The following is a 72,089-nucleotide window of genomic DNA, read 5'->3' on the forward strand; positions in this document are numbered from 1 at the left end:
TTGTTGTTTGGTTCTTTTTGCTCTTATCTGAGTTTGTCATTTGCTGTGGTTGTTTTCAGTTTATTTGCATGCAGGGATCTTCCCTCTCAGTTGCTTAGCTGGGAAGCTCCCTGCAGCTATGTTTGGAGTATTGCTCCTATAAGTCCATGTGTTTGTTGCTTCTTGAATTTGTAATGGTTCCTGATTCTGTTCATTGGTATGACAAGAGCTCCTGGACGGAGTTCAGATCTAGCGATCTGAGGGCTTTTTGTACTATCAGGTTTTTGGATTTTTGCAGGGTTTTTCTCTGGCCACCATCAGTCCCTTTCCTATCCTGTCCTATTTAGTCAGTAGGGCCTCACCTTTTGCTAATCCTATCATTTATCTGTGTATTGTGTTTTCCTATATCACCGCAGTCTTTGAATGTGGGGGGCTTGCTATTCTTTATCTATTTTCTGAGGCAGAGAGTTATTCATCTTTCCTTCCTTTATGATAGCTAGTTCTCTGGCTGGGTTCATGGTGCACAGGATGTTAGTTCACCCATTGGCTACTTCTAGTGTTGATGGTTAGTAAGGGGATAGCAGCCAGATTAGTTGCCAATGCTCTTGTTACCTTTTACCAATGATTTATGGTGGTCCTCCGTGGTTCCGGATCATAACAGTTGTCGTTGCTATCTACCAGAGCTCTGGTGATAGTTGGTGTGTTTCCCCTGTATTGTTGTTTGCTTGTGTCCTCCTTTATTGAGAGTGACGAAGAGCTCATAACCTCCATCCTTACTTAGGGTCCATTTGCTAGGGTGAAATAGGGCCCCAAGTATTCCTGCTCGGTGACAGGTGCAGAACCTGAATAGAGTCTGTGAGAGCAGTGAGGGTGAGCCGCAGGTTCACCACTTCCCCCATTCCCTAGCCATAAGGCATTCCTTCCCGCTTCCTTTGTTTTGTCCTTTGCAGCCAGTATAGTTTCTATCCCCGACTGTGACAGGTGAACTGGTGTGGGTAAATATGACTTTCTTTTTTCTGTAATTCTTTTTGTAATATAATGCTAAGTTATCATTATACTATTTCATGGTACATATGTGTGGTGTTCAGTTTGTTATGCTTCTTTAACATTGTAACTAAATACATTATTGCTGCCAATTCTAGCATGTAATATGCCTTGTTTAGGTGGTTTTCAGGCAACACCAAAGTCATCATTTTGTGCCCAAATAGGAAATGTTGTTTTAACTTGTTTCACATGCATGTCTGAAAAGGCTTCGTGAGGACCAATATTTTCAAGATCTCAAACTGGTGTCTCACTGAGTGTAGAAAGGCTTGTCTCATATCATTGTTAAGACATATGAATGTTATATAGGGGGGCGGCGCCTGTTGGAAGCCCTATAAACCATCTCTATCATGTCTGGTCCATTCATGCATTTCATATCTGCCTAATCATTTAGTCTGGGTTCCACAAATGTCACATCTCCACCAGAGTCTGCTGCTGCGATGACTGCTCCGGTTACCAGGTGCCACCGTATTCCCATAGTAAGCGCTGCTGGTGATAGGGGAGGAGTCAGTACCAGCAGCTCTGATGGGCCCAGTCTCCACTAACCTTCCAAGCTTGGTATGGCTGGGACTTCCAGTACCACTGGTTGACTGTAGTGTTTGTTCTTCCAGCTGAAATATCAACTCCCACTCCAGCCAATTGGAAGGCACCACACCCTTTTTATACCTTCAGTGGTCTGCTGTCCTTTGCCAGATATAGATTTAGTATTTTTGCTGCTACACTGGTTCACACATTGCTCCCATACCGTTATTCCCTGTGTTTGGCCTCTGCCTGATTTCTGACTACTCACCTGTCTGCCGTTTTTGAACCTCGCTGCCATGTCTTTGCCTGATTTTCTGACAACTCTTTTGGCTGCTGATTTTGCTCTTTTCTTGTACCTCCTGGTTTTGACCCTGCCTGACGACCATGCTTCCCTAGATTGCAGCTTTTCCATAGGCAACAATCTCCTGGACCCTGTAGTAATTCCAGATCACTGTACAGGGGTTCAAGGGTTTTGGGGTTCTCGGGATCCTGCTTGCCTTTAGTGTGTGACTGTCTCCCTGTGTCTGTGGTCCTGGGCAGATGTCACAATAAATCAGGTGTGCCTGGTCAGTTGCTTTATGCGTAAACGGGGCATAAGTGATAACAAAGTTGGGCATCAATTTAGAAACTAAAGCAAGAAGCTTCTAATCCACTCTGGTTCAACAACTGGTGACCAAGAATGATCCCATAGATATCTATAATATCAGGTCTGTCTTCAGTTTCTAACTGGTGTTCCTGTACCATTTCGAAGGGTTAAAACACTGGATGACCTTACACATAGAAACAAGGCCTTAGGCTATGTGCGCACTAGAAATGTCCTTTTTCTCAAGAAACTTTCTTAAGAGACATTCTGGGAGTTGAAGATTCCCGCACCTGCGGGAAAAAACGCACCAAATCCGAGGTAAAAACGCATGCGTTTTTACCGCGGATTTGCCGCGATTTTACCGCAATTTCACCGTGGATTTTCCGCAGGTTGTTCCTGACACATGCAAGTATAGAAATTCCGGGGGTATTCCGCAGGTAATAATGAACATTCTCATTTTCTCAAGAAAGTTTCTCGAGAAAATTTTCTCAAGAACTTTTCTTGAGAAAAATCCGCAGCGTGCACACAGCTATTTTTTTCCACATAGGTTTTGCTGGGAAATGTCTGCAGAAAGATTTCTAATCTTTCTCAAGAAATTTCCGCGGCACATCCGCGGGTAAATCCTCGGGTAAAACGGTCTAGTGCGCACATAGCCTAAGACCTCTGGCTTGGAATCCTACATTTCTACTACAGATGTGACATATTGCCTGATGCACTTTTCTGAATATAATAGCTAATTGTCAAGAGATAAAAAGCCAGACCCCCGCTTATATTGAAGCCTTTAAAGAGCATCTCTACCTACAACCATAAATATCACCAGTAAATATAAGTGCTTGAGCTATTCTTTCCTTCAAGTGATTAACACTTTTTTCTTAGCTATAGCTGCTTCTTTCCTCTGAACTTTCCTTAAAATGACACCAGGAAAGGGCACCCACTGGAAGAATAAATCTGCTTGGTTATTCTTTTATACTTTGCTTGTTTATTCATTATCTGATTGCTTGGAAAATTTGTTATATAGGAGTTCAGAAAAAGTCACATGAGTCCCTATCAGAGTTACAATTGATGAACACTTTCTCTTGTGGCTTTTTGAAACCTTACAATATAATTTACAAAAATGAAACAGAATTAATGCAGGAGAATAGGTTTAATGAGTATATTAATTGTCAATTTTTGAGTTATGACTATTTAAAGGGGATATATGTCTTCAAAAAATGAAACTGTTTTAAGGCGTTTGAGTTTCTTTTATGTATTTGGCAATCTTTTTATTTTCTATATCGCAAGATTTATCTAATATATAAAGCTTAGTGAGTGTGTGTGTGTGTATGTGTTTGTGTGTGTGTGTGTTTGTGTGTGTGTGTGTGTGTGTGTGTGTGTGTGTGTGTGTGCGCTAAATGAATCCGCACAGTCACATTCACAGTCTCGAAATTTTGCACAGCCACCTCATTTGACTCAGGGAACGTCATAAACTATGTTTTGAGGGGGAAATTTAACACCACACTTTATAGTTATTCACCAAAAAACCTGCTTACATTAAAGTCAATGGAGCTGGGAACGGATCTATTATTATAGACTCCTATAATGGACAGAGAATGAGACACATAGAGAGACCCCACACACAGATAGAGACACACATAGAAGGAGACACACATAGAAAGAGACACACACACAGATAGAGACACACAGACAGAAAGAGACACACACAGAAAGAGATACACATAGAAAGAGACACACACACATACAGAAAGAGTCACACACAGAAAGAGAGACACGCACACATAAACAGTCACACACAGAAAGAGACACATACACATAAAGAGAGACACACACATAAAAAGACACACACATAAAGAGAGACACACACAGAAAGAGGTACACACATAAAGAGATACATACACATAAAGCGACAAACAGAAAGAGACACATACACAGAAAGTGACACACTCACAGCTCTGCTTCTATTTTGCTACAGGTCATTAACAGGAGCTCTGATTGGTTGCTATAGGTAACAAATGACATTCTTAGTATAAGACAGCTTATGTGTCAGTTAATATTATTTCGGTGGAGAGACGAACATAGAGAGATATAGAGAGACAGAGAGATAGAAAGTGAGACACAGATAGAGAGAGACAGACAGAGAGAGACAGATTGAGCTAGACATGAGAGAGAGACAGACAGAAACAGAGATAGAGAGAGAAACAGAGAGACAGAGATAAAGAGACAGAGAGAGGGAGACAGAGACAGACAGACACAGAGATAGACAGAGAGAGACAGACAGAGAGAAAGCCAGAGGGAGATAGAGAGAGAGGCAGACAGGGAGAGACTAAGACAGTGACAGAGACAGAGAGACAGACAGAGACAGATAGAGATGGAGAGAGACAGAGAGACAGAGATAGACAGAAAGAGAAACAGAGAGACAGAGAGAGAAACAGAGAGACAGACAAATAAAGAGAGACACACAGAGGGACAGGGAGAAAGATAGAGAGACACAGAGAGAGAAAGACAGAGAGACAGACACTGAAACAGGCAGACAGAGAGAGGCAGACATACAGGGAAACAGACAAAAAGGGAGACAGACAGAGATGTAGACAGAGAGACACTTGGTTACTATCCTGGGCAACACAGGGTACTACAGCTAGTTCAAAATAAAAATGAGAAAGCTTGCAATTATCACACTGAGTTCAGGAGATTTTTTTAGAATCTAAATTCCTGTTGTTACAAGAAATTCACACATACATTAGCCGCAATGCACAAACTCTTACCTCATCATTTGTATTGAAGCATCTAAAGAGTATCTCCAATGGTCTTTGTGAAGAGAGGAGGAGCAGGGTCAGATATGACATCATTATCATGATTGATGAAACCTGTGTTACCGGCTGTGTATAACTGTCATTGTAACTTTGCCTCTACTGATAAAGAAACAGCAGGAAACTCTTCTTGAACTGCAGGTGAGGTTACACATAGGTTAGGGACCCCAAAAATAGAGATTACCTTGGCGTTTGGTTTTGGGGCTCCTTTGCATTGATCAATACAATGGCTAAATATCTCTCATTTCTATTTTTCATAGCAGTTATGCAGATACCATTTTCATGTTTTTCACTTATTTCAGATAGTCCATTGTATTTTTCAGTCTAGTATTCATATAGCAGTTATGCTTTTCATTATTCCCCTATACATTGTGACTGGTGTGCAACTCTTTATCCTATTGTTTAGTTGTATATTTTTGAGTCTTGCACCCTGTTCACACCATTGGTGTTCCAGACATACATTCTTTAGTTAGTATGCACTTTTTGTCTGAGAACCCTGCCCCACCCATAGCCATGTCTCTTATTTCACACATATATAGCTTGGTCCCTTGCTTCCCATACAGAGCAAGTTTTTTAACTGCAGGTGAGGTTACACATAGGTTAGGGACCCCAAAAATAGAGATTACCTTGGCGTTTGGTTTTGGGGCTCCTTTGCATTGATCAATACAATGGCTAAATATCTCTCATTTCTATTTTTCATAGCAGTTATGCAGATACCATTTTCATGTTTTTCACTTATTTCAGATAGTCTATTGTATTTTTCAGTCTAGTATTCATATAGCAGTTATGCTTTTCATTATTCCCCTATACATTGTGACTGGTGTGCAACTCTTTATCCTATTGTTTAGTTGTATATTTTTGAGTCTTGCACCCTGTTCACACCATTGGTGTTCCAGACATACATTCCTTAGTTAGTATGCACTTTTTGTCTGAGAACCCTGCCCCACCCATAGCCATGTCTCTTATTTCACACATATATAGCTTGGTCCCTTGCTTCCCATACAGAGCAAGTTTTTTAACTGCAGGTGAGGTTACACATAGGTTAGGGACCCCAAAAATAGAGATTACCTTGGCGTTTGGTTTTGGGGCTCCTTTGCATTGATCAATACAATGGCTAAATATCTCTCATTTCTATTTTTCATAGCAGTTATGCAGATACCATTTTCATGTTTTTCACTTATTTCAGATAGTCCATTGTATTTTTCAGTCTAGTATTCATATAGCAGTTATGCTTTTCATTATTCCCCTATACATTGTGACTGGTGTGCAACTCTTTATCCTATTGTTTAGTTGTATATTTTTGAGTCTTGCACCCTGTTCACACCATTGGTGTTCCAGACATACATTCTTTAGTTAGTATACACATTCCCTTTAAGCATGTTTAAACTATGGTTATGATATTATCAGGTTCTGTTTGCAGGAAATGGAAATTACCAAAATAAAATTAAAAATTACAGAAAAAAGTCAATAACATTTAACTAATAGAAGCTTTAGCTCAATGTAGATGTGATAAATTCTGGCAAAAAAAAAAAATGTTTACTCTCACAGAAAATTAATATCTGTTGTTGATCACTTGCCTTCTAGTAACGCAAAGCTATCTTGCAATTTGTCACCACAGCAATATCATTCCTTGTGACTGAGGCGTGAGGTCATTGGAAGAATGGTGATCTCTCAGAAGTGAAGGTGATTCTTTCCAGCTATGTAAGGCTGCATTACTCTCCATGTTATCTGAGTGGCATGACACAGACACAGCTTAACTTACCAGCTCTGTCAATTTGACACTTCTCTCCAGTAGTGTGCACATCATTTTTGGAACCTTAAGATCTCAGCACTCGTTTGTTTTTCCCTTAGTGATATTAAGTATTGAGATTCATCTGAAGAGTGTCATACAATCTTCCAGGGCCACTTTGTCTGGACTATTTAAAGTACTGGCACCACCGTGTAGCAGTTAATACTGGTGCTGCCGGTTCCCATTCATATATATTTATACATTTCCCAGCACTGTCATGTTAAATAAGCGATGATAGTTACACATAATAAAAAGAAGATATTATTGTGCAGGTTAATAAACGTACTATATCCAAGACGAATGAGATGAACCTTAGAAACGAATAGAGTTTATTGAGTAGGAGCACCGTATAAGACATTAACTACAATGTTATAAACCAAGACAATGAAGATGAAATGCACTAGGACTAGAGATGGGTGAATTCTTCTTACATTTTATAAAAATCCACATTTTGAAGAATGCTATTTATTTTTAATTCACTTCATGCAAATTCAGCAAAATGGAGGCCAATAGTAGAGGGCCAACGAGAGGTTACAAAAAGCATACTCTCCTCACCGCTCACTCCTGCGGCTCCCTCATTTTCTGGTACTTAGAACCTCAACCTCATAGAATCTGTGGCTTGGTGTTAACTCAAAACTGGGAACCACTGGAAGTCCCACTTGCATTGCTAATTTTGCGGCTTGAGTGTAGCTGGAAACCCCTGCCTAGAGTGAACGTTTGGCCGGCAATGTGATGTAATGGAGGCTCAGATGACCAAACAGCATGTAGGGGATGGTAAGGTGAATATTAGTATCGTTTAACATTTTTTACATCTTATGTTTTTAGTGGTTAGGGGTTTTGAATTTACCGAGATCATAGTAAGGAACATTACATTTGTGGAGAGTAACTTCACTGTGATTCGAATTTTCTGGTTTAAGTCACAATCTGCGACCAGGTGAATTCAAATATTATCAGACCCTCTCATCTCTAACTAATGCCTCTTGTTGACTGTTCTGATGGAACATTTACTACCCCTAAAGCATAGAGGGACAGTTCCTGCTATGTGTCCAGCTTGGATACCCAATAGTGTTGTACGACACAGTGAAATCAGAGAGGATAAGCGTATGGCAGGCTAGATACTCTTTCACCATCTTCCAAAACTTTTTCCTCCTTATCACAGTACCTTGCACATCAGTGACTGGGTACTGGGAAGGTCTAATGAAACTGTCCCAGACCTTTGATAGTTTTCTCCTCCTCGGATGGACCTGGTGTGTGTCTCCCTTCTCTCTCCTCTTTGGTTGTCCAAAGAACTCTCACCTCTGATGCCAGACTTAACAGATAGAATTTCTTGACCAATTCTTGACCAATTCTTCAACTGTGGTCTTCTGGTATTGCACCAGTTTAGAAGCCCTATCCTCCACAACAAGGAGAGATGGAAAGTTCTAGTTATAGTGTAAAGGGTGCTTTACACGCTGCGACATCGCTAACGATATATCGTCGGGGTCACGTTGCTAGTGACGCACATCCGGCGCCCTTAGCAACATCGCAGCGCGTAACACCAAGGAGCCACAATCAACGATCGCAAAAACATCAAAAATCGTTGATCGTTGACACGTCGCTCCTTTTCATAATATCGTTGGTGGTGCATGCCGCTGGTTGTTCGTCATTCCTGCGGCGTCACACATCGCTATGTGTGACACCGCAGGAGCGACGAACATCTCCTTACCTGCGCCTACCGGCAATGAGGAAGGAAGGAGGTGGGCGGCATGTTCAGGCCGCTCATCTCCGCCCCTCCTCTGCTATTGGGCGGCCGCTTAGTGATGCCGCAGTGACGTCGCTATGACGCCGTGTGCACCTTCCCCTTGAAGGAGAGATTTTTCGGCGGTCACAGCGACTTCGCTTAAAAGAGATGTGCGTGTGACGCTGCCGTAGCGATAATATTCGCTACGGCAGTGATCACCAAATGTCGCACGAACGACGGAGGCAAGTGCTATCGCGCACGACATCGCTAGCTATCGCTAGTGATGTTGCAGTGTGTAAAACACCCTTAGGTTGAGAAGGATGAACAACCAGTAACAGCCATTTGCCAAAATGTGTATAACAGGAATGGCAGCAGAAAATAAATTCAGCCATGTGTGCTAGGCTCCCAACAGACAAGACTTCACTGTCCTGACCAGGAGGACAACTCTATATCTCCCCCTCCTCCCTCTCCTCATCCTGCTCCTCCTTTTCAAGCCATCCATGTTGAACAGCTGGCAAAAAGCTAGTGTGGTAAATATCCTCTGTAGCAGAGGCAACCATAGAAGTGTTGAGGTTATGCTGATTATGGCTTCATCGCCGCTCACTATATTAGTTGATTCTTTAAAGTTTTGGAAAACTACACAGATGTTAGACATCCATGGCCACTTTTCTGTTCTGATGTGCAGAGCCTGACCGGGATACAGGCAGGGATATTGTGGCTTATATTCAATTACCCTAAGCTGCTCACAAAGCCTTACCAACATATGTAATGTTGAGTTCCAGGGCTTGGGCAGGTCACAAACAGCCAGTGAGCTGCCACTTGCAAGCACTGCTGCAGCATTGCCACACCAATGGCAGATGTAGCTAACTTGAAAATATGGGCGCACACGTGGCGTACCTTGACAAGTAGCTCAGTCAAATCTGGGTAGGTTTTCAGAAAGTGCTGAACCACTAATTTGATGATGTGAGCCAGGCATTGTACATATGGCAGCTTGCCAAGCTTCAGAGCCGCCACCAGGTTACGACCATTATCATACTTGACCATGCCTAGTTGGTGGTTCAGTAATGAGAGCCACAAATCTGTCTGCTCTGTTAGACCTTTCAACAACTCTGTGGCAGTGTGATCTTTGTCACCTAAAGAAATTAGCCTGTTGCTACTTTACTGAGGCAGTGCTGCAGCACTTTCAGCTTGCAAATGATATGACCTACATTTCAGAGATGTGGACGAGGAGCTATAGAGGTTGCAGAAACTAGTTTAGGAGGTGGGAGAAACCCTGATGGAACTAGGGGCCACAGTTTTAAATGTCAGAAGCACATGTGTCATCCCAAGCTCTAACTTGGTCCCTGCCTCCACCAGGTTCCTCCAGTGTGCCCTCAGGGAAATGTAGCATCCCTGGCCACAAGCACCTCTCCACATGTCGGTGGTTAAGTATAGCTTCCCTATAACTACATTGGTGAAGTCACAGGTGATGTTGTGGGACACATACTTGCATAAGGGATTGCACACAGGAAGCAATTGTAGTGGCTGGGGATCTATTACCGAGGGATGGCTACCACCATCAGGTTTCCGAAAACCTTCATATATACAAGCCTAAACAGTAACATTTCCAGAGCCAGCTGTGTGGAAATGTGGCCATTTACTGTTTGGGACTGTGGGTGGATGCATATTTTCACTTACGTTTCAAGGCTTAGGTTCGAGACTGCTGGACGCTTCACTGGGAAAGGGAAGTGGACTTAATTTCTGATGATGATTGCAAAAGTTCACTGACAGGTAAAGGCTGGGAAGCAACCATGCATGCATCCTGGACAGGGGATTGCCCAGCATTTAGCACAGGGGAAGATGCAGTGTTGTCACCCACAGACACTGATTGTGGAAAAAGGCATTTGGCCCACCTAGTTGTGTGCATGGAAGACATGTGCCTGAACATGCTGGTGGTGGTCAGGCTGGAAGGGATCTGGCCCCTGCTGAACTTGATACGACATAAGTTGCAAATGACCGTTTTTTTTGTCTTCTGCACTTTCCATAAAAAAGCACCTAACCCTTTGCCTTGGATCTGGCTGCGTGTGGGTATTCTGTGGAACAGTTGTCCAAGTTCTCCTTCTGGCCACTCCACTGCCTCTTCCTGCCTGTTGTGGTGCTGCAAATTTCTCCCTTTGGCCTTCTGTGCTTGATTTGCATGCTACCTTGCCAGTTTGATTCACTGATTTCATCATACACCAACTCGCCTTCCACTTCCTCACTCTGGTCATCCTCCTGACTTCTTGACTTAACATAACATGATGGTAACTGTGTCTCATCATCACAATCCACCTCTTCAGACAGTAATTGCCATTTCCTCCAGTAGGCTTTTACTGACCATAGCTGCTCAAATATTTGGACATCACTGCACACAATCTTCTCATGTCTCTCTTGAGATGTGCATGTTCAGAGGCCAGTAGAAATTATAAATGGAAAGGTTAAGAGCTCCACAGAGTGTCAAAATGTAGGAAGGAGCATCAGGGTGAGCATTATGGATTATATGGTCCAGAATCTTAACTAGTCATACTGGATCATGTAAAAGACAGGGGGGTGCTGGTAAACAGATTGGAAGCATTTTCTGCCATCCAGCCCACAAACTACTCACACTGTTCTGGCTTCAACAGTGGTGCCCCATGCCCCCCTGCAAAGAGAGACAAGAAGATAGGTGTAGATGATAAGTAGGTTTGGTGTGCTTGTGCAGCAGGCCCAGTTTGCCTTGTCTCACAGCCATGGCCTCTGTGTGCACCATCAGTGGGGCGTCCACCTCCACGACCCTTATGGAATGCCTTGCACATTTTAAATTATGTACACAGATAAGAGCAGTGTTATTAGAGACTACAATGTATTATTACAATGTATATTAGCCCTGAAAATGACTGTTGTTGCACGCAGTGACAGTAGCAACATACAGAAAGATAACAAAACCTGCCTAAATGCCGTTACTCCAGAAACTAACAGTACACTATTTGCAGAATCAGAGCGGTGTTATTAGAGACTAATATCTATTTAAACTGGCCCTGAAACACTTTTGCTTGTACATGGCAGCACCAATGATTGTATCGCAATGAACCCTGCCTAAGGGTACCTTCACACTTAGCGATGCAGCAGCGATCCGACCAGCGATCTGACCTGGTCAGGATCGCTGCTGCATCGCTACATGGTCGCTGGTGAGCTGTCAAACAGGCAGATCTCACCAGCGACCAGTGAACAGCCCCCAGCCAGCAGCGACGTGCAAGCGACGCTGCGCTTGCACGGAGCCGCCGTCTGGAAGCTGCGGAGACTGGTAACTAAGGTAAACATCGGGTATGGTTACCCGATGTTTACATTAGTTACCAGTGTGAGCAGGGAGCAGGGAGCCGCGCACACTGAGCGCTGGCTCCTTGCTCTCCTAGCTACAGTACACATCGGGTTAATTAACCCAATGTGTAATGCAGCTACATGTGCAGAGAGCAGGGAGCCGCGCACACTGCTTAGCGCTGGCTCCTTGCTCTCCTAGCTGCTGTACACATCGGGTTAATTAACCCGATGTGTACAGCAGCTACATGTGCAGAGAGCCGGAGCCGGCAGCACAGGCAGCGTGAGAGCTGCAGAGGCTGGTAACTAAGGTAAATATCGGGTAACCACCTTGGTTACCCGATGTTTATCTTGGATACAGCTTACCTCAGCTGTCAGACGCCGGCTCCTGCTCCCTGCTCGCTTCATTTGTCGCTCTCTTGCTGTCACACACAGCGATCTGTGTGTCACAGCAGGAGAGCGGCTTTGAAGAAAACGAACCAGGGCTGTGTGTAACGAGCAGCGATCTCGCAGCAGGGGCCAGATCGCTGCTCAGTGTCACACACAGCGAGATCGCTAATGAGGTCACTGCTGCGTCACAAAAACCGTGACTCAGCAGCGATCTCGGCAGTGAGCTCGCTATGTGTGAAGCACCCCTAAATGTCTTTAGTACACTATCTCTACTCCAGAAACTTACCCTATACTAATTACAGTTAAGGGCGATATTATTAGATAATAGAATGAATGTAAATTACCCTTAAAAAGGACTGTTGGTTGTACATGGCAGCAAGGTATGTAAGGAAATGAACCCTGCATAAATGCTTCTAATATAATATAATGTACCTATTCCAAAAACTAACCCTACACTACTTGCAGACTCAGAGCGGTATTATTAGAGAATAGAATATATGTAAATTAGCCCTGAAAATGAACTGTTAGTTGTACATAGCAGCACCAGCAGGTAATATAAGGCAATGAACCCTACCTAAATGCCTCTAATGCAACATTTTCTCCAGAAACTTACCCTACATTAACTGTAGGCAAAGAGCTGTATTATTAAAGTATTATTAATTCTATTTGAATTAGCACTGAAAAGGACTGGTGATTTAATGATGCATTAGCAGGTACTGTGAGGCTATGAAACATGTTCCTGCTTCAGCATAAAATCTCAATGCTTTATTTTTGGGTACAGTGCACTGATCGTGACGTTATCAGGTTTTTTATAGACCCAATGATGTGATGCGGCCTGCCAATCACAATAATGCCAGTAGGCAACACGGCTACTGCATTACTGTGATTGGCAGGCAATCCCCACATGTTTAGTGGCTGAAAATCAGTTGCGAAACATGTGGGGTGAGGACTCGAGCATGAGGCCCAAGTACAAGGATAATCAATTGAGTATTGAGCATCTCCTGATGCTCGATTGCATACCGAGCAGTACCAAGCAGACTTGCCCATCATTACTAACCACTGAACTGAAATGTTTATCACTTTTCTTGGATAAGATGCTGGGTTTCATTTTTAAGTTCTGTATTAAGAAAAAATAAAAATTGCTCCTGCAATATAGTGTACATGTTTGTTTCACAAAACCATATGTGTCCATCGATCCGGGTACTTTTCATGACCATTCCTGATCCCTTTATTTGGAGAACAATGCATCCCCAAAGGGAAGGGGAATACTGCCCAGGTTCCCTTCAACACATATCAAAGTAATGAAACAGCCGAAGTTGGTAAACCGTTCTTTGTAAGCCCACATTAGCTGAATATAGAGAAAACAAGAAAAAAAAGGGTTGCTGCTGTTTGAATGACCAACAACCACAAGATACAGTGCCTTGCGAAAATATTCGGCCCCCTTGAATTTTTCAACCTTTTCCCACATTTCAAGCTTCAAACATAAAGATAAAAAATTTTAATGGTATGGTGAAGAATCAACAAGTGGAACACAATTGTAAAGTTCAGCGATATTTATTGCTTATTTTAAGTTTTTGTAAAAACTAAAAAACTGAAAATTGGGGGGGGGCAATATTATTCGGCCCCTTTACTTTCAGTGCAGCAAACTCACTCCAGAAGTTTATTGAGGATTTCTGAATGATCCAATGTTGTCCTAAATGACTGATGATGATAAATATAAGCCACCTGTGTGTAATTGTGAAGCCCCACAGGTGTTGTGTCGGTGCATTACCTTCAGGGACTCCACTCGGCTGGATCTCGTCACTGGTAGGGAATCTTCTATTTGTCGTGACGCCACTCTCAGTATTGCGGTCAGTGGGGACCGCCACTGCAGGTTGAGGGACGCCTGGGGCTGATGGTGAGTGCAGTTAGTTGGAATAGCCTCCTGAGAGTGAGGCAAGCCCCAGGGCCCTGTGTAGGTGCGTAGTACCACAAGGCGCAGAATAACTCCACACACGCAGAATGTCTTTCAGGGGTTTTACTCACTTCAGATGGCAGGGTGAGTAACCCGGGCGTAGCTGGGATGAACCAGGCTGGAACCAGGTATCCTTCAGGCTGACTTCTGATGGTGACTACCAACTCGCCTTCCTTAGCCCTTGGTGGTTTAGGGTAACCCCGACTTTTAGTCCCTATGGGGGTCACCCAGGGAAGTTGCTGAAGCCTCTCTCCCCTTCGATTGCCGTTTGCTTGTGGCCTGGACCAGCTCACTCCAGCTGCTTGCCTCCTGTGAGCTATGGGCCCTAACTGTGGCTACGTGGCTGCGGCTTTTGTGGTGTTGTGGTGTGGGCTTTGAGGGCCCCACACCGGCAGGTTTAGCAGGGAAAGGTGGATCTATCCCCCGCTCCGGGATCTGCTGCCCGTTTGGGCCTGGTTCTCCCTAGCAGTCTCCTTACTTCCCACTCTGTGCTCTCTCTCTAGCTGGAGATGGGTTTCGGGTAGCACTCCTAGGTGACCGTTCTCCCCCGTCGGTAGCCACTGCGCGGACGCTGTCAGACTACAGCAGCCCAGGGGAAGGGGTCAGCTCTCCTCGGAGCTCCCTGGACTCTGCTCTGAACCGGCTCACATCTGGGACCTTCACTGCTGCTCCTGTCAGAGCTTCACTTTCCTGCTCCTCACTCCTCCACACTCTGCTGCAGACTCTTTACTCCTCCTTCTCTTTTCCCTTTTGTGCCTGCCTATGCCACCTAGCAACCAGGCTCTCTTACCACACCCCTTGAGAGGAGATGGAGGCTTTTGGCCCCCTCCACTATTCCAGTGGAGGTGAAGGCTTTTCCCCCTCCTGGGATCCCCAGGGGTCCTCTCATAGGTACATGTGTGAGACCTGATCACTATGCGCCTGTGTAGTCACACCTCGGTCAGCCTTCTGGATTACCTGTATTGTACTGTCCCCAGCATGGGTGCAGTACTCAGTGGTGCCTGACCAGGTCAGGGGCGCCACATAATCAAGTCTCCGTATAAATGTACCAGCTCTGTGATAGTCTCAGTGTTCTGCTTAAAGCACAGAGAGCATCATGAAGACCAAGGAACACAACAGGCAGGTCCGTGATACTGTTGTGGAGAAGTTTAAAGCTGGATTTGGTGGCAAAAAGATTTCTAAACCTTTAAACATCCCAAGAAGTACTGTACAAGCGATTATATTGAAATGTAAGGAGTATCATACCATTGCAAATCTACCAAGACCCGGCCATCCCTCAAAAATTTTATGTCAAACAAGGAGAAGACTGATCAGAGATGCAGCCAAGAAGCCCATGATCACTCTGGATGAACTTGGGAGATATACAGCTGAGGTGGGAGAGTCTGTCCATAGGACAACAATCAGTCGTATACTGCACAAATCTGCCTTTATGGAAGAGTGGCAAGGAGAAAGCCATTTCTCAAAGATATCGATAAAAATGTTTTGTTTAAAGTTTGCCACAAGCCACCTGGGAGACACACTAAACATGTGGAAGAAGGTGCTCTGGTCAGATGAAACCAAAATCGAACTATTTGGGCACAATGCCAAACGATATGTTTGGCTTAAAAGCAACACAGCTCATCACCATAAACACACCATCCCCAGTGTCAAACATGGTGGTGGCAGCATCATGGTTTGTCCTGCTTTTCTTCAGCAGGGACAGGGAAGATGGTTAAAATTGATGGGAAGATGGATGGGGCCAAACACAGGACCATTCTTGAAGAAAACCTGTTGGAGTCTGGAAAAGACCTGAGACTGGGATGGAGATTTGTCTTCCAACAAGACAAAAATCCCAAACATAAAGCAAAATCTACATGGAATGGTTCACAAATAAATGTATCCAGGTGTTAGAATGGCCAAGTCACAGTCCAGACCTGAATCTAATCGAGAATCTGTGGAAAGAGATATACCCCAAGCGACATGCAGCTGTAATCGCAGCCAAAGGTGGCGTTACAAAGTATTAACTTAAAGGGGACGAATAATATTAAACACCACACTTTTCAGCTTTTTATTTTTTACAAAAATGTAAAATAAGCAATAAATTTCGTTCAACTTCACAATTGTGTCCCACTTGTTGTTGATTCTTCACCATAAAATTTAAAATTATTATCTTTATTTTTGAAGCCTGAAATGTGAGAGAAGGTTGAAAAATTCAAGGGGGCCGAATACTTTTGCAAGGCACTGTACTGCCGTGAACGGATCACACTCAGAAGATATGGTTGTGCGCCCCCGCATAACCCTAGTCTACAGCTTAATTTAACCGATGGGTCACTCTGTTGAGAGGCTGCGAAGTCCACTCCTGTCTGACACACTCCCAACTCGCGTGAATATGAAAAGGAGAGAGGGAGAACAGAAGCATTGCTGAGTAAAATGATTCTAGGTATAGTACAAGGTCCTAGATGGACCGTACTTACCAATGGTGTTATGCACCCACGCACAACTCCAGTGTACGTCCTGAGGTTAGGTCTATGGGGCTCCCCTGTTGTCGGTTCCAAATGACTACTTTCAACTGCTGAATTCTGTCAAGCACATTAGTTGAATGGTCTTCATCTTTAATATTGTGTAGAATAGTATCATGCACTAATTTTTCCTAGTATACCTACATAAATACATTGCGTGACCTCTATGTACGCTTACCCCATTCACCCCGTTACCCTTTTGAGTTTATCTCTATAGAGGAGAAGAGAGAAAATGCATAGATTAATCCTTTCAATTTTAAAAATATTACAAGTAATACAATATTTAAACTAAGTATTTACAAAAAAAATTTGCAGAGCAAAAAACCTATAAGAGAGTATAAAATGCATTCACAATATAAACTAAACAATCTAAACATAAACTATAAATATATAATGTCGTACATTATTGCAAAACAAGTAGGACATGCATTATTATTGTCACTTTGTCTGGCACACATACAGTTAAGCAGAGACATCAATGTACATTGTCAACATGGCTCACTTTCAATCTGTGCTCTGAGGGTGGGAGCTACAATCCTGGAGATGTCTGGCTATCTGCTATTCTGCTTGTCATTCTTCACAAGAAGACCACCCAGCAAATTGCCTGAAGATATAATACTTCAAGCATTACATTTACACAAAATATATAGTCAGAGTGCATCATCCACAACATGAGGGGGACATTTGCATACAGAAAGCAACCTGGTAACAAAGACCATATTTTGCTTCTGTCACAAATGTACATTTGATGGTTTAACTCAAAACTGTCTTTATTTCTGATTATTTTTCTAATTCCAATATAATTTGCAAATCTTTATAGATATTAAAGCAGATTTATCACTGTGGACATTTATGGCATAACATAAGTATATATTGTAAATGAGTAACAGGTGGAGGTCCAAAGTATAGAAGCCCTACGTATCATGACAGATACCCTCATGTATCGGGTGAGGAACCCTCCAATTTCCTTCTGCTTGAATGGCGAGAGCATTTCCACCTCAGACACCAGCGTTCTACCCTTGACCTGCACTCTATTGCTACTGAGCAAATTCATGTTCACACAAAAATCTTAAGAACTGCCATATACAAAACAAACAGAAAAAACACTACTTTTTACTGGTTGATCCTCGTGATGAGCAAAGTGAATCGCTTAGAGTCAGATTTAAAAGCAAAAATTGGATGTGTGTGGCGCCCCAGGACCTGGTCGCCACAACAGCATTGCCCCTCCAAAGGGTTAATGCTGAGCCTGGAGGTAATTGGGGGAATCATTGGCCAGTAAGTTCAACATCCAACACAGTTTCTCCCTCAGGCCAGCAGGGGGAACTCTGAACCTGGAGTTCCAGGGAGCATTCCTTAAGTCTGACCTGAGGGAGGAGTTAGTGGTCAGTCTGTAGAGAGAAAGCAGAGAAAGCAGACGCAGAGTAGGGCTGTCTTGTGGAACTGGGGCCTGGAGCTGAAAAAGCTTGGCCCAGTGAAGCAAGATTTGCAGAGAGGCACAGAAGAGACTCAGACATCGGAGTCTGTGGTTGCCAGGGTATAAAATCCTTCCCTGGTGGCCGAATCCGGAGGGCAGGAGAGCTGTAAGCCCCCTGGCCCATCAGCAATCTGAAGGTACAGCTGCATTCCAAGGACCCGGTGTGGACTCCAGCAGAGAAGCACCCGAGAGGGCCTGCGCAGCCTACCACACAGGGAGAGGGACGTACCACCGGTCCCAGCAGCAAGAGGGCCATTAATAAATTCAGAGTGCAGGGTCCTGTAGAAGAAAAGAAAGATCAGGGAGTAGGCCTCATACTCAACTGGCCAAAGAGATCACCCCCAGGCACTTCCAGGCCGGCTGGATCATCTTTACCACCTGTGACGGTCTCCCTGGACTAAACTGTTGCCAAGTAAAAGAGGAGAAGGTAAAGAGACTACTGTTTGTGCCTGTTTCTTTCACTGCCTGTCGGCCCTGCACCGTATTATTCACACAACATCACACCATAGACTCTCACGAGCACCAACTGTTGCCCCGGGGTACCGCTCCACCTGTGGGGAGCAGGACCATCCAAGCTGCCATTCCATCAGCCCCGGAGGCCCCATACAGCAGCGGCGGCTTACTAGCCGCAAACCACAGGTGGCGTCATGACAACCATAAACTTTATTCACCAGCCATATTTAATTGACACCCACCAGGGCCACGGAGTTGGGCCCCGCCACCACTGATGACCCCCGGACTAGTCCGGCCCAGCACCGGGTGTCCCATAGCCCTGGGGTGGGCGACTCAACTTTGGCGTCACGAACAGGATTTCGTGCCCGGTCCCACCTGGTACTGTGCGCCTGCAGAAACTGTGCTTAAAAGACTGTGTTACTGTTTGAAAACTGCCGCCGCCATTAGCCTCGCTGAGCGCAGGAAGAAGGGGGGTGTGCCTGAAAAAGAGCACGAAGGGAGCGCGCCATCAGAGCGGAGGGTCGTTAACCCCGCGCTACCCGGAAGAGATTTTGAAAAGTGAACGGAGCCTGGTAAGGTTCACTAAGGGGGAGGAAGATGTCCGACTCAGAGGGAGAGCAAGTGGCTGCCATAGCCCGAGACGCCACAGCACCAGCCGAAGCAATCTCAGTCGCCGTCGCCCCAGCCCCCGCTGTAGCGCCGGTAATGCCGATCACAATGCCGTACATCCCGGGAGCAGAATGGCTGCCGCAGTACTCCAGAGAGTCACATACCTTGTTTAGAGTGTATCCTCTGACTGAGAGCCAGAAGGTGGGCATATTAATGGGGCAGCTAGCCGGCGCGGCCCAGTGTGAAGTGAAGTCCTGGCCTGACACAGATAAAGGGACAGCGACCCAGATACTGGCTAAGTTAAAGAGTACTTTTGACACCCGCACCGCAGCAGAAATAAAAATGAGATTCTTTGGGTGCAAACAACGGGCCACAGACAGCATACGGGACTATGCCTTAAACTTGCAAGAGGCCCTGAGAGCTGTTAAACAGGTGGACCCAGAGAGTGTACGTGAAGAAGACAAGCTCCTAACTGAACAGTTCATAGAAGGGCTCCTGTCAGACGCCCACAGGACACAGCTGCGTATCATGGTCCTGCAGAACCCTGCTCTGGACTTTGCAAAGTTTAAGGACCAGGCCATCCGGGTACTGAGAGAATCTACACCGAATGACACAGTAACCCTCCGGCCTCTTGCTATCACGTACCCAGGGGTGGTGCCTGCAACAAGAGCCGCTGCAGGGGCTGAGGCGCAGACCTTGGATAAAGATCCCACTGCAGAGCTCAGACAGCAGGTCCAAGAGCTGACCAAGACAGTGGCTGCCCTCGCAAAAACAATGCAGTCCCTACAAGTGACCCCATCACCTGCAAGAATCGAGTTGGCCTCCAGTCCAGATGACGTCCCGTGGATGCGGCAAAGGAGGATTCCGCCGACCCGAGGAAAGACACAGACCGGTATGATTCAACTGGACAACCGTTCTGCCACCGCTGCAGCCAGGCAGGCCACATTGCAAGACACTGTCCTTTAAATGGGCCGAGCCTGGGGCCAGGAGCCAACCCCCAGGTGTAAGGAAGCCTGGCTCAACTCCTAGTCGCAGCAAGTATGTGGGAGGATGACCGGTCCTTCCTATTGTGCTGGATGGGATCCCTTTGAACGCCCTCCTGGATACGGGGTCCCAGGTAACAACCATCCTTTATAGACTGTACAAAGGATATTGGGCTGATTCAGACATTGACCATGGCCCAGATGATGATTTAACAATTGTGGCCAGTAATGGTCAGCCCTTGCCTCAAATTGGGTATAAGGAGGTAACCATTAAAGTGGGGCGGGTAGATTGCCATGTCAGGGGATGATAATTGTAGATATTGATCGCAAAGAATCTAACCCACTGCTAACCATTGGTACAAATGTGACGGAAAATTGTCTTGCCGAAGTGATAATTTTGTTGCAGCAGGCGTCTGAAACTGCCAGCTCCGGGCAGCAGCGTGCCCTACAGAGGGAAATCAGAGCCCTGATGAGGAGGCAGCAGGTAGAGCTGGCCAGAGGAGAAATTGGCAGTGTAAGGGTAAGTGACCCCCTCCCCATTGCAATACCCCCAAAAAGTGAAATGTTGATATGGTGTCGGGCAGCAATAGGCCTCAAGGGTCAGGATTACCCAGCCTTGGTAGAACCGGTGTATTCAGACAGCAGGCCTGGAGTCCTGATAGCCAGAGGGGTAGCAGACGTCCGCAAGGGAAGAGTGCCCGTCCATGTCCTGAATTGTGGGGAGGAGGAAGCCAAATTGCCCCGGTACGCCACCGTAGCAAAACTGTACACTGTCAGTAACAATACCATCAAAGCAGTGGAACCCTTGATCCCGTCCGACCAGGCGGAAGACAATGGCTCCAAGGGACAGCTGGAGGACTGGTGCCAAAAATTACATGTGGGCACTGACTCCACCCCCTCACACCAAAAGCATGGGGTTTACCGGGTGGTACAGGAATACGAGCGGGTCTTCAGCAAACACCCCCTAGATTTTGGGCAGGTAAAAGGGGTTAAACATCAAATCCCGACTGGTGACCATCATCCCATTAAAGAGAGATACCGCCCTGTACCCCCAGCACAGTATCAGCATGCCAAAGAAATGTTACGGGAAATGAAGGAGGCTGGGGTTATCAGAGATAGTTGTAGCCCCTGGGCAGCTCCACTAGTGCTCGTAAAGAAAAAAGATGGTACAATGAGAATGTGCATAGATTACAGACAAATTAACCGCATTACACATAAAGATGTTTATCCACTACCCAGAATAGGAGAGTCACTAATAGCCTTAAAATCAGCTAACTATTTCTCCACCTTGGATCTCACCAGTGGGTATTGGCAGGTTCCCGTGGCAGAGGCGGACAAGGAGAAGACTGCATTCACGACACCAATGGGCCTCTGCGAGTTCAACTGTATGCCATTCGGGCTCTGCAACGCCCCAGGGACATTCCAAAGGTTGATGGAGTGCTGCTTGGGCCATTACAACTTTGAAACCGTGCTATTGTACCTGGATGACGTCATAATGTACTCCAATATGGGGAGATAAGGTATGCACACCAGTGACTATGTAAGGGGAATACATGAAATAGCAGAAACTGCTGTGTGAATACTGACTTGAAAAATCCAATAGCTATATGTAAGAGTGAAAATGTGAAAAATGGAATCTGCATTACTGCCATGAACATATGAATCAAGAGAAATTTAGCTACTGAATTGATCAATGCAATAGAGCCCCAACACTACGCCAAAGTATTTCTCTACGTTGGGGTCCCTAGCTTGTGTGTGTCCTCTCATGCAGTTAAAAAACTTACCGTGTATGGGAAGCTGAGACCCAGGCTATATATACAGTCAGGGCCAGAAATATTTGGACAGTGACACAAGTTTTGTTATTTTAGCTGTTTACAAAAACATGTTCAGAAATACAATTATATATATAATATGCGCTGAAAGTGCACACTCCCAGCTGCAATATGAGAGTTTTCACATCCAAATCGGAGAAAGGGTTTAGGAATCATAGCTCTGTAATGCATAGCCTCCTCTTTTTCAAGGGACCAAAAGTAATTGGACAAGGGACTCTAAGGGCTGCAATTAACTCTGAAGGCGTCTCCCTCGTTAACCTGTAATCAATGAAGTAGTTAAAAGGTCTGGGGTTGATTACAGGTGTGTGGTTTTGCATTTGGAAGCTGTTGCTGTGACCAGACAACATGCGGTCTAAGGAACTCTCAATTGAGGTGAAGCAGAACATCCTGAGGCTGAAAAAATCCATCAGAGAGATAGCAGACATGCTTGGAGTAGCAAAATCAACAGTCGGGTACATTCTGAGAAAAAAGGAATTGACTGGTGAGCTTGGGAACTCAAAAAGGCCTGGGCGTCCACGGATGACAACAGTGGTGGATGATCGCCGCATACTTTCTTTGGTGAAGAAGAACCCATTCACAACATCAACTGAAGTCCAGAACACTCTCAGTGAAGTAGGTGTATCTGTCTCTAAGTCAACAGTAAAGAGAAGACTCCATGAAAGTAAATACAAAAGGTTCACATCTAGATGCAAACCATTCATGAATTCCAAAAATAGACAGGCCAGAGTAAAATTTGCTGAAAAACACCTCATGAAGCCAGCTCAGTTCTGGAAAAGTATTCTATGGACAGATGAGACAAAGATCAACCTGTACCAGAATGATGGGAAGAAAAAAGTTTGGAGAAGAAAGGGAACGGCACATGATCCAAGGCACACCACATCCTCTGTAAAACATGGTGGAGGCAACGTGATGGCATGGGCATGCATGACTTTCAATGGCACTGGGTCACTTGTGTTTATTGATGACATAACAGCAGACAAGAGTAGCCGGATGAATTCTGAAGTGTACAGGGATATACTTTCAGCCCAGATTCAGCCAAATGCCGCAAAGTTGATCGGACGGCGCTTCATAGTACAGATGGACAATGACCCCAAGCATACAGCCAAAGCTACCCAGGAGTTCATGAGTGCAAAAAAGTGGAACATTCTGCAATGGCCAAGTCAATCACCAGATCTTACCCCAATTGAGCATGCATTTCACTTGCTCAAATCCAGACTTAAGACGGAAAGACCCACAAACAAGCAAGACCTGAAGGCTGCGGCTGTAAAGGCCTGGCAAAGCATTAAGAAGGAGGAAACTAAGTGTTTGGTGATGTCCATGGGTTCCAGACTTAAGGCAGTGATTGCCTCCAAAGGATTCGCAACAAAATATTGAAAATAAAAATATTTTGTTTGGGTTTGGTTTATTTGTCCAATTACTTTTGACCTCCTAAAATGTGGAGTGTTTGTAAAGAAATGTGTACAATTCCTACAATTTCTATCAGATATTTTTGTTCAAACCTTCAAATTAAACGTTACAATCTGCACTTGAATTCTGTTGTAGAGGTTTCATTTCAAATCCAATGTTGTGGCATGCAGAGCCCAACTCGCGAAAATTGTGTCACTGTCCAAATATTTCTGGACCTAACTGTACGTATCATGTGGATTGGCAATAGGTGTGAGGGGGGTGGGTTCACAAACGAAAAACTACTAACAAATAAAGAATAACATTTGGAACTCCATTCTAAGTCTGAACTGGGTGCAAAAACCTAAAAAAACATCACTATGGGGAGATAAGGTATGCACACCAGTGACTATGTAAGGGGAATACATGAAATAGCAGAAACTGCTGTGTGAATACTGACTTGAAAAAAATCAGCTTCCCATACACGGTAAGTTTTGTAACTGCATGAGAGGACACACACAAGCAAGGGACCCCAACGTAGAGAAATACTTTGGCGTAGTGTTGGGGCTCTATTGCATTGATCAATTCAGTAGCTAAATTTCTCTTGATTCATATGTTCATGGCAGTAATGCAGATTCCATTTTTCACATTTTCCCTCTTACATATAGCTATTGCATTTTTCAAGTCAGTATTCACACAGCAGTTTCTGCTATTTCATGTATTCCCCTTACATAGTCACTGGTGTGCATACCTTATCTCCCCATAGTGATGTTTTTTTAGGTTTTTGCACCCAGTTCAGACTTAGAATGGAGTTCCAAACGTTATTCCTTATTTGATAGTCTACTCCAAGACCTATGAATACCACCTAAGGCACTTAGCAGAAGTGTTTGAGTCCTTGTCAGAGTATGGCCTGAAGATAAAGCCGTCCAAATGTCACCTCTTGAGCCAAAGGTACAGTACCTGGGTCATGTGGTCAGCGCAGAAGGTGTGGCACCTGATCCAGAGAAAATCACAGTAATCAAGGACTGGCCAAGACCCACCACGGTGAAGGAGGTGCGGCAGTTCCTTGGGCTGGTGGGCTACTACCGAAGGTTCATTGATGGTTTCACAAAGATAGCAGCACCTCTTCAAGATCTCCTGATGGGCCAGCCAAAGAAGGCTAAGAAGGAAAGCCCTCCATTTGAATGGAACAGCCAAATAGAAACATCTTTTGTCCAGCTGAAAGGGGCTCTCACGGGAGAAGAAATCCTGGCCTACCCTGACTACAGCCAGCCGTTTGTACTGTACACAGGCGCCAGAAACGTGGGACTGGGAGCAGTTATGTCCCAGGTGCAGGGAGGCAGAGAGAAGGTGATAGCTTACGCCACTAGGAAGCTTCGTCCCACAGAAAGGAATCCAGAAAACTACAGTTCCTTCAAGCTGGAGTTCCTCGCTATTGTCTGGACAGTGACTGAACGCTTCAAGCACTATCTGGCGTCGGCCAAATTCACCATCTACACGGACAACAATTCATTGACACATCTGGCAACAGCCAATCTAGGTGCGCTGGAGCAGTGATGGATGGCCCGGCTGTCTAACTTTGACTTTACCATCAAGTACCGGGCTGGCAAGAAGAATAACAACGCTGATGCGCTGTCCAGAATGCCTCACTTACCCGAGTCTGGAGAAGACCTGGATGAACTCGAAGAGGTAGAGTTACCGGCTTTCCATCACCAAGGTGTCTCCCAGTGTGAGCATGCTGTAGGAGGGAAGCGCTCGAGCCCGCACGAGGTCTCGGTCAACCCATTACTCCATCATAATTGGGAAGAGACACAGAACGATGACCCGGCCGTGCGATTGGTCAAAGAAAAGCTAGCACAAGCTGAGACCCATCTCGGTCCAGATGCTCCACAAGAAGCCCAGCAGCTGTGGAAGGAGAGGGGACGACTGTTCACCTACCAAGGCAAGCTATGCAAGAGATATGTCAACTGGCGAACGAATGAACTCATCTGGCAGATAGTGGTCCCACAGAGGGATGCTCCCATGGTCCTAGCAGCTTACCATGATAAAGCAGGACACTTCGGGTGGAAGAAGTTGGAGACCCTACTCCGCGATCGGTTCTACTGGGTGCACATGAGAAAGGCAGTCGAGAAGTGGTGCCGAGACTGTGGTCCGAGTAACCTGAGGCAGAAGGATGATGCCAGCCAGAGGTCTCCCCTACAGCCAATTGTGGCCCTGGAACATGTGAAGTTAACACCAAGCCGGTCAGGCTATGTTTACGCCCTCACCATTGTGGACCATTACTCTCGTTTCCTGGTAGTAGTGCCTGTGAAAGACCAGACAGCCAGAACAGCAGCTAGGGCATTTCAGGCATACTTTTGTCGACCTCACGGTTATCCTGAAAGGGTACTGACTGATCAAGGTCCTGCATTCGAGGCAGAAGTGTTTCAAGAGTTCTGTAACATGTACGGCTGTAAGAAAATCAGAACAACACCGTACCACCCCCAAACCAATGGATTGTGTGAGAAGATGAGCCATGTGGTTATTGATCTGCTCAAGACTCTACCTTTAGAAGAAAGAAATCAATGGCCAGAGAAGTTACCAGATCTAGTGGACTTGTACAATAATATCCCAGTAAACTCGACCAACTGCAGCCCTGCTTACTTGATTCGAGCAAGACCTGGCAAGTTACCTGTAGACTTTGAGATGGGAACTGTGTCACCTGAAGCGGTCCATGAGATAGAGGATTGGGATACAGGGCGACAACAGCAGTACCACAAAGTTCAGGAATGTGTAGAAAAGAGCCTGTCCCAAGCAAGAATGAGACAAGAAAAGAACTACAATCAAGCAGCCCCAGCAACTCCCTTAGCACCTGGAGAACAGGTCCTCAAGAAAAAGCGGAGAGCGCATAAATTAGATGATCAGTGGGAGAATAAACCCTACACTATTATTCCCTCCAACTTTGACAATAGTAAAGTATGTCTCATAAGCAAAGATGAAGGCAAGACCTATCAAGCAGTTTCTAGAGACCGCCTGAAAGCGTGCCCTGAATGGTGCAAAATCCAAAAGGAAGTAGAGGAAGTACAAAAAAGTCCCCAAATTCAAGAAAAAGAGGAAGAGATGATCCAAACAATCCTTGGAAAATTCCCCAAAACTTGGACCCGAATCAATAATGCTATAGTGGTACCAGTCTTGACGTTCCTGCAATTGGTCGAGCCAGAAACAGAAGAGGTTCCAGATCCACCGAAAGAACTGTCCGTCCCAACACAAGATGACACGCCAGCAGTGGGACAGGAAAATCAATCCCCTGCCAGTGGTGAATCTGTCGTACCCTTGGCGAATCTCAGACCACGTAGGCAACCATCACGCATACCTCTCAGGGTTAGGCCTACCAGTGGCATTGAGGTAGTGCATAAACCAAGTAGTCAGGGACAAACACCAGAGCTACGCAGGTCCCAACGCAGCACTCGGGGACAGCCCCCTCCAAGGTATAGAGAGTAAAAAGAAAGAGTACCTATTAGAATGTAAATAGTTATTTAAAATGTCTTGTATAAAATGCTTTTCGTCTTAGGTGATTAAGTATATGGACAATTGGGCCACTGGACTATGGGTGGCCAACACTCTAACTGTACATAGTTAGCACCAGTGTGCTCAGCACCCCTGAAGAAAAACCCGTCCGGCGTACATAGAGTGGGGTCATCAATGCTCTGACGCATGCCCTGAGCCTACGTTGGGGGTTTTATCGCGGCGGGTCCCCCATGGAGCAGTGTATTGGACACCCGGCAGGGAGCCACACTAGACTCTTATAGTTTTATTTAAGTTTGTAACGTTTAAGAAAATGTGCCTCCCATAATGGGATGAAATGTTCTAACATGTTATGTTTTGTTTCTTCAGTCCGGGAGTACTGAGTTTAACTAAGGGGGAGTGTGGCGCCCCAGGACCTGGTTGCCACAACAGTATTGCCCCTCCAAAGGGTTAATGCTGAGCCTGGAGGAATTGGGGGAATCATTGGCCAGTAAGTTCAACATCCAACGCAGTTTCTCCCTCAGGCCAGCAGGGGGAGCTCTGAACCTGGAGTTCCAGGGAGCATTCCTTAAGTCTGACCTGAGGGAGGAGTTAGTGGTCAGTCTGTAGAGAGAAAGCAGAGAAAGCACACGCAGAGTAGGGCTGTCTTGTGGAACTGGGGCCTGGAGCTGGAAAAGCTTGGCCCAGTGAAGCAAGATTTGCAGAGAGGCACAGAAGAGACTCAGACATCAGAGTCTGTGGTTGCCAGGGTATAAAATCCTTCCCTGGTGGCCGAATCCAGAGGGCAGGAGAGCTGCAAGCCCCCTGGCCCATCAGCAATCTGAAGGTACAGCTGCATTCCAAGGACCCGGTGTGGACTCTAGCAGAGAAGCACCCGAGAGGGCCTGCGCAGCCTACCACACAGGGAGAGGGACGTACCACTGGTCCCAGCAGCAAGAGGGCCATTGCTAAATTCAGAGTGCAGGGTCCTGTAGAAGAAAAGAAAGATCAGGGAGTAAGCCTCATACTCAACTGGCCAAAGAGATCACCCCCAGGCACTTCCAGGCTGGCTGGATCATCTTTACCACCTGTGACGGTCTCCCTGGACTAAACTGATGCCAAGTAAAAGAGGAGAAGGTAAAGAGACTACTGTTTGTGCCTGTTTCTTTCACTGCCTGTCGGCCCTGCACCGTATTATTCACACAACATCATACCATAGACTCTCACGAGCACCAACTGTTGCCCCGGGGTACCGCTCCACCTGTGGGGAGCAGGACCATCCAAGCTGCCATTCCATCAGCCCCGGAGGCCCCATACAGCAGCGGCGGCTTAATAGCCGCAAACCACAGGTGGCGTCATGACAACCATAAACTTTATTCACCAGCCATATTTAATTGACACCCACCAGGGCCACGGAGTCGGGCCCCGCCACCACTGACGACCCCCGGACTAGTCCGGCCCAGCATCGGGTGTCCCATAGCCCTGGGGTGGGCGACTCATGTACTCATATTCAAATTGGTTGTGATTCACTTCAGCTGAATCCAGCAAAATGGTGGCCATTGTGGAGACACGAAGGTCATGTCTGTTGGCCTAGCTATCACTAATAAGACCACATGGACCAGTGCTCATGTCAGTGAATACCTGTACTACTTCCCCGTGGGCATAACACAACTCAAACAACATAGGGTGAGGTTACTACACTCCAGTAAGACTTTTTTGGGTTCCCAACAGACAACAGTATATAGTTCATTCCCAGCAAGGACATGAGATGGTGCAAAAGACAGAGTCTCACTATTCCTCTGACTCTCCTGGTTTTAGAATTCTGTGATTTTGGGGCATCCAGGGCCATTACCCCAGCCAGCAGCATGCTGCTTTTAATGGGCACTCACTGAGAGGAAATAGCAGCAAGCTTCAGAAACCGACCGAGCCCAACGAGGTATGGGTCAGGTGACCGGATAGTCCAAACCTGGGCTCTGCAAACAAATTTGTGGAACCATGGTCCCTATGCTGAAGTCCTGTAGAATTACTGGTGATAGGAGCAGGCCCATTTTTAAATTCCTCAGTTCCCATTTCAGGGCGTTATGTTCCACAGCATTAGGGGAAGATAATCATGGCAGTTCCCTTATTTTCGATTAGTTCAATTTGTCCTCCAGATGACGCAGACGAGTACACCGCAAGGGGCTGATGAATTCTGCAATCAGTAGGCATTTCACATGTTAGCATAGAAAAAGGGCACCAAACAGTCTCACATGAAACAATGGCCCATGTTCATTGACTCAATGAACAATTTGTCAGGCAGAGTTAAGAATAGTGCCCAGATTTTCTTTATGGATGCCGTGTCATCCCAGCTGTCCTTTTGCTATTTTGCTGGATTATAAAGAGTGCCTGGAAACGGATTAACAAAAAAATTCTTATCCAACCCTGCCCCGTCGCCTCATTCAGCCCCACTTTAGTCAGGTCTTATTCTCTCTAATTATTGGTGAAATTATATCAATTATATTTTTTAGAGCAGCATGACGCAGGCAAAGAGACCCTGAATAAAACAATGTATTACCTTGTTTACTAGTTGTTATGTTTCTGCCACAATCAGAGCTTTTAGATTTTCAATGTAGCAGAGCTGGGAAACCTAACCCCACCTACACCAGGCTTTCTATTATTCTTTAAATAATGAGCTACTACTCAGAGCACCATGCATACTGGACTAGCTGACCTCTAGCTGACCTAGTCCAGCAATGATATGTCCTGAAGTTAAAATAAACATTGCAAATAAACAACAGCACACAGTGCTGATAAGAGATGCATCTGTTAACCCCTATAGCATGCTGTCTATACATTACATAGCAAAAACCTGCTAACAGATTCCTTTAAGAATAGACAAAGCATAAGAACATAGTTTGCACTGATAACTTGGAATAAGACCGCACTGATGTCCGGACAGAAGAAGTGAGGTGAGGCTGCCCAGCTGGGGAAGGATCAGTAAGTAAAATAATGTTTGTTTTACCCAGGTTTTGTATATTAAACCTTTTCTAGGGTTGGGGAAGAACTCAAAACCAATTAATTAACATTCAATTTGCATTTAATAAATTTGATGCAAATTGAATATTTCAGGTTAACCCAAGTGAATTGACCTAATTCAGTTGAATTTGCCAAAATTTGACAAATTCAAATATCCTTAGTTGTTACCTTACAAGTCTAAAATTAAAATGTTGGCTATGAACATAAAAGTATAATTAAAGTCGTTATCCCACCAATTACAAAATATGATTGTAGGGTGTGAGGCTATGGCTCACTCCACTCCTTGTGGAGGTAGAAACAGGAACCAATTCTATTTAAACATCGGCTGGTTTATTAAATCTTCATAAACCACTCCATAGAAAAAACATAATCTGAGTTTTTCAGGTATAAAGTAACAAACAGGTAGTCAAAAGAACACTATATAAGGTCCTGTGAGGTCCGCCCGCTCATGATATGATCCGTCTCTTTAACAGGAGTAACACCGCTGGAGTGCTGTGCAACTCTATACACAGACACTGACTGGGATTACAGGTCTCTATTTTACCTGAAGTAATACATCCCAGAGTGGGGACATATGAGCAGTAATTCCCACCCATTGCTATGACTGTTTGTAACGCACTATTAACCTTCTCAGTATTTAACATGCTGGAGCCTGCTTCTGTGCTTGCTTACATCACCAAGGCTATCAACCTCAATGATACATATCTCCCTTCCTGGACTTTTGCAGTGGCCTTCTAACAAAGGGTCTACCCACTTAGCCCTTCAACTATCACCTATCCGGAGAATAGGGGTTCCATATCCCTGGTTGTGAATAGATCCCATATATGTGAGGATTTTTGGCAACCAGTCCACTCAATTCTGTGTCGCACCTTTGGACCATTACTCCTATAGACATGCATTATTGCTCCATTCTGAAAGGATTTTGGGACACTCATTTATTGGATAAAAAAGAGGTATTCACAGTCAGGCATCCATGGAACAATATTTTTTGTGGGATAACCAATCTAAAGGTTCAAACTACAAAGTGTCAAGTAAATAGTATTGCTGAGCAGATTTTTCCACTGCCAATCAAACTTGAGTCAATTTTTCAGATATTTATGGGTTCTGCTAAGTTCGACAATTTCCATGAATCACAAAAATAATGCCAGGCAATCGTAAATTGCTGAAGATTGCATCAGACAGAGAATGGGTTCATGACGACAGGTGCGGCTACGTGGGTTTTGCCATACTGTTTTAGGCTGTGTGCGAACGTCTGCATGTTGCATGCTTTGATGCTGCGTTTAGAACTGCAGCGTAACTGCATGCGTCCTGCATCCCCAGTACAATCTATGAAGATTGTGCATAATCCAGCCGCACGTTGCGTTTGAGAGCGCAGCGTTTTGGATGCTGAAATTTTGATCCAAAACGCTGTGTTCTAAAAAGCAACATGTCACTTCTTTTGTGCGTTCCGGATGCTTTTCCCACTCTGTCTATGGCAGAGCAAGCATCCAGAACGCATGCATTCTGCATTCAACAATGACTCCAGAACGCAGCTTTTCGGCTGCATTCTGAAACGCACGAACGCTGCAGAGGGTTTGGCATGGCAGAATGCAGACTTGCGCACATTCCCTTACAGTTATCAGATGATCTAGTGTATCCAATCAAGAATGAATATCACTGGGAATATCTTTGTCTGCAAAGACTTTTTGATTGTGAATTGACTCATCTGTGATATGATTATTAAGCACTAGATATGGGCAAATAGTAAAATATTTAGGTTCAGATTATTCTATTCTATTCTATACTTTTCTATTCTAACCTTTGTATATTTGTCACGATTAATGAATCCAATGCAAGTCAATGGGAAACTCAAAAAAATTTCCAGAGGACCTTGGAAGTTGGTCTGGGAGGGCTGTAAAATTGCTGAAATTAATGGAAAAGTGCTGAAACTGAATGGGAACATCATGGGGAAGATGCCTACATGCATTGCCTACTCACATTTGGCTTCTGGAAAGAATGTTATAAGAATATTACTGTGATTAAAGCAGTAGAATTATACACTGTGTGCAGAATTATTAGGCAAATGGGTATTTTGATCGCATGATACTTTTTATACATGTTGTCGTACTCCAAGCTGTATAGGCTTGAGAGCCAACTACCACTTAAGTAAATCAGGTGATGTGCATCTCTGTAATGAGGAGGGGTGTGGTGTAATGACATCAATACCCTATATAAGGTGTGCTTAATTATCAGGAAACTTCCTTTCCTTTGGCAAAATGGGTCAGAAGAGAGATTTGACGGGCTCTGAAAAGTCCAAAATTGTGAGATGTCTTGCAGAGGGATGCATCAGTCTTGAAATTGCCAAACTTTTCAAGCATGATCATCAAACAACCAAGCATTTCATGGCAAAATAACTGCCCATGAATTGAGGAAAATCAAGTGTGAAGCTGCCAAGAGGCCATTTGCCACCAGTTTGGCCATATTTCAGAGCTGTAACGTTACTGGAGTATCAAAAAGCACAAGGAGTGCCATACTCAGGGACATGGCCAAGGTAAGGAAGGCTGAAAAACGACCACCTTTGAACAAGAAACATAAGTTAAAATATCAAGACTGGGCCAAGAAATATCTGAAGACTGATTTTTCAAAGGTTTTATGAACTGATCAGTAAAGGGCAGAGAGCTCCACTCTGACTCAGACGCCAGCACGGTGGAGGTGGGGTACTGGTATGGCCTGGTATCATCAAAGATGAACTTGAGGAACCTTTTCGGGTTGAGGATGGAGTGAAGCTCAACTCCCAGACCTACTGCCAGTTTTTGGAAAACAACTTCTTCAAGCAGTGGTAGAGGAAGAAGTCGGTATCGTTCAAGAAAAAACATGATTTTCATGCAGGACAATGCTCCATCACATGCATCCAACTATTCCACAGCATGGCTGGCCAGTAAAGGTTGAAAAGATGAAAAAATAATGACATGGCCCCCTTGTTCACCTTACCTGAACCCCATAGAGAACCTGTGGTCCCTCATAAAATGTGAGATCTACAGGGAGGGAAAACAGTACACCTCTTGGAACAGTGTCTGGGAGACTGTGGTGGCTGCTTCACACAATGTTGATCGTAAACAGATCAAGCAACAGACAATATCTATGGATGGTAGGCTGTTGAGTGTCATCATAAAGAAAGGTGGCTATATTGGTCACTAACTTTTTTGGGTTTTGTTTTTGCATATTAAAAATGTTTATTTCTAAATTTTGTGCAGTTATATTGGTTTACCTGGTGAAAATAAACAAGTGAGATGGGAAAATATGTTATTTTTATTACGTTGCCTAATAATTCTGCACAGTAATAGTTACCTGCACAAACAGATATCCTACTAAGATAGCCAAATCAAAAAAAAAATTCCAACTTCCAAAAAATATTAAGCTTTGATATTTATGAGTCTTCTGGGTTGATTAAGAACATAGTTGTTGATTAATAATAAAAAAACATCCTCTAAAATACAATTTGCCAATAATAATAATGTACTTACTTCCTGGTCTGCTCATCAGTAGTGATGAGCGAACTCGTGGATATTTGGATTTGCCAAACCAGCACATGGGGAAAACCGGGATTGACGAGCAAACTTGACACCAAACTTTACCACGAACAACAAACCCCATACAAGTTAATGGAGACAAGATATTTGGGGCTGTAAAATGGCCATAGTAAACACTAGGGGACTGTGGTGGAAGTTAAATGATAGTAAGCGCAGAATAGTTATACATACTGTGTTTCCCAGAGGATCATGCTGAATTCAGACTATCTTCTGGACCCATTAATTAAGGTTCATGAATATTCACTGATTCCACCTGCCTCCAGTAAACATCGGGAAACATGGTATGTATAACTATCCTGCTCTTACTACCATTTAACTACCATTTGTAGCCCACATAATTTTTTATTTTTTTTTACAGTGGTTTTTCTGGCCAGTCATAGCCATGGCATGGCATGACTGCGATGGCTCCGGAAATGCCCACAGCCTAAAGGTTTGCTGATTGGCTGCTCTGCAAATCCAAACAAGAACTGGACATACAGTAAAAAATCTGGGTTTAGTGTTCAGCACCCAACACCCTTGTGTTCTGGTACGGACCCCAAACTTTACAGTTTAGGTTCGCTCATCCATACTCATTAGATCTCATGAATATTTACTGCTTCCCCTGCCCACACTCTGTGTCAGCATCTTTGATTGGTTGCCCTCGCAGTAGCTGTCTGGGTCCCCAAACTGGAGTGTAAAAATAAATAAATAATTGGAAAAAATGACGTAGGGTTCCCAGTATATTGATACCCAGCGCAGATAAAGCAAACGGCTCAACGATGCAGAAACCAGCTGTGTGCATTATCTTGACTATGTACCAAACTATGAGGGACCCCAGGTGGCTTTTTAATTTTTTTTAATTTTTTTTATCGCAATCTCTTTTCATATTTATTCATTGGACAATTTTCGATTGTCCATTCAGGATTTCAGATTCTTCCTTCTTTATTGCAATTCCATTTACTGCTTTCCATTGCATCCTGATCCATTTAGAAACTGAAAAATCAGCATTTTTAGCAATTTGAGATTTCTGTGTTCTTTGAGACCATTTATCAAGGTTACTGGCCTGATTGACTATTTTTGAAACACCAATGATTTCTCTAGCCAACATTTCCTTGCCAGCAGCCAGCATTGGAAAGAAACATTTTAAACTTGAAAGGTTAAGATCTTGGAAGCATTGATATCATCTGCTCTTGTAACCAAGGTAGGCAGATGGATTAACGATATGTGCACAATCTTCATTCCAGACGCCTCGGTAAATACACACAACTGCTAGGAGAACACAGGGACAAGCTAACACTATTGTTCAATCATTTGAATGTGAAGATTAGAGAGTGGTGGGCAAATCATTAGTGTAAATATCAAAAAGGATTACAGAAAAACTAAAGTTTCCAACTCTGATTTATGGCATAGGCAGCTACAGGGCATCACTTTCAATGTAGGTCTTCAGAAAACCAGATAAATTTAAAATTCACACATTCCAAGTAAGAATAATACAATATATGTGTGTGCGTCTAAGAATCAATATTATGTTGAAAATCAAACAAGCTATTCATTTTGCTACATAATATTATGCACCGCAAGCTGCAAAAAGCATGTAATGGATTTCAGATAGAACCGTTTTTCTCAGAGATGGATAAGCCAATTCAGATTACATTTAAGCAATAACTTGTCAACACACATGCTTCTGGTTAAGGCATTTATTGACCAAAGAATTATGAATCAGAGTGAGAGGGCTTATTTGTATAGTAGAAAAAGTGGCTAATACAATGTGCTAAGACTTCCACATTTTAGAGCCTCATTTACTAGATGGACACAAGTCTACTAGACCAGCTAAGTATCATGGGAGATATATTGCAGTAGCAGCATTTTGAGCATTGTAATTTTTCTTTCTTAAAAGCACAAATATATTAGGGATGTTTCATTGAAAGCAATACACCTGTGAGTATATATATATTTTGGGATTACAAGAGTAATTGGAGGATTGGTAGAAACCATACAATCATAGAGAGTACATAATAACCAGTGAAATGTTGGTTCATGGAGATTTAAAGAGGTATCCCCATCTCCAAGATCCTATCTCAAAATATAGTAAGTGTAATAATAATAATAATAATATTATCAAATACCTCCAATAAGAATTGAAGTATAGTTCTTCTGACTCACAATGTCACTTACCTCTTGTTCAGGGCATTGCAGGACCTTAAGTATCCATGGTTACAAGCAACTAAATAACTAGCCAACTATCTAACTGTGTCTGTAGTCTACGTTTTAATACTTAAGATGCTGCAATGCCCTGAACATGATGTAAGCAACATAGTGAATCAGAATTGTACATTCCTTGACCAAGAATCTAGGACAACACAAGTGCATGCCCTCATTATCTCTCGCCTGGACTACTGTAACCTCCTGCTCTGTGGCCTCCCTTCTAACACTCTTACTCCCCTCCAATCTATCCTAATTTCTGTTGCCCTACTAATCCACCTGTCCTCCCACTACTCCCCGACTTCCTCTCTCTGTCAATCTCTTCACTGGATTCCCGTTGTCTAAAGACCAATTTCAAAACACTAACTTTGACATACAAAACCACCTGCAACCTGTCTCCTCCATACATCTGTGACCTAGTCTCCCGGTACTTACCTGCACGCAACCTCCGATCTTCACAAGATCTCCTTCTCTACTCCTCTCTTATATTCTCTTCCCACAATCGCATACATGATTTCTCCAGTGCCTCCTCCATAATTTAGAACTATCTACCTCAACACATCAGAATCTTGCCTACAGTTGAAAACATCAAAAGGAACCTGAAGACCCACCTCTTCCAACAAGCCTACAACCTGCCATAACATCAGTCTTCACCCATCCCCTGTAGACTGTGAGCCCTCACGGGCAGAGTCCTCTTTCCTCCTGTGATAGTGTGTGCCTACAAATGTTTATGATTATTGTACTTGTCTATGTTTGCCCCTTTTTCACATGTAAAGCGCCATGGAATAAATGGCGCTATAATAATAAATAATAATTTCTAATTGGAGGCATTTGCTAATATTGTTACACCTACTAAATATTAGGATAGGATCTTGGAGATGGGAATACCCCTTTAAGCAGTTACTGCATAAATATCATGAACAAGCATTCCTAGGAATGCTCATTTCCCAGTAATCATGCAATGTAAACAACCTGACTATCACCCCGCAAACAAGCAAAGTGCTTGCTTGTTGGTTGAAATGATGTTTTGTGATGCACAAATGATCAACTCTCTCAGCAGGACATTGTCCTGAGTACACAAGTCCTGCACTGCCAAGATGGCAGCCTATGCACAGTGAATGATGTATCAGAGATCATTCACTGTGTATATGAAGCATGGTTAGCCACCATAAAACAGGCTAACAATAGCCAAACACCAAACAGGGAGCTGATCAGCAGCCATGTATGTTCCCCAGTTCCCCAAATTGTCTAGTGTAAACTGATCTCCAGAATTTGGCCTTTATACTAATCTTTATACTGTATAAGATCATTATGTTTAAAGCATAAATTCATTTGAAATGCCTAATGATCAACCTACCTTGGAGGATTCGTGTATAGTAGGTTTCTCACTATAGCAAAAGCTTCCCAATTATTCCCATCTCATCCATGGGACAAAGCAATTTATGCTATACTCGGCAAATTATTTCATACCATTTAAAACCACTTTATATAAAGTGAAAGAGCTGTTTAACGAACAAGCACAAACTAAACAAAAAACTGGGACGCTGAACCTCATATAAGTCTAAGGGACCCCAACTTATGTGTTAAAAAATAGTGTTAATAAGGGCTATGGGGGCTGCAAAATAAAGAAATTAAAGAATAAAGCAGGACAGTTATACTTACCGACCTTCCCCGCAGCTGTACCACTGCTTCCGGGTCAAATCATTTGCTCTCATACATATTCACTGCTTTCCCTGCCCACCATCAGTCCCAGCGTCTCTGTGTCACGCTAGGTACGGGTAAGTACCAAGCAAATGACTCAAGGGAAGGGAAAACCCTGTGTCTAGGGAAAGGGAAGTTGGTGACCCCTGACCAAACCTACTCCTGGTCCCTGTGGTTTCTCACCACCTTAGATAGGTTCTGCACCTATGCGCCAAGCCGAATACCTGACCGTAGGTATCCCTAGTGCTGGGACTTAAATAAGGATGGGATGAGCTCTTTATCAACCACAGTAAACACTATAGACGACACACGCAGGACACACAGGGAGAAAATGCATGAGCTACTTATCCACAGATGAAACAGGTAGAAGTTTAGCAAAGTTTTTTTTTAGCAATGATACCATAGAGGAGTACAAACCACCTGCTTGCAACCAAGGCTTCAATGAACTGAAAAATATCACCAACACCAGTTCAAGGAAGGAAAGGGTATTTAAGCACCAAGATAATGCTGATGATCAGCAGCTGGATGGAAGGTGAGCTCCTGCTCGATCCAAAAAGGGGAGAGATGAATCCAGCAGGAAAGATATGTATAACAATAAATACTGACAGCAGAAACAATGAAAAGTAAGGGAGCATTCTGCACAGCCAAATGCTGTGATCTTCTATGGCCAGAAACCATATGACTGTCTGTCACCTGTGACACTGTGATTGGTTGCAGTCAGACCACGTCACCGCCCTCTGTGACAAGGTCTGTGATTGGTTGGAATCACATCTGCTATTTGCGTCCCTAGAGTGGTATAGAAAAAAAAACGCAAGGTCCCCCATATATTAATATCCAGCACAGATAAAGCAGATGGCGACAGGCTGCAGCACCCAGCCATGTGTGTTATCTAAATCTACACTGTGCATCAAAATACATAATTTTTAAAAAATGCCATGCAGTCCCCCCCCCACACACACTTTTGATACTCAGCCAAGATAAAGCCAACAGTTGGGGTCTGGTATTCTCAGGCTGGGGAAGCTCATGGTTATTGGACCCTCCCACAGCCTAAAAATAGCAGCCCACAGCCACTCAGAAGTGTTGCATTCATTAGATGTGACAATTCCAGCACTCTACCCTGCTCATCTCAATTGCCCTAGTGCGGTGGTGCTTGAGGTAATATAAAGGGTTAATGACAGTTGTCACTTGTCAAAAATCATCACTCTCATTAAATCATAGATTAGTAATGAGAAGGGATCTATGAGACCCCCTATTACTAAACCTGTAAGTATAAAGAAATAAACACAAAACACACAGAAAAATCCTATATTTTAAAAAAAACTTCTTTCTTCAATTTATTAACCACCAAAACACCCAGGTCCAATGTAACCACACCCCGACATTCAATGTCTGCTACACATTGAAGTCGCAGCGCGCTGGCATATTAGAGAACATGACCGCCTGCTGGAGCTTCAGGCAGACACTAACTGAGCCACAGCTGGGAGCAGTGGCATCCCTGCATTTACCTTAAGTCACTGCTGAAGGTTCCCACAATACCTAAGCTGTGACCGGAGGTAAACTCACCTACGGGGAATTCACTGAGCTCAATAAGACCTGCATCGCCTGGCAGAAAATCGCACTTTTTTACCAAGAGATGCAGATTTGGTGCTGGAATTTAAACTCCGAGTTCCTGCATTGAATCTGCACCTCCTAATAGAAAACAACCGCTTCAAAACCGCATAACATTTTGATGTGTTTTTTTGCCAGGAGATGCAGAATTGATGCAGAATTTGGTATATAAATTCCAGCACCACATTTGCATCTCCCAGAAAATAAACACACAAAAACTGTGGTTGGGACGCTGTTCTGCTGCGGTTTTCTACTAGGTGATGCAAATTTGGTGCAGAATTCTGGTGCAGAACCAAATCTACAACTCCTGGCAAAAAAATGCACTTTTCTACCAGGAAATACAGGTCTCATTAAACTCAGTGACCTGAGGTAAGGTCCCTGAGTTCAATGATTTCACTTGAGGTAAGTTAACCTGTGGTCACAGGTAGGGTACTGTTGGAACCACCAGCTGTGATGTCTCCTCTCATAGCTGTGGCTCAGTCAGTGTCTGCCTGAAGCTGTAGCGGGTGGTCATGTTCTGTAATGTGCCCAAGCGCTGTGACTTCAGTCTGTAGCAGAGCCAGGATCATCATGGAACGTCGTGATGTAGATTAAGTTGAATCTGGGTGTTTTGGGGGTTAATACATTAAAGAAAAAGGGTGTTTTTTGTTGTTTTTTTGCTTAAAGGATTTCTCTCTGTGTTTTGTGTTTAATTCTTTTGACTTACAGGATTAGTAATGGGGTCTCATAGACCCCTACCCACTACTAATCCAGGGTTTATTAGCAGCTGTGATTTTTGACAAATGCCAGTTGTCATTAAACTGTTATAGTATCCCGATTGTCATCGCACCAGGGCAATTGGGATGAGACAGGTAAAGCGCCGGAATTGTTGCATCTAATGGATGCGACACTTCTGGGCAGCTATTTTGAGGCTGTGGGGTGCCCAAAAACCATGGTCCTCCCCAGCCTGAGAATACCAGCTTCCAAATGTCGGCTGTATCTTGGCTGTGTATCAGATAAAAATTGGGGGGACCACATGTAGTTTTTTTAAAATTATTTATTTAAATCATTAAAAAAAAGGTCACAAGGAGTCCCTCGTATGTTAATATGCAGTCAAGATAACGCGCATGGGTGGGGGCTGCAGCCTTTAGCCATCTGCTTTTTCTGTGCTGGGAATCAATATACAGGGGACCATATGTCACTTTTTTATTTATTTCTATCCTCCATTAGGGGACCCAGACAGCCTCTGTGAGGGCAACCAATCAAAGATGCTGGCAAGCTGGCAGTCTGACTGCAATTAATCACAGATGCTATCACAGACGGTCGCCGGAGGAAGCAGTGAATATGTATGAGATGTCTTGAGTGGATCCAGAAGCAGTGTGACAGCCGCGCATGTGAAGACTGGTAAGTAATCCACTTCCTCATCAAACACCTCCCCTCAACTATTATATAGCCCTGCTATCCTAGCCAAAGTCATAATCTATTAGTGCAAATGTGAACAGTTACCGATCAAAGGCTGAATTTTGCCAGTTTTGAGAAAAGTGTTCAGGAATCCGAATCCGAATGGGCATGGCTTGTGCTGAATTTGAGATGTGCAAACTTTTTCGAACAAGTTCACTCATCTCTAGTCATCACTGTCATGAACTGGCATCCAGGTTATAAAAGAGGTCATTCTTGAAGAATGGGAAAAGATAGATGTTGCAATATTTCACAACATGTTCATTACACGGCAAGAAAATTTGGTGCTGTCCTTAAAAATCATGGTGGTCATATAAAATACTAAATGTAGTTATTTTCCATGTGGGATGTATTTTTTTGCATGAAATAATTGAGTAAAAATAAGCATTTTGTAATAAAGGTTATATTACCAACCTTACCTTCAAGATATGGGTTAAAAAAATGTTCCATGAAACTCAGTTTTGTCAAAACTGTGTAATTTGTTCCTGTGTTATGGTGAGATATTCTCTCAAATATTATTTTCCAAGATGAGTACAGTCATGGCCAAAGGTTTTGAGAATGACACCAAAATTATATTTTCACATGATCTGTCGCCCTCTGGTTTTTAATTGTGTTTGATGTTTACATCACATACAGAAATATAATTGCAATCATATTATGAGTACCAAAAGGTTATATTGACAGTTAGAATGAGTTAATGCAGCAAGTCAATATTTGCAGTGTTGACCCTTCTTCTTCAGGACCTCTGCAATTCTCCCTGGCATGCTCTCAATCAACTTCTGGACCAAATCCTGACTGATAGCTGTCCATTCTTGCATAAGCAATGCTTGCATTTTGCCAGAATTTGTTGGTTTTTGTTTGTCCACCCGTCTCTTGATGATTGCCCACAAGTTCTCAATGGGATTAAGATCTGGGGAGTTTCCAGGCCATGGACCCAAAATCTCTATGTTTTTTTTCCATGAGGTGTTTAGTGATCACCTTTGCTTTATGGCAAGGTGCTCCATCATGCTGGAAAAGGCATTGTTGGGCGCCAAACTGCTCTTGGACAGTTGGGAGAAGTTGCTGTTGGAGGACATTCTGGTACCATTCTTTATTCATGGCTGTGTTTTTAGGCAAGACTGTGAGTGAGCCGATTCCCTTGGCTGAGAAGTAACCCCACACATGAATCATTTCAGGATGCTTAACAGTTGGCATGAGACAAGACTGGTGGTAGCGCTCACCTCTTCTTCTCCTAATATGCTGTTTTCCAGATGTCCCAAACAATCGAAAAGGGGATTCATCTGAGAAAATTACTTTACCTCAGTCCTCAGCAGTCCACTCCCTGTACCTTTTGCAGAATATCAGTCGGTCCTTGATGTTTTTTCTGGAGAGAAGTGTCTTCTTTGCTGCCCTCCTTGAAACCAGGCCTTGCTCAAAGAGTCTCCGCCTCACATTGCGTGCAAAAGCACTCACACCAGCCTGCTGCCATTGCTGAGCAAGCTCGGCACTGCTGGTAGTCCGATCCAGCAGCTGAAACAGTTTTAAGATACGGTCCTGGCGTTTGCTGGTCCTTCTTGGGCGCCCAGGAGCCTTTTTGGCAACAATGGAAGCTCTCTCCTTGAAGTTCTTGATGATGCAATAGATTGTTGACTGAGGTGCAATCTTTGTAGCTGTGATACTCTTCCCTGTTAGGCAATTTTTGTGCAGAGCAATGATGGCTGCACGTGTTTCTTTAGAGATAACCATGGTTAACTGAAGAGAAACAATGATACCAAGCACCAGCCTCCTTTTAAAGTGTCCAGTAGTGTCATTCTTACTTAATCATGACTGATTGATCGCCAGCCCTGTCCTCATCAACACCCACACCTGTGTTAATGGAACAATCACTAAAACAATGTTAGCTGCTCCTTTTAAGGCAGGAATGCAATGATGTTGAAATGTGTTTTGGGGGTTAAAGTTCATTTTCTTAGCCAATATTGACTTTGCAAATAATTGCTGTTAAGCTGATCACTCTTTATGACATTCTGGAATATATGCAAATTGCCATTAGAAAAACCTAAGCAGTAGACTTTGTAAAAATTAATATTTGTAGCATTCTCAAAACTTTTGGCCATGACTGTACTCATTTATACTGAGCACTAAAATCCTGCCTTGTGATTAGGCCACATTTGCATGGAGTTTATATCCTCCCTGTTCCTATATGATTTTTGTTTGTTTATTTAATTCCATCTTACACATACAAAAACATTTGAATATTATTAATGAATTTAGAGGGCTTGTTGCTCCCTATGTTTTCACTTGAAATCACCCAGAATGTAAGAAATACAATATTTTATATTTATAGTGGTTTTTGAAAGATCGTAACTCTTCATAATTTTTCTATGTAAATTTGACCTAAAGCTAAATAAGAATTTCACAAAACTCCTAAAAGTAGATAAATAAATCATAATCAAACAAATGAGTTAAGAATATTAAACTATGTAATTTTTGTAATTTATTAAAATGATTTAATATCACATCTGTGAAAGTATGGGAACCATTGCTTTCAATATCTGGTGTGACCCACCTGTGCAGCAATAACCGCATGCAAACATTTCCAGTAATTGTTGCTTAGTCCTGTATATAAGCTTGGAGGAATTTTAGTGCATTCCTCTCTATTAAATAGCATCAACATCTCACACCTTCTCCGGACTTCCCACTTTCATCCCAGGGAAGCAAAGCAGCACATTAACTGGGCATAATTGTATTATCAGGTACTGGACGTGAGTGGGCATCAGATGTGATAGTGGGCATGACTGTCCGAGCTTAGTTAACATTAATTCTTAAGTTCACATAGGCATGGAGTTATTTTTAATAGAAGTGGGGATCTGGGGGTAAGATCCTGACGTAGAGGGTGCATGGTGTGGCGATGGAATGTTTGCATTATCAAAGCGGCATACTTGCAGCTCATCAGGTGGGCGTAATACCCATCTTGGTGGGTGTGGCCCAACAGGTGGCCCGTATCAGGCTACGAGTACCAAATATGCCGATTTAATTAACCAAGGGGGCTTTGCCCCCCTGCACCCCACCTCTCTTGGGGTCTTACCCCCAGACTCCCACTTCTATTATAAACAGCTCCATGCCTACGTGGACTTAATAATTAATGGTAATTTAAGATCAGGGGGTCACACCCACTATCTCATCTCCTACCCATTAACTCCACCGGCCATGCCCATTCTTTTACAGTCTCCGATAATAGAAGTATGGCATTAACTGCTGTTGATTGGCTGCAGTGCTCATGTGAAACTGTCACATTGGCGCCAGGTGACCTAGAGCTTACATCACTGTATCTGCGCTGGTATGGGAAGTAAATATGCGTTTTTTGATCTTACTTTTGGTACTATAGCATCTAAGAGGTGTTCTCCAAGTAGTGGACAATCCCATTAATATATACTACGGTAGTTGCTGTATGCAGCCAAATAACTCTGTCTCTTGCTTGGTTTTGGAGGCTGACTTCATGTGTTTGACTTAAGCCTAAAATATAAAAATCACTGTACACTTAGTTCTTTGCAATGTTTTTTATTGCATTCTGTTATTCCTGTATTATCTTACAAACCACAAACATTTAATTTTACATGTAGAGTTTATGAAGATTATTTGATGGCCACATACTCATGAAGATTACATTATATACAATACTCAACCACTAATGTGTCCAAATTTAGAAAATGTAATCTATATACACGAGTCAGAAAATCTCGCTTTAATCTGCGAAACACATGTCTGAATGTAAACCATGACAGTGGCACTGCAAATGGATACCACATGACGACTGAGCTGGGGAAATTGGACAAGAGTTCAGCTGTTTCCTCCTGCTGCCAGTGTACCGCAGAGTAGACTTTCCAGCAATGCGCTCAAGGGGGAAAAGTCAATTAAAATGCAACTGTCCCAATTCTAGTGAAAGTCACTGATCATCAAGAATTGCCATTCATTTTACTGTATGTGCATTTAAACTGTAGAATGACATGCTGGCAAAATGCATTTAAAAGGCCATGTCCGTCAAATCCCATTTGAAGAATGATGGTGACTAAGTACATGGATAATCTGACCTTCTATTAAACCTTATTAAGATTGTTGACATTTCTTTTATTGTGTCTTTGGCTGTTATAAGTCCTGCCCCGAGCAGTGTTTAGTGCATTGGTTCAGTGCCTCTATTAGCCGGAGCTGGTCCTCTTTTCTGTGAAGAGTGCCCTTCTTTCCAGTACATTGTAAAATGGCTAAGCGTAACTGTTACCGGTGGCTGTGCTTGGCTAAGTCACAGTTACTGAACAGTTTCAGCTTGATAACTAAATGCTTAATGCTAAAATGGATGGAATCACACAGTAAAAGTTCACATACTAGGCTTACTATGTCTTGTCATTTGTAGAAATTCTTATGTTAAAATATACTGGTATTAGATATTCTCGTATTCTTATATTATTTTGTCATACCGTAATCCAAAAATATAACTATAGGCGCTGCAACATTAGCAGTTGTACTGAGATACTGGTGCCAGAAGAGACTAATGACCCCTCTACAAAATAAGAGGTCACCCATATTAAAAGAGCATGGTAGTTAGGGGTCCCTTTTGCATATTTTGAATGCATAACCAGCAGCGGAAAGTTACCCTCATGCTGTTGTTTATCTGGACTTTTCAAAGGTCTTTGATATGGTTCCACAAAAACGTTTGATACAAAAATGAGAGTAATCCACAAAACAAGAAAAAGTGGCTCCACTCCAAGGTCCATAAAAAGGATTTATTGCTACTAAAAGTGTGCATAAAAAAGGCAGTGGCAGAGCTGGGTACAAGCTTCCCCAGGACTATAGCCATTTCGCGCTAACCATGTGCTTCTACGGGTCCTTTAAAATGAGAGAAATCAGACTAGGGGAAAGCATGTATAACTGGGTTAACAACTGACTCAGTGATAGGAAACAGAGGGTGATTAAGAGTGGAACATACTCGGGTCACTGTAAGGGCTCATGCGCACGTTGCCGAATTTCATGCATTTAGGCTGCGTATTGCACCGCAGCGTAAATGCATGTGACCTGCGTCCCCGGCACAATCTATGAAGATTGTGCATAATCCATGTGCACGTTGCCTTTGAGAGCGCAGCAATTTGGATACCAACATTTTGTTCCAAATTGCTGCATTCTTAAAAGCAACATGTCAATTATTCCATGTGCTATGGATGCAGGTCCCGCTTTGTCTATGGGAGAGGTTACATCCAGAGCACATGAAATTGGCTTTTTTTCTTCAGAAACACTGCATTCATTATGCAGTGTTTCTGCAGCACACATGTGCTGTCAAATCCCTGCAGAAATTTCTGCAGGGACACAACGCAACGTGCACACACAGCCTTAACCGAGAGGTATCACAGGGTTCAGTATTGGGCCCTTTTCTTTTTAACATATTTATTAATGGTCTTGTAGAGGGCATAGAGAGTAGAATTTCAATGGTATTAAACTCTGCAAGGTAATGAACACAAATAAGGAAAGGGATTTATGTAAACTGGAGGCTTGGGCTGAGAAATGGCAATAGAAGTTAAATCTAGATAAATGTAATGTCATGCACTTGGGCAAAGAAAATAAAATATATTATTATGTACTAAATGGTAAAACACTGGGTAAAACTGTCACTGAAAAAGGTTTGGGTGTATGATTGATGGCAAACAAACCTTGAGTGACCAGTACCAGGCAGCTGCTGCCAAGGCAACTAAAATTATGGGGTACATTAAAAGTGGCAAAGATGCTCATGACAAGAATATAGTTTTGTCTTTTCACAAGTCACTACTGTGGTTATACTTACAATGCTGTGCACAGTTTTTGGCTCCAGTCTATAAGGATAATAATAATAATAATAATATTAACAATAAATCTTTATTTCTATAGCGCCAACATATTCCGCAGCGCTTTACAATTCGGAGGTTCATATACAGCAAGTAACAGTTATAGAAAGTACAATTAGAGCAAAAAACCCAACCCTGCTCATGAGAGCTTACAATCTACAATAAGGTGGGGGGACAAGGTACAGGTGCTTATTTACAATGACAATCCAGCCATCTCAAGGAAATGGGGGATAGATAGAGGCTGCCTTTACCAATCTTTGAGATGCATTTGGGTGCGGTGGAGTTTGACATGGAGTTATGTTCTGAGGAGTCATGGAGGGACTATGAATTTAATTCACATGGGGAGTGTGATATGCCACTCTAAAATGATGTGTATTTAGAGAGTTTCTGAAGCTGAGTAAGCTGTGATTCATCCTAGCTTCCTAAGGTAGAACGTTCCAGAGGATTGGTGCAGCTCGGGAGAAGTCTTGGATCCGGGAGTGGGAGGTTTGGATTATTGTGGACATTAATCGAAAGTCTTTTGCAGAGCGTAGAGATTGGGTAGGGTGATAGACAGAGATGAGGATGGAGATGTAGGGGGGTGCCGCACTGTGGAGAGCTTTTGTGTGTGAGAACAAGCAGTTTGAATTGGATCCTGTGATATATGGGCAGCCAGTGCAATGACTAGTACAAGGAGGAAGCATCCGAGTAACGGTTAGCCAAATAGATGACCCTAGCTGCTGCATTAAGAATGACTGTAAAGGAGAGAGTCTACTTAGGGGGACACCAATTAGTAGAGAGTTACAGTAGTCAAGACGGAAGTGTATCAGGGCCACAGTGAGGGTTTTTGTCGTTTCCATGGTGAGAAAGAGGCGGATTCTAGAGATGTTCTTGAGGTAGAAGCGACAGAAGCAGGCAAGATATTGTATATAGGAGGTGAAGGAGAGATCAGTGTCAAGTATAACACCCAGACAGTGAACCTGCGGCCTAGGAGTTATTGTGGTGCTGCACACAGAGAGGGAGATGTTGGGTTTAAGAAGGTTAGAAGATGAGCAGTGAGGCTCTGGAACGCTCTTCCTGAGGAAGTGGTGATGGCCAAGTCACTGAATGAATTTAAGAGAGGAATGGATGCTTTTCTTGATAGCAAAAGTATAGAAGGTTATAAATAGCATAATCTTACAGGTAGATAGAAGAGCGACCAAGATTATTAGAGGAATGGGTGGGCTGCAACACCAAGACAGGTTATTAAACTTGGGGTTATTTAGTTTGGAAAAACAAAGGCTTAGGGGGGATCTAATCACAATGTATAAACATACGAGGGGACAGTACAGAGACCTTTCCAAAGATCTCTTTACACCTAGGCCTGCGACTGGAACACGGGGGCATCCGCTATGTCTTGAGTAAAGAAGGTTTAATCATAATCACAGACGAGGATTCTTTACTGTACGAGCAGTGAGACTATGGAACTCTCTGCCGCATGATGTTGTAATGAGTGATTCACTACTAACATTTAAGCAGAGCCTGGATGCCTTTCTTGAAAAATATAATATTACCAGTTATGTATATTAGATTTTATGACAGGGTGTTGATCCAGGGAACTAGTCTGATTGCCATATGTGGAGTCAGGAAGGATTTTTTTTCCCCATTGGAGCTTATATGACACATTGGGGTTTTTTTGCCTTCCTCTGGATTAACATGTTAGGCTACGGGTTGAACTAGATGGACTTAGAGTCTCCCTTCAACCTTAAAAACTATGAAAACTATGGAGGGAGGAGAAGTTCCATTTTGTAAAGGTTGAGTTTCAGATAGAGAGCAGAGATGATGTCAGAAACTGCAGCCAGACAGTCACTGGTGTTCTGTAGTACAGCAGGGGTGAGGTCAAGAGACGAGGTGTATACTTGTGTATCATCAGCATAAAGATGGTACTGGAAGCTATATCTACTGATAGTTTCTCCAATTGGAGCAGAGTAGAGGGAGAAAAGAAGAGGGCGGAGGACTGAACCTTGAGGGACTCCAATAGTGAGAGGAAGAGGAGAAGATGTGGAGCCAGCAAATCATACGCTGAATGAGCGGCCAAACAGATAGAAGAAAAATCAGGAAAGCACAGTGTTTTTCAGGCCGATTGAATGAAGCATAGAGAGAAGGAGATGGTGGTCAACGGTGTCGAAGGCTGCAGAGGTCAAGAAGAATAAGCAGAGCATGGTCACCATTACATTTTGCTGTCAATAGGTCATTGGTCGCTTTGACGAGGGCAGTTTCTGTCAAGTGTAAAGGGGGCTTTACACGCTACGATATCGTTAATGTTTTATCGTCGGGGTCACGTCGTTAGTGACGCACATCCGGCATCATTAACGATATTGCAGCATGTGACACTTTTGTGCGACCTAAAATGATCGCAAAAATGGCCAAAATCGTTTGCCGCAGAGAGGTCGTCCTGAAACAAAAAATCGTTTACCTCTCATTAGCGATGTTGTTCCTCTTTCCTGTGGCAGCACACATCACTATGTGTGACACCGCAGGAGCAAGGAACATCTCCTTACCTGGCTCCACCGGCTATGCGGAAGAAAGGAGGTGGGCGGGATGTTACGTCCCGCTCATCTCCGCCCCTCCCCTTCTATTGGACGCCTGCCGTGTGACATCGCTGTGACGCCGCACGACCCGCCCTCTTAGAAAGGAGGCGGATCGCCGGCCAGAGCGACGTTGCTAGGCAGGTAAGTCAGTGTGATGGGGGTGCGCGATTTTGTGCGCGATTTTGTGCGCGACGGGCAGTGATATGCCCGTGTCGCACAAACGATGGGGGCAGGTACGCACGCTAGCGATATCGGCACTGATATCGTAGCATGTAAAGCCCCCTTAAGGGACAGAAGCCGGACTGTAAAGGATGTAGAAGAGTGAGTGGAAAGGTAGTTGGTGAGGTGGTAATAGACCAGGCGCTGCAAGAGTTTGAAAATTAAGGGAAGATTGGAGACTGGCCTGTAGTTGTTTGTGCAGGATTGATAAAGAGAAGGTTTTTTTTTAATAATGGAGTAATGATAGAGTGTATGAGGGAGCAGGGGAAGATAGCAGAAGTGAGAGATTAAAGATTTTAATTAGGTTAGTAGTGACAACTGGAGAGAGAGACTGGAGTAGGTGTGAGGGGAAGGGATCAGTATTGCAAGTGGTACGACGAGAAGAGGAAAATAGCCTGGAAACGTCTTCCTATGTCACCAGGTAAAATGTGGAAAGTGAGCTGGATGGGATGTGGGGAGGAATGGGAATCACGACGCTTGGTGGTTGGGAGCTGATCTCCTGGCGGATGTTTTCTATTTTGTCTGTGAAATATGAGGCCAGATCATCAGCATGAAGGTCTATGATTGGGGTCTGTACTTTGGGACTGGGGAGGGAGTGAAAGGTGTCAAAGAGCTGTCTTGGATTGTTAAATAGTGAGGAGATCAGGGTAATGAAGTACAGTAGATCTGTTTGGCAAAGTGAAGGGCAGTGTTGTAGGTTCGAACATGAATTTGTAGTGGATGAAGCTTTCTGGTGTGCGTGTTTTCCTCCATAGGCGTTCAGCACTCCAAGAGAATCGCTGGAGAAATTGAGTTTGCAATGTGAGATAGGGCTGTTTTACTCTGTGTTTGGTCTTTCTGAGGGTGAGGGATGCTACTTAGTCTAGGGTTTTTTTAGAGTGTGTCATTGTAGTGGTTTACAGCCAGATCAGGACAGGAAAGTGAGGAGATAGGGGACAATGATGATTGTAGAGAGTCTGTAAGTGTCTGAGAGTCTATGGCCTGTAGGTTTCTGAATCTGTGATAGATGGGAGTGTGCTGGGGTGGGTGAGGGTTTGTGACCTTGAAAGAGAGGATGTTGTGGTCAGAGAGGGGAAGAGGTGAGTTGTCAAAGTGAGAGATTGAGTAGAAGCGGACAAAGACAAGGTCAATGGTGTTACCATCTTTATGTGTCTCAGAGGATGAGAGCTGTGAGTGGCCAAGAGAGGTGGTAAGAGATAGAAGCTGGGATGCAGATGGGGAGGTGGGGCTGTTCTTGGGGATGTTAAAGTCTCCCAGAATAAGGGTTGGTAATTCTGAGGACATGAAGTGTGGCAGCCAGGCTGAAAAGTGTTCCATGAACTGGGTGGGTGAGCCTGGGGGATGGTATGTAACTGCTACTCTGAGGGAGAGGAGATGGAAGAGCCTGTTGGTGTGGACCTCAAAAGAAGTGAATGAGAGAGATGGAGCTAGGGGGGTGACCTGGAAGATGCATTGTGGGGACAGGAGTAAGCCGACTCCACCACCATGGCTGTCCTCAGGTCTTGGTGAATGGGAAAAGTGTAAGCCACCATGAGAAATGGCAGCAGGGGAAGCAGTGTCCGAATCCTGAATCCAGGTTTTAGTTAGGGTCAGCAGATATACCTGAACTTGAGTGGATCCAGAGAAGAGTGACCAAAGATATTAAGGGAATGGGTGAACTACAGTACCGAGTTAAATCGTATGCTTCAAACACAAATATTTTATCTGATAAAGCACAAAAATATGATCCAGCAAGAATATATGTAAAACATAAGTTAACTTTTGGTGCATACTGCTGCCTTAAATGAACATTGTTGTAGATCCACAGGTGAAACTCCTACATGCTGAGACGCTGCAGGGAGAAACAAGATGCCTCACACCTGTGCAAAATTTTTAGGGTAACATCCCTCTTTGTCTCAGCATGTAGGAGATTCCCCTGTGGATCAGCAATGTATGTACAGAAAGTGAACTGCTTTTTTGTATATATCCTTGCTGAATTGTACTTTTGTAATATTGGCTAAAAATATTTCTATTAGAAGAATACATTTCTCAAGTGTTTCAATTTATATGAGATTTTAGAGACTCTGAGACTACTTTGATGCACTGAATTGGACTTATTGTGTCAGTTACTGATTTACTGATTTTTTTTTTTAATGAACTGCATTGCCAAGACAGGTTATCAAGGTTGGAGATTTTCACTTTAGAAAATCGGAGGCTTAGGAGAGATCTTATTACAATGCAGGATATATGACCAGACAGTACAGAGACAGAGATCTTTCTAATGAAATTTTTACACCTTGGCCTCCAATAGCGAAAAGGGCACATCCTCTATGTCTAAAGAAAATAACCTTTAATTATAATGACAGATGCAGATTCTTTACTGTAAGAGCAGTGAGAATATGGAACTCTCTGCGACATGATCTCGTAATGGTTTATTTGCTTCAAAAGCACAAGAAAGGTCTTAAAAAATATAATATTACAGGTTATAGGTATTAAATTCTATTATGGGATGTTGATCCAAAAAATTAGCCTGATTGTCCCATGTAGAGTCGATTTGGAAGTTTTCCTCCAATATGGGGCAATTAGCATCTGCCTAATGGGTTTTTTCTTTCCTCTGGATCATTCCGTTAGTCTTATGTCTACCTTCGAATATAAAAATGCTTAAACTACGAAGCTGGAAACACAATTGGACTATAAACCATACTTGCCATCTCTCCCAAACATCAATGAGATTCATTCAAACAAGACGGAACCACCTGCAGGAGTCTGCAAATGTTTTGGGTGATAAAAATACTACAAACTTTACAAATCACAGCAATTCTGGAGATCCGGAACAGGGCATGGAAATTAATGGATGTGGAAAGGTATGATGGCTAAAAAATAACATGGCAAGCAGAGAAAATTTAATCTTATAACTGCAACCTGGCAAAGTTGACAAGTCTGCATTTTCATCGGTGGCATGGTGGCTCAATGGTTAGCACTGCTGTCTTGCAGCATTGGGAACCTGGGTTCAAATCCCACCAAGAACAATTGAATTTTCTCCTGTGTTTGTGTGGGGTTCCTCCGGGTTCTCTGGTTTATTCCCACACTCCAAACACATACTGATAGCGAATTTAGATTATGAGCCCAAATGGGGACAGTGAAGATCATGTCTGTAAAGTACTGGAACTAGTAGTGCTATATAGGGGAGAAAAATAACTAATAATAGTTGAAGAAGTCAAAGCTATATAGCTGGGCAGAAATGGATGACTTGCACATATGAATTAAAGTACTAAAACTAAAAAGTGGGAAACAAATTAATGTTAAACCTTTTTATTGATTAAACTAAATATACCAATAATTCTACATTACATACAGTATTACATGGCTGCAGCTCTTGTCTTTTCTGATGATACCAACCTGTTAAAACACTACATTTTGGGGGAAAATTGGAAAACTAATAAATGTTCTAGTATTACTCTAGCCTTTCCACCCATGAGCAGAATGGTGGCTAACTGGTCACCACTGTTACCACATTGCTGGGTCTTTGGGTGGAAATGCTTCTACAGCTGACATCTGAATGAAGTCTGCATGTTCTCCCAGTGTTTGTATGGTTTTCCTCTAGGTACTCTGGTTTTCGACAACAGTTTAGCATATCGGTAGGTTGATTGCCTTCATATAAAATTGTCTGCAGTGTGTGTGGCTCAGATAGAGTAACTTACAGTAGGTTGTTTGCTTCATTCGAGATAGAGTTTGCCCTCACTTACACTAGTTTCTATGTGACATCAAGATAAAGTCTACTTTCTTCCATTGGCACTACAGCTTATTTAAAAAAGTAGTTTTTCTTGATTTTCCCCCATCCCTCTTTGAAATTAGGGCAACCTTCTGTATCTATTTCCTACAGCCCCTCTTACCACTTCATCTCCCCAGGTTTCAGGTTTAGTCCTTTATTTTCCTGTATCCTCTTGGCACAAATTGGAGAATGTAGTTGCCACCTTACTTGGAATTGTACAGTCAGTAATGTAATATCATGGGACTGTCATACTGATTATTGTTGTTACTTGACGAAAAAATAATTTGCTCAAAATAATTGTTAGTTTGCAGATCCACCTGGTCCAAATTAGTGTGTGACTAATCTATTGTCACTTTAGGACTTATGGCTTTCTTTGTGAAAGTTGTCTTATTCTCTTTTTTTTTTATTAGATACTGATTAATTCTTGTTCAGTCATAGTGCTCCCCCCAAAACAAAAAAAACAACAGAGCAAGCTTTTGTACACCTGCAGACGTCTCCATTATGGTGACAAATCCATTTACTTTCCCATTACAACAGATGCATAATGTCACAAAGGAGCACTTGTAGTGCAGGACTGCTCCTACTGAACTTTATGAATTACAGTAGAGTCATATTACCGGTTATTACTTAATATAATCATAAAAATATTACTTCACACAGGCTCAATTTTGACCTGATGTTGAAAAAATCCTGGCTTTTAATTAAATGATCTGCTTATTGCTATAACGAGCCTCAGGGAAAATTCCTTGGCAACGTCTGTTCCACTATATTCAATATTCCATATCTGCTGGACATTTGTGGAGTTTCATTTTTAGTGGTCATGTGTGGTGAATATATGTATTTTCTTCAGTTTTTCAGTTATTCTGACACAAAATCAGTAATATGACTTTTTATATTAATTTCATATATTTACAGTTAAATTATTAGTATATATCTTGGCATAAAATATTGATTCTTGTTTTGTTCTTCAGGCCTATTCACACTAAAGGGTGCTTTACATGCTGCGACTTCGCTAGCGATTGCTAGCAATGTCGAACACGATAGCACCCGCCCCTACCGTACGTGCGACATGTGGTGATCACTGGCGTAGCGAACATTATCGCTACGGCAGCGTCACACGCACATACCTGTGCAGCAATGTCGCTCTGATCACTTAACAATCCCTCCTTCAAGGGGGAGGTGCCTTCAGTGTCACAGCGACGTCACCGCGACGTCACTAAGTGGCCATCCAATAGAAGTGGAGGAGCGGAGATGAGCAAGACGTAACATCCCGCCCACCTCCTTCCTTCCGCATTGCTGGTGGACGCAGGTAAGGAGATGTTTGTCGTTCCTGCGGTGTCACACACAGCAATGTGTGACGCCGCAGGAACGACAAACAACATCATACCTGCAGCAGCAACGATATTAAGGAAAGGAGCGACGTGTCAACGATCACCGTTTTTGGACGATTTTGTGATCGTTGATTATCGCTCCTTGATGTCACACGCTGCGATGTCGCTACCGGCGCCAGATGTGCGTCACTAACGACGTGACCCCGACAATATATTGGTAGCGATGTCGCAGCATGTAAAGCACCCTTAAAAGTTTTGTATTGTTTGTGTGCTGTCCGTTTTAAAATAGACAGTACATGGACCCATGTAAGGTCACGGGACTATTTACCAGTGATGTGTAAAACTGCCAAAAAATTGAAGTCGGCAGTTCAACCCGATTTGGCCAGGAACCTTCATTCACATTAAATTTGTTCTATGTGAATACAATGTCTTTTGTTAAGTTTTTGAACCTTCAGACCCCAAAATGTAATACATGTAGTATGAAAGAAAAAGGAAGAAAACTTAATTGTTATGGTCTTCAAGGGGTGGTGAGCGTCCGGGAGTGGACCCACTGGGCCATACACCAGACTCCCCTAGAGGAGCTAATTTGGAGTGAACCCCTAAACAGGGATTGTCAGGCGCAGCCATAGGGGGCCTAAATGCTTGACAGCCAAGACCAGTGGGGTCGGCTTTGATGCACTGGTGAGTTCTGTTGTCCGAAACACGTGAGGTAGAGGCTCGGACGTAGCAGCATGGAGGTTGAGACTTGGCTGTGGCAGCACAGTGGTAACAATTGTAACAAACTCTGGAAAGAGACATAAGTTAGCAGGAACGAGTCACTGGTACAAAACACAAGTGTGCAGGGTCAGATACAGTAACATGAATGGGACCTGAGAACTAGCAACGCACAATGTTAGGCAACATTGCTCAGGCACCTCCCCTAAGGGGAGCAGGCTTAAATACCTTTAAGATAATGGTTGACCTCAGGTATCATTTCTGGTAATGGGACGCCTGCCCTTTCAAAAAGGGGGCATGGCCACACGTGCACCCTATGGGCACTCACAGAAGGCCTGCGTGTGGCCCGGAAGCAAGAGGAGGCCGTGGCAGACCCTGGGGCAGAAACAGCGCACGTGGAACCAGTGGATAGGTGAGGAGAGTGGCGTCCCTGCTGCAGCCTGGGGAGTGGGAGCGTGTGGTGGTTCCACACGGGGACCGGGCCCTACAATAATATTCACCTTTGCCCTCTCCTTCACAATTCCCTACTTGGTTGGTCCAATGCAGACTTTATTCACAGGCTGCCAATCTTCTTCACGCCATATATACCGTCAGGTCTTTGGTGTCTTCTGTTCTCACCAGGCCTTATCATGTTGAAGGCACGAAGATCTGCGTCAGGCCAATTTCCTCATCTCTACTGTACATATCAGTATTTTTCCAAACAGGTGTGGCCTATCCAAGAAAGATTCACTGCATGCCCTGTTTGGTCTATTTTTGTTATTTGAACCATTTAAGCCTATAGGAGTGACAAAAAAAACACTAATCAATCCATGTGCTATCTGTTCCACCCAAGTAGGAGGGAGTTAAGCGGGCTTTACACGCTGCGATCTCGCTACCAAGATCGCAAGCGATCTTACCCGTCCCTGTCGGTTGTGAGACACGAGCAAATCGCTGCCCGTGCCATACAACCTCGCTTAACCCCGTCACACGCACTTACCTGCTCTGCGACGTCGCTCTGGCCGGCGAACCACCTCCTTTCTAAGGGGGTGGTTTGTGCGGCATCACAGCGATGTCACATGACAGGCGTCCAATAGAAGCGGAGGGGCGGAGATGAGCAAAACGTAACATGCCGCCCCCCTCCTTCCTTCCGCATTGCCGGTGGAGGCAGGTATGGAGATGTTCGTCTCTCCTGCGGTGTCACACACAGCGATGTGTGCTGCTGCAGGAACGATGAACAACATCGCTAATAAGCAGAAAACGATTTTTTTGTTTCAGGACGACCTCTCCGCGGCAAATGATTTTGACCGCTCTTGCGATCGTTTAAGGTCGCTCATAAGTGTCACATACTGCGATATCGTTAATGACGCCGGATGTGCGTCACAAACACCGTGACCCCGACGATAATTCATTAACGATATCGTAGCATGAAAAGCCCGCTTTAGAGAAGACAAGACAATAAAGAATACATGTATAATAGTAGAGAAACTAATGTCCCATTTTTATAAGCCAATAAGCATGAAACGAGAGGTAATAGGTCATTTGGATGAGCAAACGGTTTGAGCTATTTCATTTTTTTGTATCTATAAAAATAATTGTAATCAATAGCACACTACCCCTATGTACATAGGTGATGTGCTGTAATAATATTAAACTGTATAGGGACGAGATGATCATATTTGTGATATTCTGGCCCCACCATTGCTCATCGGTCTGCGTAAATGTGGCGCCCTGGACAAACCTGTTTTACCGTTTATCTTTTCCAGTTTGTGAAAATAAAACCGGTGATGGACGGGCAGCCCGCGGACGGTCTGCATTTAACTAAGGGGGAATGTGGCGCCCTGGACAAGCCAGGGGCCACAGATAACTACACCAACACACCCCACACTCCCGGTCAGGCACACCGAAGTCAGACGAAAACCCTTGTTGCCTCCCTCCAGGGGCTGATGCTCACACCAGGGGGTGGGCCAGGCGGTTGGTCCCGCCCACCGAGGAGTGCACAGTCCTGGAGGTGGGAAAAGAGAGCAGATCAGTTTGAGAGTTGAAAGTGGAAGGAAGGAAAGTGGTAGTAGAGCAGACTGAAGTTGGTCCGGGTGTGTGGCCCGGACGGAACAGCAAGGTTGGCAGACGGTGGTGACCGTCTGCAGGAGAGGCCTATCGGAGCTAACCGTAAGGACCGTGGATGGGCGGTGGCCTGGTGGTACCGGACCGGTACGCAAAGAGAAGCCAGCACCATCCGGCAGGGGCTTACGGACCCCGGCAAGGCTAGGAGTTGCCGTGCAATTTGCAAAATCCGTTAGCGAAGGGAACCTCCTGGGTTTCCCAGCAGCCAAGTCCCGACAGAAGGCAACAGTCCAACCGAGAGAGGGAAACACAATCACCGCCAAGGCTACAGTTCCCAGGGCCAGAGCCTGCGGGCAAAAGGGGCTCCTTCGGCAACCTTCAAAGCTGGGGAGCGGGTTACCGGTGGGAACCCATTGGAACCGTTACACTACACAGGTGCAGGGAAAGGCAGTCACCATCAACCTGCCGGGAAAAACAACACCGCAGTCGTCTGTGGGACCCGTCCATCCAGCCATTTGTTTCATCAGAGACTCTGTGTACATCATTGGGCTGAGTGAGTACCACCATGCCGTGCGGCACAGCGCTGCCCCTGCGACCCTGCACCTCACCAGGCCCCGTAACCCGCCTGCCGTCTATCCCTACCCCATCACCGGGCCCCGGGAACATCGAGCCCCTACCCATGGAGGGGAGAACTAACATCCAGGCTGCTCCCTGTCATCGCTCCCGGGATCCCCGTCCAGAGCAGCGGTGGTGTCACCAATCTCACCACAACCGTGGGTGGCGTCACGGACAATCAATCCCCAAAACCATTCCCCCCTTTCACTCACGGGCGAGGAGCGCCGCTCGAGTCCCCGGGATCCGGCCCACTGCTCGAGCCACCACCGAGCAGCAGCAGCCGGACCCAAGCAGTGGGAGAGCGCGGCGTTCCCTCCTCCGTCTGCGACAACTTGGCGTCACGAACAGGATCTTACCGCTCTGCCGTTTGGTAGAGGTGCGCCTTGCTACCGCCGGAGGTGTCCGGCCGAAAAATTTGTGAAGCAGCCATCTTTGGCACGAAAGTTTCCCGCTCAAGCGTCTCCTCGAGCAGTAGAGGCGCGAAGGCCAAAACCCCGCCCATATAGAGGAGGAGCCGGAAAGAAACTAAGGGGGACTGATGGCGTCTGGCCGCATGCAGACTTTTCGTCTGCACCAATACAAGTATGCACCATATAAGTATGATGCATTGAATTAGGCCAGAGATATTATGATGCACTTGGTCATCTATCATCTATCATCTGCCGTCATCTAATCACCATGTCTATCTTCCCACAGGTATGTCAATTCATGCACTCTACTTTCCCATGAACTGATCTTCACTCCACTTTGCTCTGCTGTGTGTGCTAATACCTGGTATGTCAATTCATGCACTCTACTTTTGCACTATATCTGACCTGTTCTTTCTTTGCTTCAATATCTTCCTGACATCCTCCAGCATCTCACTGTGATCTTTCCCCCCCTGTTTAGCACCCCCCTTTTATGACCTTTGTTTATTTTGCCTATGTTAAGCTGCATCTTCTTTTTTTTTTTTCTTTTCTTTGATTGAGTGATCAAGGGGTTAGTCTTGCACCCCACCCCTTCACAGCTGAGTGCACTTGTATGTGTATATAGTGGGGCAAATAAAAGTCTGCACATAGACTTTTCGTCTGCACCAATACAAGTATGCACCATATAAGTATGATGCATTGAATTAGGCCAGAATTGGGCCGGAAGTGACCGGCAGGTAACAGCAGACATAGTCAATGTAAATAATGTTTGTGTTTCTAGTCACTCTCACCCCTATAATACTTCACTTTTTACTGCTCCCTCTGATCCCTAAAGCCAGTAATGAACTATTCATCTCTCCCTCCATTCTCCCCACCCATCTTACCTTCCCCTCAGATATTTTCCTCCACATTTCACCCAGTGTCTCCAGATACACACGTCCATCTCATGGCCTCTCCTGCTCCCACTTACTAACACTCTCACTGCTTCTCCTCACTGCTGGGGATATTGCTCCAAATCCTGGTCCTCCTCACCACATCCCTATTGTCACTTCAAACCCTCTCCAACAACCTAACACAAATTTCCGCAACCTCGCAAACCTCATACCCATTCACCCAGCCCCCGCTCCCCCAGTCCCACTAACAGGAGCTCTATGGAACGCTCGCTCTGTCTGCAACAAACTATCCTACATTCATGATCTGTTCATCACTAATAAACTCTCCTTCCTCGCCATCACAGAAACCTGGCTCACCCCCTCTGACACTGCCTCGCCTGCTGCACTTTCTTATGGTGGTCTCCAACTCTCTCACACCCCCCGCCCCAGTAACAAGCATGGTGGAGGAGTTGGTTTGCTCCTGTCCGACCAATGCTCCTTTACACCAATTCCTCTACCACCCTCTGTCACGCTCCCCTCTTTTGAGGTGCACTCCTTACGCATCTACGCCCCCTCCAACCTTCAGCTGGCTGTCATTTACCCCCCTCCTGGGCCAGCCACTGCCTTTTTTGACCATTTCACCACCTGGCTACTACACTTCCTTTCCACCGACATCCCCACCATCATTATGGGTGATTTCAATATCCCCATTGACACTTCCCACTCATCTGTCTCCAAACTTCTAACACTCGCTTCCTCCTTTAGCCTCACCCAATGGTCTTCTGCAGCTACTCACAAAGATGGCCACACGCTGGACCTCATCTTCACTCGCCTCTGTTCCCTATCTAACCTCTCTAACTCACCTCTCCCCCTGTCTGACCACAACCTACTCACATTCTCTTCCCTCTCTTCTCCAAGTATGCAACCCCCCCTCCACAAATTTTCATACCCTCGCAGAAATATCAAACACATTGATTTACACGCCCTTTCTCAGTCCCTTCTCCCCCTCACAGACATTGCATTTCTACACGATGCAGATGCCGCTGCAACTTTATACAACACTACAATCTCTGCAGCTCTCGAATCAGCTGCCCCCCTCACACACACCAAAACCCGCACAATCAACAGGCAACCCTGGCACACAAGGCAGACTAAAGAACTTAGACGGGCTTCCAGAATTGCTGAGCGCAGATGGAAGAGGTCTCATTCCACTGAGCACTTCATTGCATATAAAGAGTCCCTCACCACTTTCAAGTCCACACTCACTGCTGCAAAACAAACCTACTTCTCATCCCTCATATCTTCTCTCTCTCACAACCCTAAACAGCTATTCAACACTTTCAATTCTCTCCTCCGTCCTCCGGCACCACCTCCCTCTCCTCTCATCTCAGCTGAAGACTTTGCCTCTTTCTTCAAGCGGAAGATTGACAACATCAGAGCAAGCTTTGGCCCACAATCACCACAGCCCCTCATCATAGCTACTCATCCCTCTTCCTCCAAATCCAGCTTCTCCACCATGACAGAAAACAATCTCTCCACTCTACTCTCAAGATCACATCTAACCACCTGTGCACTGGACCCGCTCCCATCGCACCTCATCCCCAACATCACCGCAGTCCTCATCCCAGCCCTAACCCATCTCTTCAACCTATCACTAGCAAGTGGTGTATTCCCTTCATGCTTTAAACATGCCTCTATTACACCCATCCTCAAAAAGCCCTCCCTTGATCCATCCTCTGTGTCAAACTATCGCCCCATATCCCTTCTCCCCTATGCCTCAAAACTACTGGAACAGCATGTCCATCTTGAATTGTCCTCATACCTCTCCTCCTGCTCCCTCTTTGACCGGCTTCAATCTGGCTTCCGACCACATCATTCTACCGAAACTGCCCTAACCAAAGTCACCAATGATCTACTAACCGCCAAAGCCAAGCGACACTACTCTATCCTCCTCCTCCTGGACCTGTCCTCTGCCTTCGACACAGTAGACCATTCCCTCCTACTACAGATTCTCTCATCTCTGGGCATCACAGACTTGGCCCTATCTTGGATCTCCTCATACCTAACCGACCGAACTTTCAGCGTCTCCCATTCTCACACCACTTCCTCAGCTCGCCCCCTATCTGTCGGTGTCCCTCAAGGCTCAGTTCTTGGACCCCTGCTGTTCTCCATCTATACCTTCGGCTTGGGACAGCTCATAGAGTCCCACGGCTTCCAGTATCATCTCTATGCCGATGACACACAGATCTACCTCTCTGGACCTGACATTACCTCTCTACTAACCAAAATACCACAATGTTTGTCTGCTATTTCATCCTTCTTCTCTGCACGATTCCTAAAACTTAACATGGACAAAACAGAGTTTATTGTCTTTCCTCCTCCTCACTCACCTCCTCCAACAAGCCTTTCCATCAAACTTGATGGTTGCTCACTCACCCCAGTCTCACAAGCTCGTTGCCTTGGAGTAACCCTCGACTCTGCTCTATCCTTCAAGCCACACATCCAAGCCCTCTTCAACTCATGCCGATTACAACTCAAAAATATCTCCCGGATCCGTGCTTTTCTTAACCAAGAATCTTCAAAAACATTAGTGCATGCCCTCATCATCTCCCGCCTCGACTACTGCAACCTCCTGCTCTCTGGCCTCCCTTCCAACACTCTTGCACCCCTCCAATCTATCCTAAACTCTGCAGCCCGCTTAATCCACCTCTCCCCTCGCTACTCCCCAGCCTCGTCACTCTGCCAATCCCTTCACTGGCTTCCCATCGCCCAACGACTCCAGTTCAAAACATTAACCATGACATACAAAGCCATGCACAACCTGTCTCCTCCCTACATCTGTGACCTAGTCTCCCAGTACCTACCTGCACGCAACCTTAGATCCTCACAAGATCTCCTTCTCTGCTCCTCTCTTATTTCCTCTTCCCACAATCGTGTACAAGATTTCTCCCGTGCATCCCCCATACTCTGGAACGCTCTACCTCAGCACATCAGACTCTCCCCTACCGTGGAAAGCTTCAAGAGGAACCTCAAGACCCACCTCTTCCAACAAGCCTACAACCTACAATAGCCCTCAGCCCAGTAGACCACTGCGCAACCAGCTCTGTCCTCACCTATTGTACCATCACCCATTCCCTGTAGACTGTGAGCCCTCGCGGGCAGGGTCCTCTCTCCTCCTATACCAGTCTGTCTTGTACTGTTAATGATTGTTGTACGTATACCCTCTTTCACTTGTAAAGCGCCATGGAATAAATGGCGCTATAATAATAAATAATAATAATAATAATAATGTAGCCCGTGGCTATAAAAGCAGGGACGCCAGGAGCCTGCGGCCATCTTGTTGCTGGTTCCTGGAAGAGGCCGCCAGAGCCATGTTCATGCCGCCCCGGAGCACCGTAGACCCCGCGCCTGGAACCGCGGCGTGGGTGGAGATCCGGACCGCTCAGCTCCAACAACGGCTGCAGGTCAAGATGCAGCTCCTCCTGGAGGAGTGGGAGGCCGACATGGCGGAGGTTGTAGCGACCGTGCGGAGACACAAGGAAGAGGGAGCTTCGGAAGGGAGGGTGAGTGACCCACGTCCCTGTACCCCTAGTGGGTTGGTCATCGCGGCCGAGGGACCCGGTCCACGCCCGCTCACCCTGCTACCTCCCCCGCTACCCGTACTGGCTGCCGCGGCCCCGCCACTACGCCCGCTACCCCCGCAACTGGTAGCGGTACCCCGCATGTCCGCCCAGGCGGATCGGCCTGTAGCCGGAGCCCGTGATCGGCCAGAGATGCTACCCTGGAAGGTGCCGAAGCCCGAATCGGAGGCATCTGCGGAGACTTCCCCTGAGCCGGAGCCGACAGGCCGCTCCGTGCAGGAGGCCCGGCGGAAGAAGACCCCTGTGCCCATCCCCCACACCTCGGCTGAGGTTGCGCCGGGTTGCCGCTGCAGGGCAGCACCCCAGGCCAAGTCACCGCGGGACCTTCCACCCAGACTGCCAGTGGTGGGCAGTGTCCAGAGGGTCTCGCAGGGCCCGACCCGTGCGCCGGAGCTCGCAGCAGCCCCGTATTGGGACAGGGAGTCGACACCGCTGGGCCCGGAGATCGCAGAAAGGGAGAGGAAGAAGGCGGTTTTGGTGGCCCGTTCGATCCGGGAGAAAGAGAGCCTCCGCCAAGCGACCTTCCGTGTCCGGGGCCCACTGTATGAAGGGCAGGTGAGGCGGTTTGATGTCCACCGGGGCTATGGCTTCATCTACGAGCCGGGCCTGGAGGCCGAAGTTTTTGTAGCCCGGCGGGATGTCAACGCCCACCTGCCGGAGGAGCACCCTGGCCGTAACTTGATGCCGGGAGACCTGGTCCAGTATACCCGGCACTGCGGGGAGAGGGGGTGGTTCGCATTGGATGCAAAGTTGAGGGGCAGCCAAGAGGCCAAAGTGTCCACCGCACCCCTTCCCCCAACCGATACCGAAGAATCGGAGTAAGGACAGCGGAGTCCCACTGCAGTAGTCCCCATTGGGACCACCAGTAACCGTTTAAAGTTTTGAAGGTTTAAATGATAAGTAAATGATTACCGAAGATTCATCTGATTTGCAGAGTGATTGAAACCGGTCGTTGCCGGCACCGTTGTCCCCATGGGGACTGTTTACAAGTTTTTGCGTAGAGACTACTACGGACAAGCCCGAGAACTGGCAGGGCAACCACAAACTTTTGGTTTGTAAATAGAAATGTTTTTATGGCTTAACCGTGACCGCCTCCGGAGAGGCAGATTGGAGGAAGGGCCCGCAGTGGAGTGGGTTTCAGGGGTTCCCCATGGACGTGGGTCCCCTGAAAAGAACAGAACCCACTCGGGCAACTTGTGCTGGACTGGGGTCAAGGGGTGTTGCCCGTTTGCTTAGGGGCAGCAACAGGGCCAGGTTGCTTGGGTGGGAGAGAGCGGAAGCCAAAACCTTTTAGTAACGTTTAAGCACCGTACCTCCCGATATGGGAAGAAGCTATTATAATTGTAACCTGTTTTACCATTTATCTTTTCCAGTTTGTGAAAATAAAACCGGTGATGGACGGGCAGCCCGCGGACGGTCTGCATTTAACTAAGGGGGAATGTGGCGCCCTGGACAAGCCAGGGGCCACAGATAACTACACCAACACACCCCACACTCCCGGTCAGGCACACCGAAGTCAGACGAAAACCCTTGTTGCCTCCCTCCAGGGGCTGATGCTCACACCAGGGGGTGGGCCAGGCGGTTGGTCCCGCCCACCGAGGAGTGCACAGTCCTGGAGGCGGGAAAAGAGAGCAGATCAGTTTGAGAGTTGAAAGTGGAAGGTAGGAAAGTGGTAGTAGAGCAGACTGAAGTTGGTCCGGGTGTGTGGCCCGGACGGAACAGCAAGGTTGGCAGACGGTGGTGACCGTCTGCAGGAGAGGCCTATCGGAGCCAACCGTAAGGACCGTGGACGGGCGGTGACCCGGCAGTACCAGACAGGTACGCAAAGAGAAGCCAGCACCATCCGGCAGGGGCTTACAGACCCCGGCAAGGCTAGGAGTCGCCGTGCAATTTGCCAAATCCGTTAGCGAAGGGAACCTCCTGGGTTTCCCAGCAGCCAAGTCCCGACAGAAGGCAACAGTCCAACCGAGAGAGGGAAACACAGTCACCGCCAAGGCTACAGTTCCCAGGGCCAGAGCCTGCGGGCAAAAGGGGCTCCTTCAGCAACCTTCAAAGCTGGAGAGCGGGTTACCGGTGGGAACCCATTGGAACCATTACACTACACAGGTGCAGGGAAAGGCAGTCACCATCAACCTGCCGAGAAAAACAACACCGCAGCTGTCTGTGGGACCCGTCCATCCAGCCGTTTGTTTCATCAGAGACTCTGTGTACATCATTGGGCTGAGTGAGTACCACCGTGCCGTGCGGCACAGCGCTGCCCCCACGACCCTGCACCTCACCAGGCCCCGTAACCCGCCTGCCGTCCATCCCTACCCCATCACCGGGCCCCGGGACAACCGACCCCCTACCCACGGAGGGGAGAACTAACATCCAGGCTGCTCCCTGTCATCGCTCCCGGGAACCCCGTCCAGAGCAGCGGTGGTGTCACCAATCTCACCACAACCGTGGGTGGCGTCACGGACAATCAATCCCCAAAACCATTCCCCCCTTTCACTCACGGGCGAGGAGCGCCGCTCGAGTCCCCGGGATCCGGCCCACCGCTCGAGCCAACACCGAGCAGCAGCAGCAGCAGCAGCCGGACCCGAGCAGTGGGAGAGCGCGGCGTCCCCTCCTTCGCCCGCGACATAAACATGGAAAGAATGACCTGAATACAGTTAGTCAGCGCTCATCACTGGCATGAAATTGGACTGTCAATATACACTGTGTGCAGAATTATTAGGCAAGTTGTATTTTAGAGGATTTTTTTTTAATATTGATCAACAACTATGTTCTCAATCAACCCAAAAGTTTCATAAATATCAAAGCTTAATATTTTTGGAAGCTGGAGTGGGTTTTTTTTTAGATTTGGCTTTCTTAGGAGGATATCTGTTTGTGCAGGTAACTATTACTGTGCGGAATTATTAGGCAACTTAATAAAAACCAAATATATTCCCACCTCACTTGTTTATTTTCACCAGGTAAACCAATATAACTGCACAAAATTTAGAAATAAACATTTCTGACATGTAAATGTGCTGCCCTTGCAGCGGTCCTAACCGCTCGTGGCTCGAGGGTTTCTGGACCCGGGGTCTAGGGGCCACACTCGAATGAAGAAGGGGGGTATTTACATGGGAGAGATAGCTCGTGACTTTAACTTCAACGTGGTGGCCCAGTAGTCTGAAACTTGCCGGGCCCTGCTCCCCACAGTGGCTAAGTGTGGGAGCCGGCTCTCAGGGCTCACGCTTGGGATTTTCTGGACCGTTTGGTTGGTCCTATCCCCCTCGTTGCGCTAGTGCCCCGATTTTGGAGCGGGTGGGAACAGATCATAAAGGCTCCGTTCTCCTCAGGTGAATTGTCGGGTTGCCTGAAGCTTCTCCCCGACCTAGGGTCCGTGTACCCCGCCGTGCCTTCAGTCCCGGACCGATGACAGTGCCAGGCTGCTGACCGTCCTCCCTGACAGGTCCAGGCACCTGCAACTGGGGGTCCGACTCCTCTAAGTCCAGACCACCGTCTGCAACCTAGACTGTAGACAGCTTCTCTTGGGAGCCACCACTCCCAACCTTCTCTCAGCTCCTCATAGCTTGAGGGCTACTTCCCAATTCTCCACTCACTGATAGACTGACTACACTACTCCCCTCCCCTCCCTGACCCCCACAGGTGGGGGACTCTATTCCACTCAAGCCATCCACTGGTGTGCCTGGTGGGTGTGGTGCAGTGTGTATCTAGGATTTGATTTGCTGTTGGAGGCAACACCAATAATATAGGGACCCAGAACCATGAGGGACTTGGAATACTGCACGGAAGGGCAGTTTGTGCAGTACCCTGTAAAGACCTGATAGTCCAGGGGTGTCACACAAAAACAAAACCCAAAAAATTAGTTACCAGAATAGCCACCTTTCTTTATGATGACACTCAACAGCCTACCATCCATAGATTCTGTCAGTTGCTTGATCTGTTTACGATCAACATTGCGTGCAGCAGCCACCACAGCCTCCCAGACACTGTTCCAAGAGGTGTACTGTTTTCCCTTCCTGTAGATCTCACATTTTATGAGGGACCACAGGTTCTCTATGGGGTTCAGATCAGGTGAACAAGGGGGCCATGTCATTATTTTTTTTAATATTTTAGACCTTTACTGGCCAGCCACGCTGTGGAATAGTTGAATGCATGTGATGGAGCATTGTCCTGCATGAAAATCATGTTTTTCTTGAACAATATCAACCTCTTCCTGTACCACTGCTTGAAGAAGTTGTCTTCCAGAAACTGGCAGTAGGTCTGGGAGTTGAGCTTCACTCCATCCTCAACCTGAAAAGGTCCCACAAGTTCATCTTGATGATACCAGGCCATACTAGTACCCCCCTCCACCTTGCTGGCATCTGAGTTGGAGTGGAGCTTCCTGCCCTTTACTGATCCAGCCTCTGGCCCATCCATCTGGCCCATCAAGAGTCACTCTCATTTCATCAGTCCATAAAACCTTTGAAAAATCAGTCTTAACATATTTCTTGGCCCAGTCTTGACGTTTTATCTTATGTTTCTTGTTCAAAGGTGGCCATTTTTCAGCCTTCCTTACCTTGGGCATGTCCCTGAGTATGGCACACCTTGTGCTTTTTGATACTCCAGTAACGTTGCAGCTCTGAAATATGGCCAAACTGGTGGCAAATGGCATCTTGGCAGCTTCATGCTTGATTTTCCTCAATTCATGGGCAGTTATTTTGCACCTTTTTTGCCCAACACGCTTCTTGCGACCCTGTTGGCTATTTGCCATGAAACGCTTGATTGTTCGGTGATCATGCTTGAAAACTTTGGCAATTTCAAGACTGCTGCATCCCTCTGCAAGACATCTCACAATTTTGAACTTTTCAGAGCCTGTCAAATCTCTCTTCTGACCCATTTTTCCAAAGGAAGTTGACTAATAATTTAGCACAAATTATATAGGGAGTTGATGTCATTACACCACACCCCTCCTCATTACAGAGGTGCACATAACCTGATTTACTTGGCAGTTGGCTTTCAAGCCTATACAGCTTGGGGTAGGACAACATGTATAAAAATTATCATGTGATCAAAATACTCATTTGCCCAATAATTCTGCACACAGTGTAGAAGAGATTACTGCTGCAAGTTCCTGACAGTTATCCCAGGATCTTCTATAATCTTATGATTAGAATTGATCGAATTTATTCAAGTAGAAATGCATTTTGCTTGAAATTTTTAAAAATCCGTAATCGCCAGAATCTGCAGATATTTATTTGTGCAATTCATGCAAGTTCAGAAAAATGTTGTCTATCCACCATTTTGTTGAACCGTAGAGGACCAGCAAAAGTTAAACAAAACCTAACACTTGTCTTACTGCTTACTAGAGATGAGCAAATCTGAGGTTCGGTTTTCCAACTGAACACCAACTTAAGAACACAGGGCTCGGGGGTTCATAGTTTGGATGGATTACGTGCGAACTTAACTCGCACAATCCAAGCTGTGCTCAGGTACACTAGGTGCTCAGCCCTGTGTGAGCTGCTTACAGGGTTTGAATGGCTCGTAATGGGGGGAACAACAGAGTGATCACATGTAGTGTGCAAGCCCAAAAAAATGTTGAAAATGCCGGTCCACCCTCCCCCAGAAGTGATCTGCTTATGGCTGGCTGTATGTGGGAAGAGACTCATACTGCCAATCACTGATTCCGAACCTACTCGGGCAAGGTTCGGACACATGGAGGTTCAGTTCATTTACTGGCAGTGAACCAAACCTCCAAAGGTTTGCTCATCTTTACTGCTTACCGCTCTAGCCACCTCCACTGCTTGCTCTCATCGTGCAATCCTCAGCGCCTCTTCTTACCTCTGTTATGCACTAAAACCCCAGATAACTTCACACTAAGGGGTACTTCTCACATAGCGAGATCACTATCGAGATCGCTGCTGAGTCACAGGTTTTGTGACGCACCAGTGACCTCTTCAGCAATCTCACTTTGTGTGACACTAAGCAGCAACCGGCCCCTGCTGTGAAATCTCTGATCATTACACACATTGCTGTTTCATTTTTTGCTTGTTGCTCTCCCACTGTGAAGCACACATCGCTGTGTTTGACAGCGAGAGAGCAACGATCTGAATGTGCAGGGAGCCGGCGTCTGGAAGCTGCGGACGCTGGTAACCAAGGTACACATCGGGTAACTAAGCTAAGCGCTTTGCTTGGTTACCCGATATTTACCTTGGTTACTAGCGTACGCTGCTCTCAGGCTGCCAGTGCTGTCTCCCTGCTCCCTGCACACATAGCCAGAGTACACATCGGGTAACTAAGCGAAGCGCTTTGCTTAGTAACCCGATGTGAACCCTGGCTACGAGTGGAGGGAGCCAGTGCTAATCGGTGTGCGCTGGTAACCAGGGTAAATATCGGGTAACCAAGCAAAGCATTTTGCTTAGTTACCATATATTACCTTGGTTACCAAGCGCAGCATCGTTTCCACGAGGCTGGTGGCTGGTCACTGGTCGCTGGTGAGATCTGCCTGATTGACAGCTCACCAGCGACCATGTAGTGATGTACCAGCAATCCTGACCAGGTCATATCGTGGTCGGAATCGCTGGTACGTCGTTTAGTGAGACGGTACCCTATGTCTTGTATGCACAGGAACGTCCTGGACCTGGTTGTGTCCAAAAGATGTACGGTAGAGACACATGTTGTGACATCATGATGTGTGCCATAACAATGTGCACGCAAGGAGACATTCTAGGCCTTGTCATGGTTGCAAGTCGTGACCGAGCATTAGGCTGTGGGTTTCAGTGTTTGGTGGAAAGTACCATATCGGGAGAGCATGTACTGGATGCCCAGAAGTGAGTGGGAGGTATTACTGTAGTTTATTTTTCTTTACCTTTTTCTGGTCCTTTGCGCTAAAGCAAAACAATGGTCAGCTGGCCACAATCTTGTTGAATTGGCACAGAGCAAATTCGAAAAACTCTGCATTCTGGAACATACAAATGTATGAGTAAAATTCAATGCTACTCAAATAAATTTGCTCATCTCTAGAATCCAGGCATTCTGCATCTACACTAAAATGACATCTGATGGAACTACTGAGGTCACAAGGCACAAGTCACCTTGGAATAAGCATATGGTTACGCATCTTCAAGAGATGATGAAAGATTGAAGTGTGCTCATGAAGAATTTTAAACAAACCACAGACTACAAGAATAGCTATAGACTTGCTCATACTGAATGGTAAGAAGATCCGCGTGACCTTTCATCCACAAAAAAATATATCGTCTTGTATTGTCATAATTACAATTATAATAAGAACCCAGTATTGGAAATGGGAAATTATTTATAGTGAAACAATAAAATATTACAAAAATCCTAGGCTGTTCATCCAGCTGACTTCTATTATTTGTGGAAATATTCCAGTATTTAGATCCATATGGAGTGAACACCTCGGCTCTAAGCTGCTGGAATGGATAGTGAATTATTATTGGATTCTGAGACGCAGATTGCCGGCAGGTAGCTCTCACACCTCATCAGTTCTCTGAGATCATTTTACAGTACGATTCTTCTGTTTTATATCCCAGCACTTTTGTGTTGTTTGCTGACTAATACTACTGCTTCTGTTTCCTTAGTAGTTAAGCAGAATTGTGGATGTTATCATTTTCCATACTTTGCTATGTCAAAACATAGACTTTTTTGTATATATTTATGGTTTATAGTAGTCATTGGATTAACTGAAAACTTGATAGATGCAGCTTTATCTACTTTAGTCCTCGAGGACTTTGACAAGACCTCGCAGTGGGCACCGAGAAGATTTTTTTCTGTGCATGATGCCCTTTGTCATGTTTTACATTATATCATGTGATAAGTGAATTGTTTTATATCATTTGAATGAGTTTGTTCATTGGCAGCCATAAGGATATGCAGTCTTTACAAATAGATTTTACACATTTGGAATTAGAGTTTGATCAGTTCTCCCAATACAGTCCATGGATTGAAAAATCTGAATCATGTAAAACTTTTCTCTCATTTCTAAAGTTTACTTTATGTTAATACAGATTACCATACATGACAGTATACAAAATTTTAATGATAAATTCACACATCTTGGTATAGTAATAAATCTTTGCACAGCCTTACTCACTTTCTGTCAACTGTTGTCAATAGTGTGAACTTGTGCCAACCTTGCCCCCAGTGTACACAGCACAAGCTGAAAAATGATCTCTCCGAAACAAGAATTGTTGAGCTGTCCATATACATTAGATGAATGCAGGCAATCTAATGTGTATTGGGGCCTCTAGGTGTCAAATGTTATAGGTAAATGAGGATAGGCTATTTTAGATTTTAACATACCAGCTGCGAGATAAGCCAGTCTGTAGTGTCTGACAGCAGCTTGCCTCCCCATATTGAGAACAGTTTGTATAAGGCCTAAGACACTCAGCATGAAAATCGGAGTATGTGGAAAGCGATAAAACATCAAATTCCACTCGGATCAATATTAGCCTATGCATCAGTGTGACGCCCTGGGCAAGCCAGGGGTCACAGGTCATAACACCACCACACCCTACACCCCAGTTAGGAACACCTAGGCTAACCAAAAATCCTTGTTGCCTTCCTCCAGGGGCTGATGTTCACACCAGGGGGTGGGCCAGGCGGTTGGCTCCGCCCACCGAGGAGTTCACAGCCCTGGAGGCGGGAGGAACCAGGCAGTTAAGTGAGGGAAGTGAAAGCAGAAGGAAGTGAAGTGGTAGAGGAGCCAAGGAGAGGAGCTTGAGTGAAGGAGTAAAAGTGACAGTTAAGAAAGCCTGAAGCTGGTCCGGGTGTGTGCCCCGGACAGTGACAGCAAGGTCAGCAGACGGCGGTGATAGTCTGCAGGGGGACTGCTCGGAGGTTGCTGGAAGGACCGCGGACGGGTGGTGACCCGGCGGTCTGGAGCAGTGTACGAAGAACAGTCAGCACCAGGGCAGGGGCCTTTCGGATCCCGGCAAGGCTAGGAGTCGCCATAATTTGCCAAATCCGTCAGTGAAGGGGACGACTGTCTCCCAACAACCAAGTCCCGATTGAAGGCAACAGTCCAACCGTTACGGAGAGACACCGCCACCGCCAGGGCACCAGTTTCTCAGGGCCAGCGCCTGCGGGCAAAGTAGGGCTCCTCTGGCCCATATCCAAGCCGGGGAGCGGGTTACCGGTGGGAACCCATCGCAACCATCATCATCTTAGGTGCAGGAAAAAGGGACCGTCACCTACTGGGGAAAGCAAGTGCAGCCGTCCGTGGGAACCGTCTTTCCAGCCGTGTGTTTTATCGAGAACTGTGTCATCGTCTCAGGCTGAGTGAGTACCACAGTGCCGCAAGGCACAGCGCTGCCCCCGCGTCCCTGCACCCCACCAAGCCCTGCATCACCCACCTCATCACTGGGCCCCGGGAGCACCACAACCCCTACCCACGGAGGGCACATCAACAACTGGCTGCTCCATACCATCACTCCCGGGCTCCCCATACGGAGCAGCGGTGGTGTTAACAAATCACCACAACCGTGGGTGGCGTCACGGACAATAAACTATCCCAAATCCCAATCCCCTTTCACTCACGGGCGAGGAGCGCCGCTTGAGTCCCCGGGATCCGGCCCATCGCTCGAGCCACCGAGCAGCGGCAGCAGCAGGCCGCAGCGGCAGCCGGACCCGAGCAGTGGGAGAGCGCGGCGTCCCCTCCTCCTCCCTCGACAACTTGGCGTCACGAACAGGATCTTACCGCTCTGCCGTTGGGTAGAGGTGCGCCTTGTGACCGCCAAAGGTATCCGGCTGGAAAATTTCAGAAGTCGCCATCTTTGGCGCGAAAAGTTCC

This window comes from Anomaloglossus baeobatrachus, chromosome 4, assembly GCF_048569485.1.
Source record: "Anomaloglossus baeobatrachus isolate aAnoBae1 chromosome 4, aAnoBae1.hap1, whole genome shotgun sequence".
NCBI classification, from domain to species: domain Eukaryota; kingdom Metazoa; phylum Chordata; class Amphibia; order Anura; family Aromobatidae; genus Anomaloglossus; species Anomaloglossus baeobatrachus.